The sequence below is a fragment of the Triticum aestivum genome, chromosome 6B (assembly GCF_018294505.1).
Source record: "Triticum aestivum cultivar Chinese Spring chromosome 6B, IWGSC CS RefSeq v2.1, whole genome shotgun sequence".
Lineage (NCBI taxonomy): Eukaryota > Viridiplantae > Streptophyta > Magnoliopsida > Poales > Poaceae > Triticum > Triticum aestivum.
Genome location: NC_057810.1, coordinates 22,098,896 through 22,170,984, shown reverse-complemented (window position 1 = coordinate 22,170,984; position 72,089 = coordinate 22,098,896). Strand labels below are relative to the sequence as shown.

General features: G+C 41.9%; 3 protein-coding genes and 1 long non-coding RNA gene across 7 annotated transcripts; all 4 read right to left on the bottom strand.

Moving 5' to 3' along the window:
- Window positions 1-8,165: 8,165 nt before the first annotated feature.
- On the bottom strand, window positions 8,166-10,944 carry LOC123138654 (uncharacterized). Its single transcript, XM_044558595.1, has 2 exons — window positions 9,533-10,944; window positions 8,166-8,484 (listed from the first exon to the last, which is right to left on the bottom strand). Exons 1-2 carry the CDS (start codon window positions 10,942-10,944, stop codon window positions 8,472-8,474), a joined length of 1,425 nt encoding a protein of 474 aa, XP_044414530.1. The 3' UTR covers window positions 8,166-8,471.
- A 24,328-nt stretch (window positions 10,945-35,272) lies between these two features.
- LOC123135462 (zinc finger-containing ubiquitin peptidase 1) lies at window positions 35,273-38,450 on the bottom strand. Of its 2 annotated transcripts, none has more exons than XM_044554545.1 (8): window positions 38,432-38,450; window positions 38,039-38,124; window positions 37,814-37,910; window positions 36,741-37,531; window positions 36,494-36,608; window positions 35,996-36,091; window positions 35,798-35,901; window positions 35,273-35,694 (listed from the first exon to the last, which is right to left on the bottom strand). In XM_044554545.1, the coding sequence occupies exons 2-7, from the start codon at window positions 38,092-38,094 to the stop codon at window positions 35,818-35,820; spliced, it is 1,239 nt and encodes a 412-aa protein (XP_044410480.1). In that variant the 5' UTR covers window positions 38,095-38,124; window positions 38,432-38,450; the 3' UTR covers window positions 35,273-35,694; window positions 35,798-35,817. The 2 variants fall into 2 exon arrangements, with proteins under 2 accessions (XP_044410480.1, XP_044410479.1); XM_044554544.1 differs by lacking the exon at window positions 38,432-38,450 and adding an exon at window positions 38,276-38,412.
- Window positions 38,451-41,467: 3,017 nt separating this feature from the next.
- On the bottom strand, window positions 41,468-44,006 carry LOC123135461 (uncharacterized). Its single transcript, XM_044554543.1, has 2 exons — window positions 42,813-44,006; window positions 41,468-41,757 (listed from the first exon to the last, which is right to left on the bottom strand). Exons 1-2 carry the CDS (start codon window positions 43,949-43,951, stop codon window positions 41,712-41,714), a joined length of 1,185 nt encoding a protein of 394 aa, XP_044410478.1. The 5' UTR covers window positions 43,952-44,006; the 3' UTR covers window positions 41,468-41,711.
- A 2,667-nt stretch (window positions 44,007-46,673) lies between these two features.
- Window positions 46,674-49,260, bottom strand: LOC123135459 (uncharacterized). Of its 3 annotated transcripts, none has more exons than XR_006466010.1 (4): window positions 48,850-49,260; window positions 48,070-48,300; window positions 47,314-47,402; window positions 46,674-47,228 (listed from the first exon to the last, which is right to left on the bottom strand). It is a non-coding gene; the product is annotated as an uncharacterized lncRNA (long non-coding RNA). The 3 variants fall into 3 exon arrangements; XR_006466012.1 differs by having other exon boundaries at window positions 47,335-47,402; XR_006466011.1 differs by having other exon boundaries at window positions 47,335-48,300.
- Window positions 49,261-72,089: the final 22,829 nt, after the last annotated feature.

The following is a 72,089-nucleotide window of genomic DNA, read 5'->3' as shown; positions in this document are numbered from 1 at the left end:
TTCTAGGCCAAGTTCTTCTACTGCTGCAAAGAAAACCTTCATACCACCTAGAGCTTCAGGTACTGGAAGGCTGAGAAAACCTTCTTACAAGATGTCTGAGTGGTTCAATTGTTCTCAGGGCAGCAAGAAGAAGTAATTTCATGATGGTGATGTTGAAAACAATTTCAAGTTTGTGTTGTTGAAAAAAGTTTCAAGTTTGTGATGTTGAAAACACCTATGAGTTGTCATGTTCAAACCAGTTTAATTCAGCCTATTTTGGCTACTTTGTGATGGCACTATGTAAGTTACCTAATTATGGTTGTGATCAAGACTTTTATGCATGAGGATGTCAAGCAGACTATGATAATGATTATGTTGTCTATGATGCTGTCATTTAGACTTTGTTGCATCAAGATGTTTAGGATTTTATAGTTATGATGATGATGTTGTTGTCACTTAGGGTCGCTCGGCGTCGACCAACACCTAAGTGAAGGCAGTTTGTCAGTTAGGGTGGCTCGGCGTCGACCAACCCTTAAATGAAGCATTGTTGTCACTTAGAGTGGCTCGGCGTCGACCAGCTCCTAAGTGAAGCAAACTTGTCACTTAGGGTGGCTCGGCGTCGACCAACCCCTAAGTGAAGCAAATTTGGCACTTAGGTTGGCTCGGCGTCGACCAACCCCTAAGTGAAGGCAGTTTGTCACTTAGGGTGGCTCGGCGTCAACCAACCCTTAAATGAAGCATTGTTGTCACTTAGGGTGGCTCGGCGTCGACCCCTAAGTGAAGCAAATTTGGCACTTAGGGTGGCTCGGCGTCGACCAACCCCTAAGTGAAGGCAGTTTGTCACTTAGGGTGGCTTGGCGTCGACCAACCCTTAAATGAAGCATTGTTGTCACTTAGGGTGGCCCGGTGTCGACCAACCCCTAAGTGAAGGCAATTTGTCACTTAGGGTGGCTCAGCGTCGACCAACCCTTAAATGAAGCATTGTTGTCACTTAGGGTCGCTCGGCGTCGACCAACCCCTAAGTGAAGCAAACTTGTCACTTAGGGTGGCTCGGCATCGACCAACCCCTAAGTGAAGCAAATTTGTCACTTAGGGTGGCTAGGCGTCGACCAACCTTAAAAGAACCATTTTTGTCACTTTAGGTGTCTCGGCGTCGACCAACCACTAAATGAAGGATCCAAACTACAAACAGACCTTTCATCACAAACCAACATAAAAATAACACTACAAATATCTTCATTAAATGATCCAAGCTAAACCCATTACATGCCATGCCATACTTCACAACTTAGTTCAACAGATTCAAATTTAGCACACATTACAAGCCATAGTTCAATGCTTCAAAAGTAAATTAGTTCAACAGATTCAAACTTAACACATTACAAGCCATAGTTCAAAGCTAGTAACTAAAGACAATGACCCACATGGTCATATGACAGCACAATTTATTCTTCACCACAAATACCCTTGATTTCCTTCAGCTTCCTCTTGTTACTTTCACTAGCTTTCTTCAGATCAGCAACATCACACTGCAAAGTACTCTTCTCAATGCTCAACTTCTCCTTCTCTTTAGTCAACTCAGCAATGTACCAATCCAGCTTCTCCTTCTCTTTCTTCAGGTCAGCAAAGCTAAACTCCAAAGTCCTCTTATCAGAGCTCATCTTTTCTTTCTCTTTCAGATGATTGAACTTCAAATTCCTAATGACATTGGCTTGAGCAACATGAATGCACTTCAACTGATCAACAACTGCCTTCAAATTTTTGATCTCAGCATCCTTTTCCATGCTGCTGTCAGCAATATTCATATCAGTTTCATGTGGCACATTATCCTGAGAATCCAAGAGGTTGTTCACATCATCAACAAGCTTCTCATAAGTCTCCTGCAACTCTTTTTCTGTTGTGCTAGATCGTGCACAGTAAATGAATGCTCAAGGCATGCCATCTTATTGGCCTGGATGCTATCCTCATACATAAGCCACAGTTTGTCGAGGGCATTCTGCAGATGATCTGGCCACTCCTCATCTACCCACTGCACTAATCCACTGTTATTAACTCCCTGCAATACAAAATAAAGTAGTTCAAACATGTGGCCACATGTTACATATTCAGTTAAGTTAAGGTTAAACTTAAGGTGCAGATTCAGTTAGATCAATTCAACTCAAAAAACTAAAAAACAATTATTGTGAGCATGTTTCCTAACATGAACAGTTACTATGAACATAAATCAGTATCAATGAACCATGAACAGGAACTATGAGCAATGAACAGTAAACCCTAGAACATGAACATAACATGAACAGTTAACCCTAGAACAGATGAACTGTACTACACAGGAGACGTTTCACTTTGCAACTAATTTGCTAACTTACTTCTACAGCACAAGCAATGAACCTCCTCTCAGTGCTTATCCCCTGGAATGCAACACATTTCTTCCCTGGCTTGCCATGCTCGCACATCACCCTCAAATCGTCAGCAGCACGAGTGAACAACGGGTCATCCATTGTTGGTGGGATCTGGGCAACACAAATGTACTGGTTCAAATCGAGTTGAAACCCTAAATCCAAAATGCCCAAATCAAAACCCTAAATGCAATCCCGGTGGAACCAACTAACCTTAATAGGGGAGTCGTAGGAAGAAATGATCTGCACGTCGGAGTCCACACTACTCGAGCCGTCGCTCCGAGAAACCATGGCGGCCGGCGGCCGGCGGTGAGCGGAGACGAGAGGAGGCAGAGCAAGGTTGAGAGCGCGAGGGAGAGCAGAGGAGCGAGTGAGGAGAAGTGGAGTGGGGGCGGCGCGGTCGGCCCGTCCGACGCGAGCCGACCAAGTCGTCTCGACCAGACGGCGCCGTTTGCCGTCCGTTATGCCACGTGGGGGGAAACCGGGCCCCATCTGTCGGAAACACACTCAAACGAAGCAAATCGGTGGATCAGGGCAAACTGCAAAAAGTTTACTGAATGCGGTGTTTTTTGCAAATGATTAGCGACCTCGTGGTTTTCCGCAATCGATGCCCCAAATGTAGTGGTTTTTTGCAATTCACTCTTCTCAAGGTGTAGTTGCACTCCACATGCAACCTTGATGCACCTCATGTCCCAGCCATCACGGGCGGCAACATGGGACCATTATGTGTTCATCACACGCTCACCCGTTGCAACTTTGAACAATATGTTATGTGGGTGGACTGCATTGCAACGAATGTGACCGATCAAATGACAACGACTAGCAATTGTTAAGGCAATTTTTTCAGAATTGATAGAACAAAAAATCAAGTTTATGGTTGTGAAGAGGTTTGGGTAAATTAAGGAGCATCACCTAACTACCTCTGAAAAATTCGTGCACTATTGCTTGCAGTGATCCATCGTTGAAGTTCATTCTTTCTTGCAAAGATCCATTGTCAAATAGCACGAATCCCACGCATAACATTATCAGCATGTCTTCAGTAGTGCCAATACTGAAGTACCGATGATACCATGTCTGTAGGTGATCGTTTCATTCTTTTAACAAGAACCAGGTTAAGGAACGCATTCAGCAAAATTCAGACATGGTGCTCACAGAAAGCATAGGCATGCATGCAGCGAAATTCAGTCAACTGAATTCCTTCCTGTGAAGCGTGTTTTGAAGTGGATGACAAGCAGCAGCTCCCAAAGAAAAGGAAATAAGGCTCTGAGCTAACTCTTTAGGAATCTCCCAATCAAGCAAGGAGACAGTGTACTGTCCTGCTTAAGCCTGAAAAGATAAAAGATAGATTAGGTGATGGATGTGGATGAAAGGGCGTGCAGTACCACCGCAAACATATGTACATACTGTTGAATATATTGTGTACGTGTATATTGTGTCTTGAGCCCACCTCCTAGTTCCTCTATATAGTTGAGATTGTGGCCCCCTTTTGTACTCATATATATGTTTCTGGTGCACCGATCAATGCATTGTATTGCACAACCTATTCTTTCCCTTCTACATGGTATCAGCTTCCGGGTCTAAACCCTAGTCTTCCGCCGCCGCCGCCACTCAGCCCCCTCCCGCGCTGGCTGCCGCCCCTTCCTCTCCCTGCCGCGCGCTCTCCCAGCCGCGTCCCATCTCCACCCGCACCGCCTGTGCTACTTTAGCCGCGCGCGCGTCGCCCGAAGCCGCCAATTCGTCAACCCGTGTCGCCCGTCTCGATCACCTGAAGCCGCCAACTCGCCAACCCGCATCGCCCGTCTCGATCCCAAGCCGCCGCTGCATCGCCCGCCAGCCGCCGCTCCTCCGATCGCTAGCCTAGCCTGCCCGATCATCGCATCGCCGCATCAACCAGCCCAACTCGCTCGCTGCTGCTACCCGATCGAACCAGCGGTGGCGTCCACCAGCCCGTCCGCCGCCGCCTCTATCATCCCGCCGCCGGCGCCCTCCCCGCCGTACTGGACTCTACCTGTCGACCCCTTGCAGTCGCGCGGGGCGTACGACACGCCCGTTCCCACGTACAGGATCCTACGTACGGGGCATACGGGGCTCCGCCCGCTTCCACGTACGGGGCTCCTCCTGCGTACGGGGCTCCCCCCGTGTACGAGTCTCGGGTACTGGTGGAGGTCGTCAGTGGGCCAGCACTCGCCCGCTGGGCACCAGCCAAACGTCGCCCAACATCTGCAGCATCTGTCAACGGTCCGGCAATTTTTTTTTCGGTGGGCCATCCGTCCTACTTCACCGTGCCGCAGCAGCCGGCCAGCGCCGGCTCTGCGGCTCGGCTCGCCATGCCGATGGCCGACGGCCTCCGCCCAACCCGGTTCAGCCCTACGGGGGCTTCGCCTCGCTGCCGCTCTCACCGTCATGGGACACTACTTCCTTGGTCGCCCTACACTCGGCCCCATCCCCGGTGACGCTTGGTACATGGACTCGGGCACCACCACCCACATGACATCTCCTCCCGGTACTCAACCTCCTCCACTCCGGTTCATACTCCTACTTGCATCACCGTTGGCAACGGTTCCTCTTTACCTATCACACATGTTGATTGTGCTTCGTTTCCTTCCACATCTACACCTATCACTATGTCTGCTGTTTTTGTGCCTCCTGATTTAGTTACGAACCTTGTATTTGTTCATCATCTTGCCGGTGAGAAACCCATTATCGTTGACTTTGAGGATGTCGGTTTTTCTGTTAAGGACGCCCGTACTTGGATGGTCCTTCCCCGTTGTGATAGTCCTGACGAGCTCTATCCGGTGCACTCCTCCACCACCGCCTCCACCACCCTAGTCGCCCTCGCCGCAGGTGTCGACCTTTGGCATGCTCGTTTGGGACACCCGAACTCCACCGCTTTGCGTCAAATACTTAAGAGTTTTTCATTCTCATGCATAATAAGATCAACGACCATACTTGTGATACTTGTCGTCGTCTTGGCAAGCACGTTCGTCTTCCATTTAGCGCATCTACCACTATTTCCACTTTTCCGTTTCAGTTATTGCATAGTGATGTTTGGATATCCCCGGTTGCAAGCAACACGGGCTACTTATACTATTTGGTGATTTTAGACGATTTCTCTCATTATGTGTAGACATTTCCTCTTCATCGCAAGTACGACGCTCTTGCCACACTCACCGCATTTTATCCTATGTCACCACACAGTTCGGTTGTCCTATCCTTGCTTTACAAACTGACAACGGAAAAGAGTTTGACAATGCCGCTGTTCGTAACCTTCTAGCCTCCCACGGTACTATCTTCCGCCTCACTTGCCCCTACACGTCCCAACAAAATGGTCGTGCCGAGCATATCCTTCGCACTCTTAATGACTGCGTCCGCACGCTACTCTTTCACTCCAACGTGCCTCCCCGGTTTTGGCCGGACGCTCTCACCACCGCCACCCTTCTCATTAACATCTGATCGTGTCGCCCATGCTGAAACAATGCCCCTCACCATCTCCTCTTTGATGCGCCCCCATCTTATGATGGCCTTCGCATCTTTGGTTGTCTCTGCTATCCTAGCCTCGCCGCCACTGCGCCTCACAAGCTTGCACCTCGCTCAGTCGCTTGCATCTTTCTCGACTACCCACCTAACACCAAAGGATACCGATGCTATGATCCCGTCTCACATCGTGTATTCACCACCCGGCACGTTTACTTTTATGAGACGGTGTTTCCATTTCAGCAGGTACCTCCCGCCGCCCCGTCGCCGCCGGCCACTGGCGGCCCTCCAGCGACCCCGTCAGGTGGACGGCCCCGCTTGATTCTTGGACCGCCTCCGGGCTTCGGCGGTCCTCCCTCCGCGGGACGAGCTGCGACTCGCGCCCCCATGACGTCCTCGCCGACTCCGTCAGGGGCCTCGGCATCGCCCGCCTTGCCGGCATCTTCGCCGGCAGCCGCTGCTTCACCGGCCGCCCTGTCGCCGGTATCTTCACCGGCCACCTCAGGCGCCGCCCCGTCGCCGCCGGCCACTAGCGGCCCTCCAGCGACCCCGTCAGTTGGACGGCCCCGCTTGATTCCTGGACCGCCTCCGGGCTTCGGCGGTCCTCCCACCGCGGGACGAGCTGCGACTCGCACCCCCACGACGTCCTCGCCAACTCCGTCAGGGGCCTCGGCATCGCGCGCCTCGCCGGCATCTTCGCCGGCTGCCGCTGCTTCACCGGCCGCCCTGTCGTCGATATCTTCACCGGCCACCTCAGGCGCCGCCCCGTCGCCAGCTGTCTCGGCCGTCCCCGCCGCCTCGGGTGCCTCGGGCGGCGCCCCCGCCTCACCCGCCTCACCCGCCCCCTACGCCGTGGGCACGGGCGCATCGGCGGCCTCAGGCGCCGCTTCTTCATCGGCCATCTCGCCGGCTGCTTCGCCGACCGCCTCGCCAGTCGCCGAGTTGCCATCTCGCCCCGACACTCGAGCTCGAGCCGGCGTTCATCACCCGAGACTACGGTACTCCAGCGACGAGTATCTTCTCGCCGCCGGCACCACTGAGCCGTCACCGATCCCTGCGTCCGCTCGCGAAACCCTTTGTGATCCTCACTGGCTTTCCGCGATGCAAGAAGAGTTCGACGCTCTTCAGCGGAACCTTGCTGAAGAGCGTCGCGCCCCCGATGCTGAAGAGCGTCGAACTCTCGGTATACTGTAGCATGAGCCTGGCGCACGCACAGATAGTCAGACCACGGCTACCTTTCATGTACTTTTCCTTCATGTTCTTGTTGGAGTGGGTCAAGATCGATGGCGTGCTTGTCAGAGACACGGAGTTGAATGTGTCGAGGTCGATGGCGTGCTTCTAGAGAAGAACATTACCTTTGTTTCTCATACCATCTAGGATTCTTGGGACTTTAATTATCATCATCCACTCATGTCCTGCTGTTGTTTTCAAATGTTGGTTGGGCTAAAAAAAATCCTACATGTCCTTTGTGGAGAAGCATATGTGAGCTGCATTTGAGAAATGCTCTCAGCATTGGGTTGCTAATATTAAAAAGGAGGATATACAATTTTGTGACATTTTGGCTCACGGTAAGGTCCTTTAATAAATGGCCTCTGTATAGTCTTATCTTTTGCGATCCTCTTAGCTTTGATTCTGGTTGCAACTAGCAAATGAGAAGTCCGTTGTGTTGTAGGTTTCCACTGAAAACCTGAAGCTAGCATGTCACGTGAGCAATACACCTCACCGGCGGCAATACATGTTCATCACGCTCATATCCTGATGAATGTGATCAATCAAATAGCAACTAGTAATGGTTAAGGTAATTCTTTCAGAATTGACTGAACAAAAGTTCAATTTGATGGTTCCGAAGAGTGGCTGTCACCACCACTTAACAATGGTAGTTAAGTGTTCATATGTCGAATAGCACGAATCTGCGCATAACAATGGTAGCATGTTTGTTCAGGAGCATGTCTTCTGAACTAAAACGAAACCAAGCAAGTACTCCCTCCGTTCCTAAATAAAGTCTTTGGAGGGATTCCACTATGGACCACACACAGAGCAAAATGAGTGAATCTACACTCTAAAATGCATCTATATACATCTGTATGTGGTTCATAGTGAAATCTCTACAAAGACTTATATTTCGGAATGGAGGGAGTACATCAGTAGCGCCAGCACTGAAAGTGATCGTTTCATTCTTGACAGAGACCTCGTACATATGGTTTGTGCAACAGCCAGGCAAGCATGCAAACGGCAAAATTCAGACATGGTGTTCATTTCAGTTCAGACAAAGCATGCATGCAGCAAAGTTCAGTCAAATGAACTCTTTCCTGGTAAGGCGTGAAGCGCAAGCGCGTTTTAAGTGGATGACAAGTAGCACGTCAAGGCAGCCAGAAAATAAAATAAGGCATTGCACTAGATCGTTTGGAGTCTCCAAACCATGTACTAAGGAGAAGAAACTAAGCAACCCAATGTACTGCCTTTTACTTAGGCCTGAAGGATAAAAGATGGAAAGGCGTTCAGTACTACTGGAGTGGTGCCCAGGAAATGCAGCTCAGCTCATCTTTGATTGCACCCGCCAAAGCTTACCACTGACATATGTACATACCATCCAGCAACTCCCAGTTATAGGCCTGTTCTTCACATGGCATTTCTGTTACATAAAAAAGGAGAAACAAAACAAGGATCAGTTCAGATGAAGGTAAGTAACTATGCACTAGACGATCTAGAAAATTGACAAAACATGTACTAGAATGACGGCAGCCAAATGTTATGCGGCACTCAATGATATAATTGCTCAATCAATGCAGATTCAGTGCTCTGCTATCACAAACCAACATATTTTTCTTCCTTGTATATGGTCCGAACAGTCAAGCTGGTCATGGAAGGTAAAGGCCACCCAAGTACCATCTTTTCAGACTGGAGTATACACTTGCGATGCAGGACCAAAGTATCCTGATTATGGTAGTATTCGACTCGGAAAAAACATGCACTAACAAAAGTGTACATGTGTAAACTACACAAACCAGAGTTAAGGTCTATGTGAGCAGTAGCATGCTTCATCATAAAGAAATGGAAAACTGATTTTATATCTAAATAACATTCTATAAGAAACAAGTATGGACAATCTCACACAAAATAACTCGAGTTCATACTATGTATATGACTGAGAAGTGGAGATGACAGAAACGAACTTCCATTCTTCCAATTGCTAACCCATTGCTCTCTAAATTCCCTTTCAGTATCCACATTGTCATTCTCAACTCAGTTGACCATTAACTCACATGTGTCGGACACCATAATCCTACAATACAAAAGTCCCCCCTCTATGGTAATCCAACAAAACAGTACAATTCAAGCCACATTAAAAAAGAGCAGAGTATCATCTTATGGTCACGAAAAGCATCTCAAATGGTGCTGGACTAGTTTATCGAAAATGGCCTAGGGAATCAGTCGTATATCTACCACCATTCCACAGTTTATACATAGTGCAAAGGTTGCAAAGCTGGAATAGTGCAAACTGTTTCCATAACTATTCTATTATGATGGTACATTGATCTGAGCTAAGAATTTCAATTGTAGAGCACATGGCAAAACAAAGCAGCAGCATAGAAAAGAAGAATAACACGATGCACATTGCAAAGCTTTTGCAACCTCAACAAAAGCAGTACAAAAATTATCTGAAGGGCCAAAAGGCAAACCTTGCCGTTGCAGGATCATCCTTGAGCGCAGGGAACTTTGGAGGCCATATCATCATGAAAGGATGTATATCGCCCAAATATCGATCCTCGTTTGTCACCTCATACACTGTATGCAGTGTCCTGCACTTGATATCCAAGTAGAGTGCGCATTGACACATCATCTCCAGCAACACATACTCGGCATTGTCCCCCACCTGTTTTATTTGGAGAAAAGCATTGCCATCTAGCATACTCAAACCAGCAAACTTGCCACGCAGACAAATGTTGTGGACCAGCAACCAATCGTCCCCCTTATGGAGCCAGATCCGGAGTTCAAGCTCTTTCAAATGGACGAGGTATACACCAGCAGAATCGTCTACCCGTGACAAGATGGTGTTTCTCGCGACGTGCTCGACCCCTTGTGGGAGCTGAATCGTCGAGAATGTCGAGTCGGTCAAATCCAAAACAACAACGTCGCTCTTGGCGGCTGGCATATAGATCTTATTGTCGACAAGCACGGCTTCCAAATCCGGCCGTGGAGGAGGGATCTGGCCAATGGTCAAGCTATGGATAACCCAAACACCATCTTGCAACATATAGACATACGCCGTATGTTTCCTGTCCACGGTAGACTGCATCGACACGTAGAAGTAGGACACGCCGTCGCCTTCTTCCTTGGACAGGACTTGAGTGTATGTGTAGGAAGAGCCGAACCGGAGCCGGGGGACTGGGAACCCGGGGAAGACGACGCTGCCTTTCTGGGGGCACAGCAGGCTATGCGCCCGGAGCGTCGACCGGGTTTGGTCGTGGTCGTGGCGCTCGTGCCTCATGAGCAGACTGCCGTTCCGGCAGTCCATGATGGAGCTCGGCGCGCCGTGCTCTCTCATGTAGGCGCCCAGGCTGGAGGCCGCGCGGCGCACCACCGCGGCGAGCTCCGGGCTCCGGCGGCTGAGGCGGAACTGGCACGAACCGCGGGACGGTCGGCGCCGCCGAACAGTCCACCTCGACGATGTAGAACCCGAGGAGGCGCCGCGGGTTCCGCTCGCGGAACCGGCGGAGGAGCTCGTGGCGGGAGGCGCGGTGGAGCCAGCGCCGGCAGACGGAGGCCGCGCGGACGAGCGTGGTGGGGAGGCCGACGCGGAGGAGGATCTCGGCGAGCAGGTCGTCGTCGTCGAACACCTTGGATACCGACGCCGGCGGCGGCGGCAACGGCGTTTCGGACTCCATTTTGGCGGCGCGGAGGAGGATCTTGGCGAGGAGTCCGTCGTCGTCGAGCGCCCTGGATTCCGCCGGCGGCGGGTGCGGCGTATCGCCGTCCATTTTGGCCGGAGTTGGGGATCTGGGCTGGGCAGGAGGAGGTGCACGAAGGGGAACAAATAACCGATTCCTCGTCTTCCTGGGCCTGCTCTGGCCCATCGAAGCCCAAACCACATTACATCTCTGATCTCTCTCAGCCGAGCATGGAACTGACTGAGCAAAACAAAACAGTTACCCCATAACACAGCCGTGATTTTTGATGATGGGGTTTTGAAAAGAATGAAATCTGCTCAGTTCAGTCTGCGTATAGGATGATCATGACAACGAAAAAAAGGAGGAAAGATTGGTTGGAGGAGCGAGCTGGGTCCTCAAATAATGAGCGTTTCTAGGGAACTATATGAAAAGCGAGGGTTCCGGCGGAGCTCAAAAACTTTTGGAGGCGTCTGTCAAAGAATTCACTACCAACAGAGGATGTACGCAAGAGCGGAAATATGTCGAATCACGAGGTGTGTTTTGCGTGCGGGGCACAAGACTCTTGGAGACACAGTTTACTTGAGTGCAATATGGCGAGATGTGTTTGGGCATTAGTGGACCATGACCTCCTGGAGCATATGATAGCCATGTCAGAACCTTCTACCCGCGCTTGGTTATTCTCATTGATGAGTGTGTTGAATCACGACGAGTTGACAAAGTTGACACTCACTTTATGGGCCATTTGGTATGCTAGGAGAAAGCTAATTCACGAATGGATTAACCAAAGTCCATATGCAACGCATAATTTCGTTGTTAACTTCATAGCTGAATTTGATTAGCTAGATGCGTTCCAGAACCTCCCGTATAGATTGTCACTGAACAAGCTAGCCAAAATTTCAAATGGATCCCGCCGGCTGAGGGTTTTGTAAAGTTCTATGCTGGTCATTCATGGCTTGACGGATCCGCCGACGCTTGAAGCTATTGCATACAGAGAAGGTCTTTATTTGGTGCAAGATCTTGGGATGGTTCACCTCCAAGTCGCGTCGGATTGCAAATAGGTAGTATATCATATACATCAAATATCTGGTGGGGACTACAGCATTATCATCGGGGAGATTTTAGATACTTCTCTTTGCTTTGCATCTTGTAATTTCTCCTTTGAACCTCGAGCTACGAATTATGAAGCTCACGGTCTAGCAAAGTACGGTGTTTCTCTCCCGGTGGGGAGGCATCTGTGGCTGGGTACACCTCATGACCCAGTTGTAATTCCTACGAACATTTTAGTTAATCAATAAAGGCTTGGCTAGCTTTTCTAAAAAAAAAGTGCCATCTTGAAAACAAAATTGTGAGTTCTGAAAAAAAAAGAGCAAGTATCATGTATAATTATCATGGGGGAAAAGAAAATAATTATGTGGCACTATTAATCAACCTACTCCCTTTATCCCTAATTATCAGATGTTCTAGCTTGTTTTGAATCGGGTGTATATAGATACCTTTTAGTGTATTTGTTCACTCATTACAATTCGTATATAGTTTATAATGAAATATACAAAACATCCTCTAATTCAAAACAGGGGTGATTTTTTTTAGCAAAAGAGGGGGGCTCCCTCTGATTTCATTAACCAAACTTACATCAAGCAAACAACATAATTTTACCACTGCTAGTTAGGTTCTAAGATGAAACCACAAACATAAATAAGTCCAACGATAGCTTAACCAACACCAGGGGCGGGCAAACCCACCAAACTACTACAACAAGTTTTAAACACATTCAAGATAAACACAAGATAAGAGCTACTAGCAGAGCAATAAGAGCTAACAACAGTCAGCTTCAGTTCTCCAGCCTTTGCGCCCCTGGTCTCCATCCTTGCGAATCCCGGAAGATCTCACTTGCCACCTGTTGTATTAAGTTTGCTCCGAGCGTCAGCAACTTTTGATCTGGGTATTCTCTCTGCAAAATAGACCAATCAATTATCCAATTACACATAAGTCTAATAAGGATCACTAGATCATGAAATGTTTTAAACCTAAACACAATATCATTTCTGCATTTCCAAACAGACCAAAACAAAGTAGAAACCCCAAATTAATATTAGTCTCTTTTCTGCTTTCTGAAATGTCTTCAACCAAATGTCCAGACAATCATTTAGACTTTCGTAGTTGTTTTGAGAAAAAAGCACATTTTACCGGGCTCCATATTAGCCTAGCTCCAGAACATTCAAAAAATAGATGGTTGGTATTCTACTTTTGTCCACAATAAACGCATTCTTTTCCGCCTTCCACCCTTTTCTAAGTAGATTATCTTTAGTCAAAATGTTTCTACGAGAAATTAACCAGAAGAACATCTTAATTTTGGTCGGTACCTCTATCTTCTATGAGAAATCAGTTTTAATTAGAAAGGAGTGAAAGGATGGCTGTCTACATGTTCTAGTGGAAAGTTGAACATGAATCTGTGATAGGTTCTCTGTTTCTCCTAACTAATATGGACAAAGTTCAACTTGAGCCTGTACCAAGTAGAGCTTCTGATCTGCTTCCTTCTCTCTTCTATGGCTTCTCAAATCACCCGTGGCATGAGCCGACTCACCAATTCGATGAGGTTTCCTGCCTGCTCATGTGTCGTCACCAGCACCTTTACCTTGTTAATCTTATAAAGATTTCTTTTACTCAGGTATTGAGGTCTCCCTGTGTCATAGTACTCTGACAACGTGCTCCATGCCATAATATCCAAAGTACTTACTTCAGTAAGGAACCTCACAATATCCCAAAACATGCTGCTGCCACACTTTATATTCTCAATGATTCGGAGATTATCAACACCATAGTCAAGATACCTTTCTTGGTACCTTCCATAGTAAATGCACCAGATCTAGAGATGAATTTCATTTCATTTTGCGCCAATGTTGTATCCACTTTGATTGTGTAATCTTTGGATAAGCTGCGCCCAATGGCGTTGTGCCCGTGTAGGGCTAGCCCATAGGCCGGGCAAAAGGGGCGACAACCCTGGGCCCCGATAAGTCTCCAACGTATCTATAATTTTTGATTGTTCCATGCTATTATATTACCCCTTTTGGATGTTTATGTGCTTTATTTTACATATTTATATCATTTTTGGGACTAACCTACTAACCGGAGGCCCAACTCGTATTGCTGTTTTTTTGCCTATTTCGGTATTTCGAAGAAAAGGAATATCAAATGGAGTCCAAACAGAATGAAACCTTTGGGAGCGTGATTTTTGGAACGAACGTGATCCAGAGGACTTGGAGTGCAAGTCAAGAAGCAATCGAGGCGGCCAGGAGATAGGAGGGCGCGCCCCTGTCTCCTGGGCCCCTCGAGCGGCCACCGACGTAGTTCTTCCTCCTATATATACCTACGTACCGCGAAAACATCCAGGGAGCCACCGAAACACAATTTCCACCGCCGTAACCTTCTGTATCCGCGAGATCCCATCTTGGAGCCTTCGTCGGTGCTCCGCCGGAGGGGGAATCGACCATGGAGGGCTTCTACATCAACACCATAGCCCCTCCGATGAGTTGTGAGTAGTTTATCACAGACCTTCGGGTCCATAGTTATTAGCTAGATGGCTTCTTCTCTCTTTTTGGATCTCAATACAATGTTCTCCCCCTCTCTTGTGGAGATCTATTCGATGTAAACTCTTTTTGCGTTGTATTTGACGAGATCCGATGAATTGTGGGTTTATGATCAAGTTTATCTATGAGAAATATTTGATTCTTCTATGAATTCTTTTATGTATGATTGAGTTATCTTTGCAAGTCTCTTCGAATTATCAGTTTGGTTTGGCCTACTAGATTGATCTTTCTTACCATGGGAGAAGTGCTTAGCTTTGGGTTCAATCTTGCGGTGTCCTTATCCAGTGGCAGAAAGGGTTGCAAGGCACGTATTGTATTGTTGCCATCGAGGATAAAAAGATGGGGGTTATACCATATTGCTTGAGTTTATCCCTCTACATCATGTCATCTTTCTTAATGTGTTACTCTGTTCTTATGAACTTAATACTCTAGATGCATGCTGGATAGCGGTCGATGTGTGGAGTAATAGTAGTAGATGCAGGAAGGAGTCGGTCTACTTGTCACGGATGTGATGCCTATATACATGATCATGCCTAGATAATCTCATAATTATTCGCTTTTCTATCAATTGCTCGACAATAATTTGTTCACCCACCGTAATATTTATGCTATCTTGGGAGAAGCCTCTAGTGAAACCTATGGCCCCCGGGTCTATCTTTTATCATATAAGCTTTCAATCTACCTTTATTTGCATCTTTACTTTCTGCGTCTATATTATAAAATAGCAAAAATATATTTATCTTATCATACTATCTCTATCAGATATCACTTTCGCAAGTGGCCGTGGAGGGATTGACAACCCCTTTATTGCGTTGGTTGCGAGTTCTTTGTTTGTTTGTGTAGGTGCGTGGGACTTTTGAGGAGCATTGATACCTTGGTTCTCAAAAACTGAGGGAAATACTTACGCTACTATTGCTGCATCACCCTTTCCTCTTCAAGGAAAACCAACGCAAGCTCAAGACGTAGTAAGAAGGATTTCTGGCGCCGTTGCCGGGGAGGTCTTCGCTCAAGTCAAGACATACCAAGGACCCATCACAAACTCATCTCCCTCGCATTTACATTAGTTGCCATTTGCCTCTCATTTTCCTCTCCCCCACTTCAGCCTTGCCGTTTTATTTGCCCTCTCTTTCCCAATCTCTCTCTCTCTCTTTTTCGCTTGCCTTTTTTATGTTTGCTTGTGTGTTGGATGACTTGTTGCCATGGCGCAAGATAATACCAAATTGTGTGATTTCTCCAATACCAATAATAATGATTTCCTTAGTACGCCAATTGCTCCTCTTAATGATGTTGAGTCTTGTGAAATCAATACTGCTTTGCTGCATCTTGTTATGAAAGATCAATTCACCGACCTTCCTAGTGAAGATGCCACTACTCATCTAAACAACTTTGTTGATTTGTGTGATATGCAAGAGAAGAAAGATACGGATAATGATATTGTTACATTGAAGTTATTTCCGTTTTCACTTAGAGATCGTGCTAAAGTTTGGTTTTCATCTTTGCCTAAAAATAGTATTGATTCTTGGAACAAGTGCAAAGATGCTTTTATCTCTAAGTATTTTCCTCCCGCTCAGATTATCACTCTTAGGAACGATATTATGAATTTTAAACAACTTGATCATGAGCATGTTGCCCAATCTTGGGAAAGAATGAAATTGATGATTCGCAATTGCCCTACTCATGGTTTGAATTTACTCATGGTTTGAATTTATGGATGATCATACAAAAATTTTATGCCGGTTTGAACTTGGCTTCTAGAAAACTTTTAGATTCGGCCGCGGGAGGCACGTTTATGGAAATCACGTTAGGATATGCTACAAAACTTCTTGATAATATTATGGCTAATTATTCTCAATGGCACTCCGAAAGATCTTCTAGTAAAAAAGTACATGCTACAGAAGAAATCAATGTTTTGAGTGGAAAGATGGATGAACTTATGAAGTTATTTGCTACTAAAAATACTCCTCTTGATCCTAATGATATGCCTTTGTCTACTTTGATTGAGAATAATAATGAATCTATGGATGTGAATTTTGTTGGTAGGAATAGTTTTGGAAACAATGCTTATAGAGGAAACTTTAATTCTAGACCATTCCCTAGTAATTCCTCTAATAATTATGGAAATTCCTAAGAATAATTATTATGGTAATTTCAATAAGATGTCCTCTGATTTTGAGAATAGTGTGAAAGAATTTATGATGTCTCAAAAGAAATTTAATGCTTTGCTTGAAGAAAAATTGCTCAAAGTTGATGATTTGGCTAGGAACATTGATAGACTTTCGCTTGATGTTGATTCTCTTAAACTTAGATCTACTCCTCCTAAGCATGACATCAATGAGTCTCTCAAAGCAATGAGAATTTCCATTGATGAGTACAAGGAAAGAACCACTAGATTGCGTGCTAAGAAAGATTGCTTTGTAAAGGCGTGTTCTCCTAGTTTCCATGAAAATAATGATGAAGATCTTAAAGTTATTGATGTGTATCCTATTAGATCTTTGTTTTGCAATATGAATCTTGGTAAAAATGGGACTGGAGATGAGTCAACTTTAGTTAGAAGGCGTCCCAAGAATTCGGAGTTTTTAGATCTTGATGCTAAATTTGGTAAAAGTGGGATTGGAGAGGTCATGACTTTAAATAGTATTGAACCCACTATCTCGGATTTCAAGGAATTTGATTATGATAATTGTTCTTTAGAAAGTTGTATTTCCTTGTTGCAATCCGTTGTTAATTCTCCTCATGCTTATAGTCAAAATAAAGCTTTTACCAAACATATCGTTGATGCTTTGATGCAATCTTTTGATGAAAAACTTAATTTGGAAGTTTCTATACCTAGAAAACTTATTGAGGAGTGGGAACCTACTATAAAGATTAAAATTAAAGATCATTAGTGTTTTGCTTTGTGTGATTTGGGTGCTAGTGTTTCCACAATTCCGAAAACTTTATGTGATATTCTAGGTTTCCATGATCTTGATGATTGCTCTTTGAATTTGCACCTTGCGGATTCCACCATTAAAAAGCCAATGGGAAGGATCAATGATGTTCTCATTGTTGCAAATAGAAATTTCATGCCCATAGATTTTATTGTTCTTGATATAGATTGCAATCTTTCTTGCCCTATTATTCTTGGTAGACCTTTCCTTAGAACGATTGGTGCGATTATTGATATGAAGGAAGGGAATATTAGATTCCAATTTCCATTAAAGAAAGGCATGGAGCACTTTCCAAGAAAGATACTCAAATTACCTTATGAATCTATCATGCGAGCTACTTATGAATCAAGTGCCAAAGATGGCACTACTTAGATCTATCTTCGCTTTTATGCCTAGCTAGGGGCATTAAACGATAGCGCTAGTTGGGAGGCAACCCAGTTTTCTTTGTGTTCTTTGTTTTTCTTCCTGTTTAGAAATAAATTTTGCATATGCTTTCTGTTTAGATGTGTTTTTAGATTTTATTTAGTGTTTGTGCCAAGTAGAACCTATAGGATAACCTATGATGATAGTTGATTTGATTCTGCTGAAAAAACAGAAACTTTGTGCTCACGAGAAAAAATTCAATAAATCACAGAAACGTGATTTTGCATTTATTCTTTTTGATGCTGATTAATAAACAAATTTTTCAGGATGTCCTATTTTGGTAGGATTTTTAGAATTCCGGAAGTTTGCGTTAGTTACAGATTGCTACAGACTGTTCTGTTTTTGACAGATTCTGTTTTTCTTGTGTTGTTTGCTTATTTTGATGCATCTATGGCTAGTATTAAGTGGAATGAACCATAGAGAACTTCGAATACAGTAGGTTTAACACCAAAATAAATAAATAATGAGTTCATTACAGTACCTTATGTGGTGGTTTTGTTTTCTTTCACTAACGGAGCTTATAAGATTTCCTGTTGAGTTTTGTGTTGTGAAGTTTTCAAGTTTTGGGTAAAGCTTTGATGGAGTACGGAATAAAGAGTGGCAAAAGCCTAATCTTGGGGATGCCCATGGCACCCCAAGATATTCAAGAATATCCAAAAGCCTAAGCTTGGGGATGCCCCGGGAAGGCATCCCCTCTTTCGTCTTCGTTCATTGGTAACTTCACTTGGAGATATATTTTTATTCGCCACATGATATGTGTTTTGCTTGGAGCGTCGTGTATTATATTAGTCTTTGCTTTTAAATTTACCACAATCATCCTTGCTGTACACACCTTTTGGGAGAAGCCTACTTGATTGAATTTATTAGAATATGCTATGTGCTTCACTTATATCTTTTGAGCTAGATAGTTTTTGCTCTAGTGCTTCACTTATATCTTTGAGAGCACGGCGGTGGCTTAATTTTATAGAAATTGCTAGTCTCTCATGCTTCACTTATATTATTTTGAGAGTCTTTTAGAACAGCATGGTATTTGCTATGGTTATAAATTGATCCTAGAATGGTCGGCATCCAAGTTGGGTATAATAAAAACTATCATAGGAAGTGAATTTGATGCTATGATCAATTTGATACTTGATAATTGTTTTGAGATATGGAGGTAGTGATATTAAAGTCATGCTAGTTGGGTGATTATGAATTTAAAGAATGCTTGTGTTGAAGTTAGCAAGTCCTGTAGCATGCACGTATGGTTAAAGTTGTGTAACAAATTTGAAACATGAAGTGTACCTGGCTTGTGCATCCTTATGAGTGGTGGTCGGGGACGAGCGATGGTCTTTTCCTACCAATCTATCCCTCTAGGAGCATGCGTGTAGTGCTTGATTTTTGATGACTTTTAAATTTTTGCAATAAGTATATGAGTTCTTTTGACTAATGTTGAGTTCATGGATTATACACACTTTTACCATTCCACCATTGCTAGCCTCTTCGGTACCGTGTATTGCCCTTTCTCACCTTGAGAGTTGGTGCAAACCTCGCCGGTGCATCCAAACCCCGTGATACGATACGCTCTATCACACATAAACCTCCTTATATCTTCCTCAAAACAGCCACCATACCTACCTATTATGGCATTTCCATAGCCATTCTGAGATATATTGCCATGCAACTTTCCACCGTTTCGTTCATCATCATCATGACATACTTTACTTTTGTCATATTGCCATTGCATGATCATGTAGTTGACATCATATTTGTGGCAAAGCCACCATGCATAATTTTTCATACATGTCACTCTTGATTCACTGCACCATCCCGGTACACCGCCGGAGGCATTCATATAGAGTCATGTCTTGTTGTAGTTTCGAGTTGTAATTCATATGTTGTAATCAATGAAAGTGTGATGATCATCATTATTAGAGCATTGCCCAAAAAGAAAAGAAAAAAGAAAGGCCAAAAAAAGGCCAAAGAAAAAAGAAAAAGGAAAAAGAAAAAGGAAAAAAGAAAGAAAACAAAAAGAGAAAAAAAGAAAAGAAAAAAAGGAAAATAAATAAAAGGGGCAATGTTACTATCTCTTTTTCCTCACTTGTGCTTCAAAGTAGCACCATGTTCTTCATATAGTAAGTCTCATATCTTGTGCTTCAAAGTAGCACCATGTTTTTCATATAGTGAGTCTCATATGTTGTCACTTTCATATACTAGTGGGAATTTTTCATTATAGAACTTGGCTTGTATATTCCTACGATGGGCTTCCTCAAATGCCCTAGGTCTTCGTGAGCAAGCAAGTTGGATGCACACCCACTAGTTTTCTTTTGTTGAGCATTAATTTATAGCTCTAGTGCATCTATTGCATGGAAATCCCTACTCCTCATGTTGACATCAATTGATGGGCATCTCCATAGCCCATTGATTATCCTCATCAATGTGAGACTTTCTCCTTTTAGTCTTCTCCACACAATCCCCATTATCATATTCTATTCCACCCATAGTGCTATATCCATGGCTCACGCTCATGTATTGCGTGAAGGTTGAAAAAGTTTGAGATTATTTAAGTACGAAACAATTGCTTGGCTTGTCATCGGGGGTGTATTTGGGAACATCTTTGTGTGACGAAAATGAAGCATAACCTAACTATATGATTTTGTAGGGATGAACTTTCTTTAGCCATGTTATTTTGAGAAGACATGATTGCTTTGATTAGTATGCTTAAAGTGTTGCTATTTCTTTTATCAATATGAACTTTTATTTTTGAATAATTTGGATCTGAACATTCATGCCACAATAAAGAAAATTACATTGAAAATTATGCTAGGTAGCATTCCACATCAAAAATTCTGTTTTTATCATTTACCTATTCGAGGGCGAGCAGGAATTAAGCTTGGGGATGCTTGATACGTCTCCAACGTATCTATAATTTTTGATTGTTCCATGCTATTATATTACCCCTTTTCGATGTTTATGGCATTTATTTTACATATTCATATCATTTTTGGGACTAACCTACTAACCTGAGGCCCAGCCCGTATTGCTGTTTTTTTGCCTATTTCAGTATTTCGAAGAAAAGGAATATCAAACAGAGTCCAAATGGAATGAAACCATCGGGAGCGTGATTTTTGGAATGAACGTGATCCAGAGGACTTGGAGTGCAAGTCAAGAAGCAATCGAGGCAGCCAGGAGATAGGAGGGCGCGCCCACCCCTCCCGGGTGCGCCGCCTGTCTCCTAGGCCCCTCGAGCGGCCACCGACGTACTTCTTCCTCCTATATATACCTACGTACCCCAAAAACATCCAGGGAGCCACCGAAACACAATTTCCACCGCCGTAACCTTCTGTATCCGCGGGATCCCATCTTGGAGCCTTCGCCAGTGCTCCGCCGGAGGAGGAATCGACCATGGAGGGCTTCTACATTTACACCATAGCCCCTCCGATGAGTTGTGAGTAGTTTACCACAGACCTTCGGGTCCATAGTTATTAGCTAGATGGCTTCTTCTCTCTTTTTGGATCTCAATACAATGTTCTCCCCCTCTCTTGTGGAGATCTATTCGATGTAAACTCTTTTTGCGGTGTGTTTGCCGAGATCCGATGAATTGTGGGTTTATGATCAAGTTTATCTATGAGAAATGTTTGATTCTTCTCTGAATTCTTTTATGTATGATTGAGTTATCTTTGCAAGTCTCTTCGAATTATCAGTTTGGTTTGGCCTACTAGATTGATCTTCTTGCCATGGGAGAAGTGCATAGCTTTGGGTTCAATCTTGCGGTGTCCTTACCCAGTGGCAGAAAGGGTTGCAAGGCACGTATTGTATTGTTGCCATCGAGGATAAAAAGATGGGGGTTATATCATATTGTTTGAGTTTATCCCTCTACATCATGTCATCTTTCTTAATGCGTTACTCTGTTCTTATGAACTTAATACTCTAAATGCATGCTAGATAGCGGTCGATGTGTGGAGTAATAGTAGTAGATGCAGGCAGGAGTTGGTCTACTTGTCACAGACGTGATGCCTATATACATGATCATGCCTAGATAATCTCATAATTATTCGCTTTTCTATCAATTGCTCAACAATAATTTGTTCACCCACCGTAATATTTATGCTATCTTGAGAGAAGCCTCTAGTGAAACCTATGGCCCCCGGGTCTATCTTTTATCATATAAGCTTTTAATCTACCTTTATTTTATCTTATCAAAAATATATAAGCTTTCAATCTACCTTTATTTTATCATATAAGCTTTCAATCTACCTTTACTTTATGCATCTATATTATAAAATACCAAATATATATTTATCTTATCATACTATCTCTATAAGATCTCACTTTTGCAAGTGGTCGTGAAGGGGTTGACAACCCCTTTATTGCGTTGGTTGCGAGTTCTTTGTTTGTTTGTGTAGGTGTGTGGGACTTTTGAGGAGCATTGATACCTTGGTTCTCAAAAACCGAGGGAAATACTTACGCTACTATTGCTGCATCACCCTTTCCTCTTCAAGGAAAACCAACGCAAGCTCAAGACGTAGCAGGCCCCAGGAGGGAAGGACCCCAACTACAAATTATAGTAGTAACACTATACAATTATATATTGCATTTGAAAGATTATTAAATGCATAAAATAGAGCCTCAACTTGAAGGAGCATAAATACACACAACATAGTAATACTTTATTCCATGTGGAGGCAAAGCAATCCTTAGCAAAGATGAGTTTGAATATGCTAATCTCACTTTATGATGGATGTCTTAGTATCATAATGAAATTTATGATAACAAGATTGTATTGTTTAAATCAATGCACAACTTTTCATTTGAGAAATGGGTAGGAGATCTCATTTGAACCAAATCAAACCAAGTGAATCTAGATGAACATTTCAGATAATCAAATCATGCGCAGAAGTACAATCAACAACCTTTTTGGTTATTCAATGATTTGATTATTGAACCAAACTTGCAAGTCACATTTGCTATACGCTAGAACTTTCTATGAATATGATTGTGTAATACTCCCTCCATTCCAAAATATAAGGTGTATTAGGTTTTTCAAAAGTCAAACACGTGCATATTTCACCATTTTTTTACAAAATATACCAACATGTATAATAGCATCATGAAAAGTATTTTCATATTTTATTTATTTTGTATTGTACATTTTGATATTTTATAGTCTATAATCTTGGTCAAACATACACAAGTTTGATTTGAACGAAAATTGATACACCTTATATTCTAGATTGAATAGAGTATACACTAGAAACTACTAATAAAATATTTTTTAATATGTATAATTCAGAAATAACCATGGTATTCAATAATATTAATGGATATATGAACACACACACACACACACACAAAAATTTATGTTATGCAAATATGTGTATAGACTATATAGTTTATGAATCATTCGATAATTAATTTGAAGGATTTTTTAACAGGAAAGATTTTTTTTGGTTAAGCGTACAATTTAAATTTTGTATCATAAAAAATTTAAATAATATACATTACAATTGTGTAACAACGAATTACATGACTGAGTAATATAAAATCATATTAATTTAAATAAGTAGTTTAGTATAAAAATAATTATTTTACATTACCCTGGACTCTAAATTGGATTGGACCGGCTCTGAGCGTGAAACCTGAGTATGACTCGTTCTATGTCAGTTGTCAGCTATGTGAAAATGGTTAAAATATAGGTGCATGAGAAATAAAGCAAAGCTATCCACATTTTCCTCTATATAAAAGTTATAGCGAATAAAATTAGTTCACAACTAAAAATGTTTAAACTCTTTATTATGGTATTACCTCCTTCTTGTTTCACTAATCCCCTCGAATTGATCATATTTTGGGCATGATTTGTGACTAGTAAAATATAAATTATACTCGCTCTGTTTATAGTCAAAATATGACTCAAAATATGACTAGACTAGTAACTCAAAATATGACTTAAGTTATATGACACACAAAATATAATATTCAATTTACACTTCAAATAATTTTCCAATTATATGTATTTTGGTACATATAACTCATATTTTATTAGTTTAATTGATACGCAAAGTCAAACTAAAGATAAGAGGTGTCTTACATATCGGAACGGAGGGAGTCCATATTGATATAATAATTCTCCTCTTTATGCTACATAGAACATTACTATCTTAATGAAGGCAATTAATTGTGTGGAAAATATTGATGATATCTTGATTGAGTACAACAGATTCAAAAAATTATCACCGATTGGCTGACCGCTTCTTTGTCTCATTTAGATCATTTTCCTTGAGCATTTTAATTTGGTCATCATAAATAAGCTACATCATATCCACAAAAGAGAAGCAATATTGTTAGCCACATGCTCATAGCAAAAACTCAATTGTATAATCACTTATGAAGCCAAAATATCACTGAGAACATCTCACGAATATATCCAAACACTGATAAAAGCATAAAACCGCACCTTGACATTTATGTTTAACACTCCTTTACATTTTTCATCCCCTGTACAAGCATCTTGGATGTCCTATAATGTCCATGAAGTCATCATAGGAATCTAGAAATTGGAAGGTTGTCAACCATACATTTGATACTACATACAAAAATGTGTACTATATAATGCACCACACTTTTTCCTTGGAATGAAAATTATAATAAATGAAAAAAACACCTTTCCATATTTTATTTCATCTTTAATTAAAGTCCAATCATCTTGATACTAAAAAGAAAGATATTAGAAACCATCAGTTCACACAGGCAAAAATGGAACACAGGTACATATGGGAATTATATTATTTGTTGTTACACAAGTGTGGAGCCGGATACGGTGTTCAAGCTCATTCCTAAAAAAATGGTGTTCAAGCTCTATGACATTAACGTATACGCCAGCAGCAGCATCTGCCCATGACAAGATGGTGTTTCTCGCAACATGTTGAACCCCTTGTGGGAGCTGAATCGTTGAGAACGTCAAGGCCATCAAATCCAAGACAACAACATTGCCCTTAGCTGGCATATACATCTTATTGTCGACGAGCACGACCTCCTGATCCAACCGTGGAGGAGGGATCTGGCCAATGGTCAAGCTATGCATGCACCACACCCAATCTTGCAACATATAGACATATGTCGTATGTTTCTTCTCAAAGGTTGATTCTTTGGAGAGGACTTAAGTGTAGGAAGAGCTGAACTGGAGTTGGGGGATTGGGAATCCTGGGAAGACAACGCTGCTTCTCTGGTGGCACAGCAAGCTGTGTGCCAGGAGTGTCGACCGGGTTTGGTTGTGGTCGTGGCGCTCGTGCCTCATGAGCAGACTGCCATTCTGGCAGTCCATGATGGAGCTAGACGCCCCGTGGTCTCTCATGTAGGCGTCTAGGCTGGAGGCCGCGTGGCGGACCACCGCGGCAAGCTCCGGCGTCTCAAGAATAGACCCCCCCTAACACCTACAAGTCCCTAAGTCATCGCATACCAATTACATGAACATATTTCTAGAATATAGAATTTGGTAGAGACTTCGTAAATAAATCTGCAAGGTTGTCGCATGACTTGACTTGCAAGATGTTTATTTCCCTGCTTTGCTAAAGATCATGGGGGAAAACCACTTAGGAGAAATATACTTAGTGATATTACTCTTGATGTATCATGTTTGCATCTGTGCAACGCAGGCTGCATTATCTACATAGATAATGGTGGGTGATTCTATCGAACCAATTCCACATGACTGTTGTATCTGGTTTATCATTCTGCGAAGCCATACACATTCACATGATGCTTCAAATAATGAAATTATTTCAAAATGATTGGTAGATGATGCCACTAGAGTCTGTTATGAAGACTTCCATGATATAGCAGTGCCACCATGTAGGAATGATGACCCACAACTATAGGGGATCTATCTAGTCCTTTTGATAAGTAGAGTGTCGAACCCAATGACGAGCAGAAAGAAATGACAAGCGGTTTTCAGTAAGGTATTTTCTGCAAAAGCACTGAAATTATCGGTAACAGATAGTTTTGTGATAAGATAATTTGTAACTGGTAACAAGTAACACGTGTAATAAAGGTGCAGCAAGGTGGCCCATTCCTTTTTGTAGCAAAGGATATCCTGGGCAAACTCTTATATAAAGCAAAGCGCTCCTGAGGACACATGGGAATTATTGTCAAGTTAGTTTTCATCATGCTCATATGATTCGCGTTCGTTACTTTGATAAGTGCTTGGGTGTTGTCCTTACTTAGACAAGCCTCCCACTTATGGTTAACCCCTATCGCAAGCATCCGCAACTATGAAAGAAGAATTAAGATAAATCTAACTATAGCATGAAACATGTGGATCCAAATCAGCCCCTTACGAAGCAACACATAAACTAGGGTTTAAACTTCTATCACTCTAGCAACCCATCATCTACTTATTACTTCCCAATACCTTCCCCTAGGCCCAAATCATGGTGAAGTTTCATGTAGTCAATGTTCACATAACACCACTAGAGGAAAGACAACATACATCTTATCAAAATATCGAACGAATACCAAATTCACATGATTACTAATAACAAGACTTCTCACATGTCCTCAGGAACAAACGTAACTACTCACAAAGCATGTTCATATTCAAGATCAGAGGGGTATTGAATATCATTAAGGATCTGAACTTATGATCTTCCACCAAATGAACCAACTAGCATCAACTACAAGGAGTAATCAACACTACTAGCAACCCACATGTACCAATCTGAGGTTTTGAGACAAAGATTGAATACAAGAGATGAACCAGGGTTTTGAGAGGAGATGGTGCTGGTGAAGATGTTGATGAAGATTGGTCCCCTCTCGATGATAAGATCATTGGTGATGACGATGACTTCGATTTCCCCTTCCCAGAGGGAAGTTTCTCCGACAGAACAACTCCACCAGAGCCCTAGATTGCTTCTGCCTAGGTTTCGCCTTGAGACGGTGGCGCTTCTCCCGAAAGCTTCCTTATGATTTTTTCCAGGTCAAAACCTTTCATATAGCAGAAGATGGGCACCGGAGACCTGCCAGGGGGGCGACAAGTAGGGTGCGCCCCAGGCTTGTGGACACCTGGTGGGGGGCCCTCTAGTATTTCTTCACCCAATATTTTTTATATATTCTTAAACAATTCTTCATAAATTTTTAGGACTTTTGGAGTTGTGCAAAATAGGTCTCTCAGATTTCCTTCGCGGTCCAGAATTCCAGCTGCCGGCATTCTCCCTCTTCATGTAAATCTTGTAAAATAAGAGAGAAAAGGCATAAGTATTGTACCATAATGTGTAATAACAGTCCATAATGCAATAAATATCAACATAAAAGCATGATGTAAAATGGACATATATGAACTCCCCCAAGCTTAGACCATGCTTTTCCTCAAGCGAAAGCTGACATCGATAATCATGTCCACATGTTTAGAGATAGAGGTGTCGATAAAATAAAATACGGACATGAGGGCATCATGATCATCTTTAGAACAACAACATATATTTTTCCGAGAGGTTCCTGAAGCATTTCGGGGTCACCGGAAGGGTTTCGGAGAATATCTGATAATACCTGGTATTACCGGTTAATATCAATGGGCCAAATAAGGCCGAGAGATGGAGAAGGAGTTGGTCCACAAGGGCCCAACCAGGGAGGCGCCCCCCTTTCCATAAAGGGGGCCGAATCCTACTTGGACGGGGAGTCCTACCCCCTCTCCCCCTCCATTGGCCAGCAGCGCCCCAAGGGGGGTCTTTCCCCCTTGGTGGCAGCCCCCTCTTATCCCCCAATCCTATATATACTAGAGGTTTTCCACCCTATGGACACACAAGTTTTGGAGCCTCCTCTAGTTGATCTAGTTCTAGTTCTAGTTGGTCCTAGTTGACTAATTAGAGCCAGTCATAGCCACCTCTAATCCTCATAATTATAAGCCCAGTGTGGTTCTAATCTCCTCCCTCTAATTCTCCAGCGACAATTAGCTCTAGACGGTGAAGCGCTGCTGGATCGTGAAGATCGTACGCTTGCAACCAAGTAGAAAGGCTGTGCTTTCGGTCTTTCGTTCGAGGGAGGTTCGCGGGATCGTCATCAACGCTTGAGGGACTCCAAGTACAATCTACAATGACTTGTCTACTTCTGCTGCACTCCGGAGTCGGTAAAGATCGTTGATCCCAACTCGTTATGCATCTTCATATTGTTCTTGGGTGATCGTAGGTGCGACTTTTTTTGTTTTCTACTATGTTTCCCAACATCAAGTCGCAGTAGCAATGGCTACAGACGTACGACCACCACTCATCAGGTGCACATGAAAACATCTTATGAGTTTTTGCAGCTCCATAGATCCATTTATTTCATTACACACACTAATAGCCTATATATATTGTTCCACTGTAAAAACTGATCATGTTTTGAACTTAATAGTGTGGACTTTGTCGTTGTAGATTTGTCCAGTTGTAGATACCCTGGGAGTAGCAGTTTTACTTTAGGCTGGTGTTGAACAAGCAATTCAGGGCCAAACTTACAGTGGGGAAAAGTGTTTTCTGGTCCTAGCTCTCTTGCATGGCCCATCTGTTGCATGAGGAAGTGAATAGATTACCCGTATATGATAGGGAAAGAAATATCAGCAGCTCAAACTCGAGAGAAATACATCATAAGCAACTTACACATATATGGGTCTTTCTTCTCTCTTGCATTGCTTCAAGTCACCTGTGGCATGAGCTGAAACACCAAATCAATGAGGTTTCCTGCATCCTCTTGTGTATTCACCGACACTTGTAGCCATGTAACCTTCTGAAGAGTTCGTCTTCTTAGACTTTGAAAGCTCCCTGTTTCATAGAACTGTGATAACCTGCTCCATGCCATCATCTCCATACCACTTTCTTCACTGAGGTACCCCCACTATATCGCATAAATCATCCCATGATTTTTCCACACCTTTTATTCATAATGATTCGGGTATCATCAAGACCATAGTGACAGTGCCTTGCCTCACATCTTTCATAGGGTCTAGAGATGAATTCCATTGCAATCTGCGCCGATGCCCAGCCCACAACGACTTTTGCAATATCCGGATAAGATCCGTCCACATAATTTATCCCTATGAGACCTAAGTATGTCTTGGCGGATGGCACGGGTCGGCTATCTGAAAAAGCCGCAAATTGTGGGAAATAATGTACAATCCCACTTTGCCCAGCCACTCACCAAGCTTGCCTGCACCAGGGACCGGAAGGCCGCTTTATACCAAACTTTTATACTAATTACTTAATTTTTATCTTAATAAAATATTGATTATAATTCTAATACTAGTTGGTATAATTAATTACATAATGCAGGTTATATATTTAACTGTTGTTCTTCGTTGTGGGTTATAATGTATATGACCGCTCACTTTGTTTATGCTAAATTTCAATTAAGTGATGTGACATAAGTTATCTTTGAATTATACTTGTGACAATTGAAAATTGCATAGTGCACACCTACATAGTGGTGTATAGGTACATATGTTAATGTATAGTTTATTTTCATTAAATATCATGTGAGAGGTTTCTCAAGAACAATGTCCAACTAATATTTTAATATTGATTTCTAGTGTATTATTAGGTGTGCATATTCTAGAATCTATAAATTGTATCATTTGCAAATGTGCTCGAAATTAGATACTGCAATAAATTCAACATATGCATGTATTCAAAATAGTCATTGACAAACGTAACATATTACCAATTCAACTATGCTTACATACAATTTAATATTTGGTATGCTCATCTAACATTTGGTTTCATCTAGTGTATACAAAGAGCTCATGCCAGTTTCTAAAATCGTATGTTTCTGAAAGGAGGTAGTAGGAATCTCGAGTACATGGAATTAGTCTCCCCTTGGTCTCTACGTTTTGGCTGAGGGTCTTTTAAATCCAGATGAAGGTAGTAATTAATACTCCCTCCGTGCACAACTATAAGATGTTCTAACTTTTTTTCCTAATTCAAATAATAATGAAATATCCAAAATATCTTATGTTTGTGAACGGAGGTAGTAGGATATATCCAGCATTTGTAAGTGGATTATCGCATACAAAATCAATATTGTTGGAACATACGCTTTAAGTGACTCCAACAATACCAACTGTTTATCAAATAATACTTGGTTTAAAGATGATAATATTCGGGACAAGGGTATGTTCCGTACACGAGGTTTGTTGGAAACGAACTGTAACATCTTCTGAGTTCATTCACACCTGAAGAAACTAGACTAGCAGGCCAATAATTCTCAGTAGATGTGCATAAACATAATTTTTAGGAACCAAATGTGCCATCCACACGTATATGTAAAACCAAAACTGAGACTGTCACTATCACATCCCAAAAAAAACTGGGTTGGAGATACGGCAGATGATGCGAGCTAAGGGGAAGGCCTAATTAGTGCAGTTTGATCCAACTCAAAACGCAGCACGCTGCGACTGGAGTTGTTTTCTTAGAGGTGCCAAGAGACCCTGGACATTGCACTCAAAATCAAGATGATCATGTCGCGGGGCACCTAAACAATACAGACATCATCGAAAACAATCCCGTTTGTGCTTTTCCCAAACAGGGAGGTGGCCACAGAGCCATCAAGACGCCAAAGTAACAGATCACCTGCGGCTCCACGATGTCCAGTAGGGCAGATCCACTTAAGTCATGGGAAAACGCTTTCTACCGAGTAAGATCATGGGTCTTGATCCACCTACTCTGTTTTTTGGTGAGTGAATAGACATCAGCAAGGATTCACATTACCTACTGTATGCTGTGAAGATATAAGCATGTGAACAAACAAAGTGGTGATAACCGTAAAAAAACAAAGAGGTGATGATTACCCATTGCGCATACTGATGTTCTAGAACCTGATCTTGAGGTGCTCTGTTTCTTCTAAACAAACAATTCCATGATCCACACACCACAACTAAAAACATGACAAGCGTAAGAGACACATGCTATAAAAACGCATTAAGCATGGTAACCCTTCTGAAGTTCTTGTTTTAATCGGTTAGGTGATATACCTGGTATTGTGGTTTCTTGAGGGTGTGGAAACCTCTTTTCAACAGCCTATGGCATCCTTTTTTGATTGTAAGAGACCTCTCTAAATAAGCTGTTCTCCGTAAGAATTAAACAAAAAATAGTAGACTTCTCTATCTATAGATAGAGAGATGCAATATTATTTTTTTGTGGAGTGAAAATAATCCAAACCATTATGCTTTTATGAAGCAAAGATCAATGAAGTTAACACAGTGTCATTTCATCCGTCATCATGCTGAACAACACAAATTATATAGAACAAATGTGCAGAAAAAGATATTTGCAGCAACAAAACATAAAACTGGGCAACAAGAATACATATATACACATAAAGTAACCTTTAAGCTACATAACGTGAAGAAAAATTAAACCGTTAGAACAACTGCCAAAACTTCCAACAGGATGCGAACTTCAAATTTACAGAACTGACAAGATGAAATTACAGTAGGATACACTTACAAAGTTGTACTAAATCAAAGACACTTATTTCGGGACGGAGGGAGTAGTAATCAGTACTTACATGGCCAGGGTCTAAAAGCAAAAGGTTATACCGGTCATGTGATTGCTTGCTATGTTCAGGTAGATCCTACAAATAAGAAGCCCTACACAGTCCTCTATGAAGCCAAATTTAGACCTATAAGAATAACTTTTCACTGGGAAAACCAAGTGCATGGGCCACATATTATATGATTAGTCCTGAATCAGTATTGGACAACGGGTTGCATCTTCTTTTCATGAAGTAACATAGAGAAACGAGTGCGAGCAGGATCTCTAGATCTGCACAACAAGTCCTTGGAATAGATATAGCTATCCTTCAGAGCAACATATCTCAACAAAGCGGATATTGTGGAACCTTTCTTTTTCAGCCAGGACAAGTTCGCGCTGGGCAGCTGTGATATACTCCCTCCTCCCCAAAATATAAAGTGTTGTTTGACCTTTCTGGTCTTCGTTGCATAACTTTGACTGTAATTTTCACATATTGTACGTCTATAAAATTAATATACAGCATATGAAATAACGTTGTTTTACAAGACAAATACGACGATGTCATTTATACATGTTCAATCCATATAATTTGATACATATTAATGGTTAAAGTCATGCATCAAAGACCATGCAAAGTCAATCACGCCTTATATTTTGAAAAATAGGGAATATATTTTTATCGTCGTTGGGCACAGACTTCGGTTCGTGCAGCAGAGGAGGGAGATGGTCTACTGCCAAGCTATGCGTGCATAACCAGACACCATGTTGCAACACAAACACCTGCACCGTGTATCTTGTCTCCGGGGTTACCTCTATCAACAGTTCAACTCATACAAGACAAGCCGTCGGCGCCGTCTTCTTCTTCTCTGGAGAGGATTGCCCAGTAAGCGTAGTAATTGTGGTCCTGTCGTTTTGGGCGTGGTGCCATGGCCACCATGCCTCTCTCGGGGCACAGCAGGCTGAGCACTCTCGTTGTGAATGCGCTTCCGTCCTCATGGTGCTCGGATCAACACGACTTGTGGTGAAGAAAGCGCCTGCAGACGGCGGCGGCGCGAACGAGCGTGGTGGGGAAGCCGACACGGAGGAGGATCTCGGCGAGGAGATCGTCGTCGTTGAGCACCTTGAATACCGTCGGCGTATCGTCCCTTGTTTGGGCTGGAGTTGGGTCTCCGTGGGGTTTGGGAAAGGGGATCGAGTGAGGCAGGTTTTTTTCTTTTTCTTTCAAATACCTGATTAACATTTTTTATATACATGATCAATATTTTTTTCAAATAGTAGTTCAATATTTTCAAATGCTTATCCAACATTTGTAGAATGTTTTGTGAAGAGTTGTATATATATAATATATTTTTAAGTATAAACAAAAGTACAAAATAAAATAAAAACGAAAATAGAAAAAGTAAAAAAAAAAACAGGAAAAAAAGAGGTTGTGGCCTCCCGCACTCATGGGCTAGCCCAGCTCGGGGGAGATACTATTTCCTTTGAACTCGCTGAAGGGGCGACCGACCTGGGCCAGCCCACGCGCGCAGCTCGTTTTTCTGCGTTTTTTTTGTTTTCTGTTTTAGCTTTTTGCTATATTTTTGTACTCTTCTTTATACTTTAAAATATTCTATATATACATACATATTACAAAAAACACTCCAAAAAACATTTGAAAAATATTGAACAAGTATTTGAAAAATGTTGAACGAGTATTCAAAAAATGTTGAACAAGTATTTGAAAATGTTTAGTAAGTATTGAAAAATATTGAACAAGCGTTCAGAAAATATTCAACATGTATACAAAATTTTCTGATCAATTATTAAAAAATTATGATTATTTTATCATGTATATAAAAATGTTAATCTAGCATTTTGAAAAAAGTATTGAACAAGTATTTAGAAATATTAATCAAGCATTCACGAAATGTTAAATGTGTATAGAGAAAATGTTGACCATGTATTAAATAAATGATGAAAAAAATTAGATCATGTATATAAAAATGCTAATCAAGCATTTGACAAAAAATATAGAACAAGTATTTCAAAAATGCTATTCAAGCATTTGCAAAAAATGTTAATCAAGCATTTGGGAAATGTTAAATGTGTATAAAAAATGTTGAAAATATATTAAATAAATGGTGAAAAAAATTAATCATGTGTATAAAAAATGTTAATCAACCATTTGAAACCATTTGAAATAAAATTTTGAAGAAGTGTTAGAAAAATATTAATTAAGCATTTGGAAAATGTTAAATGTGTTGAAAAAATGTTGTCGATGTATTCAAAACATATTATTATTTTTATTTGAAAACTCTTAATCAAGCTTTTAAAAAAATTTAAAAATGAATCAGTAAAATATTGCCCACGTATTAAAAAATGTTAAAAATGTAGAGGAAAATGTTGACTATATATTCGGTAAAAGTTAATCTTGTGTTTGAAAAATATTTAAACTGACGATGTATTACAAAAATGTATCATTTGTATTGGAAAAATGTTAGACGTGTAAACAATGTTGTTTAACATATACAAAAACTGTAACCCCCTCCATTCCTATATGTAAGTATTTTTAGACATTCCACTATAAACTACATACGGATGTATATAGACATATTTTACAGTGTAGATTCTCTCATTTTTGTTCCGTATGTAGTCTTTTATTGGAATCTCTAAAAAGGCTTATATTTAGGAATGGAGGGAGTAGAATAATAATCAATAGAAGAAAGAAAACCGAAAATTGAAAAATGTGAAAAAATAAATAAAAACAAAGATAAAAACAAAGAAACAAAATGCAAAAAAGAATGAAAAAAATGGACAAGAAAAAAGATCCCGAAGAAAACCGCTCCAGTAGCCTCAAGTAGGACCCACCCTACTCCTCGTATTTCTGAGCCTGGCCTGGCAGTTAATGCCCATTGAAGCACAACTGCATAAAAAGAAAAGTATAAACTGCTCTAAAAAAACAATGTATAAAATGCAGCAACTAATAATTTTTTTTCATGGTAATACGTGTCTCGTTCATATCATAAAGAACAAAGTACAAGTCATGTAAAGACCGACATGACAAAACTGAAAAGATAACAGAACATCTCTGAGCTTGACACCAACGCCCGTCACCTGCCTCCGGCACCACCACAGCAGCCACCGAAGAAAAGAATGACGAATCATCTCCTGACCTGAGCTCGACGCGGCTCCATCGCTGGTATGCAGCTTTACGGACCTCCAAGGTGGCTCACCAAAAGTGAAACCCTTACCGTTGAACGAATCAGACCGGGGCAACACTCCGGACACGCCATCGAACTCCAGATCTAGCAACCCACCATGACTAAAACGCCGAAGGAGAAAACCATATCTGCCATCCACCAACCACGAGCCCAGCACATGCTCCGTCTTCCAGATGTCGTCGATGCAGACCACAATCTGCATCCGCTCCTGGACTACCTCCCAAGCTTCACGCCGACGCTGGAGCCAACGCCGTCGCAACGGCGGAGCCCGAGGACACAGGTCCACCACGAGGATGCCGCCGCCGCCACGCCATCCTTGCTTGAACAGACTGGTTTCCAAATCCATCCCCAACCATAGGACCGATGGCCTCGTCAGGGAAGGATCCGGAGAATCTTTATTCAGCGTTGTCATCGTCGCCGCCAAAGCAAAGACGATGAACAACCTAAAAACCTAGACTACGAGAGAGTAAAAACGATCCACACGCGTGGATCTGGCGACCCCCCTCACCACCGACGACCGAGGTCGCCGGTGGAGGGGAGCCGCCGGAGAGCGGCGTTGGAAGAGCGGCTAGGGTTCCAGCCGCCAGGGACGAGAGGAAAACAGGGACGAGAGGAAAAACAGCAACTAATAATCTGAATGTGCTGTGCGTACGGCGATTTGCCATCCTATGTGTGTACAACACACATATTGAGCATGCAGATTCAGAACGAGAAAAAAATCAACGAACCGTGTTTATCGTCATACAAGGATCGGACAGATTTTGTCGTATTTAAATGTAATAATATGAAAATCCAACAAACAATTTTTTGGGTTGATAATATTATTTAAGAGAATAGTGCGCTCCGTGAGATCCCGCAGCTCGCTTCATGCAATGAATACAGACCCCAAGAGCCCAAAGGATAGCGGCGCAACAAATTCCAATGGATGTGCAAAAACATGTGTTTAAAACCAACACGAGACTGTCACTGTTACATCCCAAACAAATTGTGTTGGAGATACAGCAGGTGATGGGAGCTATATATAGGGCTAGCCGAATCATCGCTCTAATTTTTTGCACGAACTGCAGCAAGCCACATTGAAGCAGAGCTTCTTTGTAGAGGCGCCAAGGGACCCTGTGTAATATACATCGAAGAACAAGTTGATCGACGGCCAGCTGAACAATCCGGAGCAAGAGGGGAGCTAGGGCATCCCTTTGAGCACCAGGGAGGTTGCCACGGAGCCATCAGAAGTGACAAGAAACCGCCTTGAGACAGAACACCAATGCAACAGATCACCAGCAGATTCATAATACATGGACAAAAGCTCTTTTTTTCGTGTAGATCGTCGATTCTGATCCACCTACTCTGTTGTTTGATGAGTGGATCGACATCAGCAAGGATTCAGATTACAAAACTGTATATAGCGTAAAGATATAAGCATGTGAAAGAAGACAGACGTGATGATTACCCGTTGCACATACGAGCGTTCTAGAACCTGATCAGGATACTGTCAATAGTCTTGAGCTGCTCTGTTTCTTCTGAACTAGCAATTCCAGGATCCACGTAGCACAACTGAAAACACGAAAGGCGCAAGATACGGCATATAAAAATGTATTAAACTTTGTCAAGCGTCTAAAATTCATATTTTCACCAGCTATTGATGTACCTGATATTGTGGTTTCCTGAGGGTGTGAACACCTCTTTTCAACAGCCTCGGCCATCCTTTTTTGGTTGTAAGAGACCTCTCTAAATCAGCGGTTCTCTGTAAGAATTAAAGAAAAAATATATTATATTTCTGTATTTCACAGAGAGAGATGTAATATTACTTTTACGGAGTAAAAATAGTTCAAACAAATTAATGCTTTTATGAAGAAAAAAAAATGTTGAAGGGTTCAGGATCAATCTCATCAGTCATCCTCTCGAACAGCATAAATTATATTGAACAAATGTGCAGAAAAAATATTTACAGTTGTAGAACAGAAAACTGGGCACCAGAATGCCTATATATACACATAATGGAGCCTTTAAGCTACATTATTTGGAAAAAAAATTCAACCAGTAAAACAACTGCCAAAACTTCCAATTGGATGGGAAGTTCAAAATAAGAGAACTAATAATAGGAATATAGGATACACTCATATAAGAAATAATAATCAATACTTACATGGCCAGGGTCTAATACCAAAAGGTTATATCGGTCTTGAGATCCACGATTACCCTTTTGCTTTTGAATCCCAACTATAGTCCTCGAATGACCTTGATGTTGGAAATACAATGGGCTGTGAAGGGCACCTAATTAGTCAGTTTAGAACAATCTTCGCAATTAACAAATTTGCATGCTTTCGCAAAACTTCAGGCATACAGATGGTGGGATAGGACATTCCATAAACAAGATATAGAGATTCTCTTACGTTTTATCGCTGATGATGACATTCTTTGAATTGTGTAACACATCAGCACGCTTGCTTGAAAAGTAGTTCCATACCCAGTCGACAAGGACCTGCTGGCCTCTCATGTTCTCAGCATCCTCTTGACTAAGTTCACAAGTCGATGATCTTGGAGGAGGATTAGTCTTGATCAAATACTTATCCATGGGCCCACATACTCGTTTCCCGCTCTTACCTTGCAGGCTCGATGATTCTGTGCTATCAAAATCTACAATCCTTGCACGCACACCAAAAGAGCGCAAGAGGGTAACACATTCTGATGCCCCTATCCACTTCTTGACACCATAAATTTTGCCATCGAAATGACTTGCACCAACAGCATCAAAACCTTTATCCCAAGCGATCTCAAGCCATCTCTGAAGTGAAGGGATGTCAGGAACAAACCCACAGCCACCAAACAGAACCTCTCTCGTTTCTGCTCTTTGCTTCAACAAATGAGAGCTCATGATCTGGATATTTCTCCACCCACATCCCCATCCCTTGTCTTCGGCTGAAAGACTCTGATGATGGTCAACATAGCCTGATATTATACTTGTCGACGAACCGCCTTCAGATTCAAGGCAGCTCCTCAACAAGTTCATAACGCCAGCTTCAATTCGTTGAATTTCGCTTCTAACCTGTGCTCCGACCAAGCAAGAAATTTGTTCATACAGTACATTTTCATAAGGAGATGGGCCTCTGATGATGCTTGATGAGGCCCCTTGAGCAAGAGAATCGTCATTAGGGAACGGACGCTTGCTATGTTGAGGTACATCCTGCAAATAAAACTGTCTGTGGGTATATTTTCCACAAGAAAACATGAAAAGGGTAAAAAGCCCTACAGTCCTCTATGAAGCAAAATTCAGACCTATCAGAACAACCTTTCACTAGTACAAGCGTATCCAATGAATTGACTAGCAATAGGAAAAAAAAAGATATAACAGCAAGTACATGTGCCACATATTATATGAGCAATCCTGAATTAGTAATGAACAATGGGTTACATCTACTTTTCTTACAGTAATAAGATAGAGAAACGACTGCGAGCAAGATCTTACCACGACATTACTAGTGCTCAATTCTGCAGCCATGGCTAACTGCGCCAACTCCATGTCCCTCTGAACCTCATCATCATCGAAGTGGCTGTTCGCGTGCCTAGAACAGTGACCGGCAACAACATCAGCCAAGGCAGTAAAATTATAGGTTCAGCATCATGTATAGTGTACTGAAGAAAAGGGGGAGCTCCATCCGTCCAACCGGAGGACACAAGAATCGGCCATTACCGTTCGAGCTCGGCCGTCAGGACTTGGTGGCCGCAGATGGGGCACGACGAGATCATCTCCGCATCAATCAAGAATTATCGCTGTTCCTGCAGAGCGCACAGGAGGCGAAATCTTGTATAAGGACAGAACTATGATGGGAATCCGATGCACCCACGGCGCCGCTGCCCGTCAATCGTGGTGGTGTGACTGGAATCAAGACATCGGATTGCGAGGTAGAAGATCGTGCTGGAGGCGTACCAGCCGGAGAAGATGGGAGGCGGCGGGCTGCTCCGGCCTGCGGCGGGGGAGGGGAGGGGACTGGAGGCGGGTCGAGGCGCCTGGCGAGCCGCGCAGGGCGAAGGGGACAGGAGGCGCGGCGAGGGGCGGAGGAGGCGGACAGGGGCGAGCACGTACCGTCGTCGTCGTCGTCGGCGGCGGCGGCGGGGGGGGGGGGGGGGGGGGGGGGGGGACACTGCGGATTAAAAATAAGGAACAGGAGGAAGGGAGTATGGGCTCTTGGCCCGTGAAGGCTCTATGGACACTGCGGATTTATTATTTTCTATTTAACAGTTTTAGATAAAGCACATCTAGATTTTACTTTAAAACATGAATTTGTTTTCAAACACATGCTGTGAATTGTTTTGCTAATAATTTTTCAAACATAGATTTTAATATATTATTGTAAAGGCATGAAGCATTTTATAAAACTATGCGGACATTTTTCTACACTGTATTAATCTTTTTTCTTAAATGTCACCAACATATTGTTTGAAAAATGTAAAAAAAACAATTATGTACCTACATTTTTTTAACTTCAAAAACATTTTTTAACATTGTATAAAAAATTTCTTAAAATGCCATGTTCATGTTTTTTTGAATCACATGAATAATTTTTAAATGTCACGCGCCCACTGACAACCCTGCCCATCACATATGTGCCCCCTCGTCCACTTTCCTTCCGAGATCTACCATGACCATCTCTTCCCCATCCTCACCATTGGTCACCACACGGCAACAACAAAGTGAAATGGAGCCTTCGGCGAGGAGCTCAACGACCGAGGTAGAGGCAGAGGGGAGAAGGAGCTCGACTGACGCCGTGGAGGTGGGGGTGCTGCTCGTGCTCAGGGTAATACCTAATCTATTCCACTTAACAAAAAACAGATCTTATTTTTTGGAAAACTAGTATAGTATCTAACTATTATTACTACAAAGCTCGCTCCATCTCCACGTGTGCGACCTAGTCTCACTTCACGCACACGTCCCAAGTTAATAATTCGTCACGCGATTGTTCGTCTCCTCAACATATGAACAATGTCTTTTAATTCCATTTCTTTTCTCAAGGTGGACAATAGCGATCACGATTTCCCCCTCTCAACCACTTCAATTCACACCAGCATGTCAACCTTCTTCGAGAACCACACTGGGGGCTCGATTGCCATAAGCTGAAAGATGACAATGGCAGATAGCATGGTGCACACCAGCTCTACCCTGCTCGGCATGCAGAGCAATATGTCCGCTTCCCGGGCACTAAGGCGCTTGGCGAGATTGTCGATTGCCGCCTGCTAGTCCTCCCAGCGAAGACGGCGGTCCAATAGGGAGTATGCCGAGATAGGTGATCGGGAACACGGCTACGGGACAGCAAGATCCTTCGACAACGTCATGGATCATGGTCGCCAATACGTTAATGGGAATGGCGACGCTCTTGCCCCAGTTGGCAAGAGCCCCGTGGCAGCACGAAATAGTTGGAGGAGCTCCATGATGGACTGCTATTCAATGATCTCTGGTTTGAGAAAGAAAACAAAGTCCACCATCATTGCCAAGGCATCCATGGCGATGACGAATAATAGGAGCGCGGCGGATTCCCCTATACCACAATCCTCTGATGTTGACGATCGGCTCAATTAGATCCCCGTTTACAAGGGCACAATTGGAGGCCGTTCCCAACAGACCCGTGATCCAGATGGCCCGGCCCACTTATCCCAAAGCCCCTTTGCTACAGCAACTGTATGATGGATTCCCAAGAGGCACTAACGCAGGCATTGTCAATATTGACTTTGAGGAGCAACGTCGGCCAATTGCGCTGCAAAACCGCCAACACACAACAATCCATGCATCAGCTCGCTAGAGGACATGTAAAATCAGTGTGCAGGAAATGAAACACAGGGAGAATGAAAATGATCTTGCCGCTTGGGAAGAGAAGAGCTCACATCAATCAATCAGCGTGAGGCTAGAAGAAGAAGCGTCTTTCACTGTCGGGGACGGGCGAGGTCAGGCCGCCGGCGCCCCCTCCTTGATTTATCTCGGTAGGGCTGAACTGCATTTTTTTTAGAAAAGCTGAAGTATTCGAGTGGAAGTCGGTGGCTGGTTTTGGGAAGCTTCTAGACCTTTTTTTCCTTGGCCTTTTTTGTTCTCTTTTATTCAGTTTTTTCTTATTTTCCCCTTTTTCGTTTTTCATATTTCCACTTATTTCTCAAAATGCATGAACTCCTTTCAAACTCAATAACTTTTTTCAAATTCGTGAATGTTTTTCAAAATTGTTTTTCTAAATCATGGACGTTTTCCAAAACCGTGTTTTTTTTCACATTTGTGAAGTTTTCGCCTAAAATTCATGAACATTTTTCAGTTTTTACTTTCCATAAATCCATGAACTTTTTCAAAGTTCGTGGACCTTTTCCAAATTCATGATTTTTTTGTCCGTGACCTTTTTCAAATTTGTGAACTTTTATAAAATGCATGAACTTTAAAAAAATCGTGTTTCTTTTCCCAAATCTAAACTTTTCTCAAATCTATAAACCGTTTATTAAACTTTTTTATGAAACCTTGTCAGAGGGCGGGGAGCTTCCGCATTGCATACTGAAGAAGAGAGTTGGTCCAATTAATTAAGGTAACCGACCCAAAAATCATAAATAACTAACAAAAATCACGCACGCAACTGCTGATTCAGCATCATCTTCAGATTTTATTGTATGGAATGCCATGTTTCATGGGAGAAGCAGATATTGAGAAATTTGCAGGTGCTTCACAATGTATATTGCTAGAAGAAAGCTATGAGCTTGAGATTAGCCACCGGGAGTATATAGCAGTGGCGGCTTGGATTATCAGTAGCCCTGTGAAGGAGAGGGGCAGGTTTCGATGAAGGTTGAGAGTGATGTACAACAAATTGCAGCAGATTCATGGGCTCCATCATTGAGCAGGTTGACTCAATCAGGTTTGCAGCCATCTGCATAGCACCTACCTAAAGTGGCAGCATGCATATGATTTGGGAGAAAAAACAATTTGGGGCAAACAACAGAGTTGATGTTGTCATCTTCTCTCTCTCTCTTTCTCTCTCTCTCTCTCTATCTATCTATCTCTATCTCTCTCTCTCTCCCCAGTCTTCCCCCATTTCTTGCTTCCCAGATACAATAGAGTAGACAGCAAGCACAAATCATGAGACAAGACTAGGGCTATCAGAGGTAATAACAAGGGGAAGAAAATCATGCAGAAGATATATCATGATAATCAAGCATAATAATAATAGGTCTTAAACTCCAGAAAGGATCGAAACCAGGTAGGTAGCTCTAGATATTGAAAGCAGGTGCTCATAACTTTCCAGGTTGTCACATGTCATCCATCACAACTAAGGAGAAACTTTGGATGCATTTATTCTCAACTCATCTACGATGGAGCTCCAGTTTATTGGTAGTGCAGATAGCTAGTGTCCATCCATATCCTTAATCTTGAGCCTGAGCATGGCATTTCTGTTCCAAACAAAATGGGAAAGCACAAAGGATCAGGGATGAAGACGATTAAGCACAAGTGGAACAAGACAAATTGACAAGGCAAGTAATTGTGCAACAACATTCAAATGTTATGTGTCACTCAAAATGCGGAATGATATAATTGACCAAGCAATGATGACTAGATGCTTCCATACCCCAAACGTGGTGTATTTTTCCTTCTACATCGTGAAAAGTAAAGAAACAATAGTCGATGAGGGTAAAAGTCACCAAGGGGGAGTTTTTAGACTGGATTGTAGACTTGACATGTAGGGCGAAAATATCATGGTGGTATATCTAAATTGAAAAACATTCAACAACACAAGTGTGCCGGTGTAAACTATGATCCAGAACTGATAGGTGTGTATTATTGCATGCTTAAATAGACATACATGGAAATTTTATACCATGACACTACCATATCCTTTCTCGCAAAAAGAAAAACTACAGTATTCTAAAAAACTACAAGTATCTACATCCAGAGTAACATGAGTGAGGTTCACCGTTCAAGGACAGCTTACTGGTGATAAGAATTCATATAATGTGATATCAATATATGAGAAATGAAGAAGATGTAATACATCAACTTCCATTCTTCAGCTGCTAATCCCTCCCTCTAATATCCCGAATATATAACCCAAGACAACAACAATAGTCATGACCACATAGACAAAAAACCAACTGTAGCATTTATAAATCATGCTACAAGTACAAAAAACATCTCAATTGTTGCTTATTAGTCTTCCTAAAATGGCCCGAGGAATCAATTATGTACCTACCGCCGTTCCATGAATGTACTACACCATGACTGTTGATGAACCATTAACTAAAATAATAGAGGACCAATAGTTTGGCAATGCCATTCATTCCGCAACTACACCGGATATTTTTCGTGTATTGATCTAAGCTACAGATTTTAGCTTTAAAGCACACAACAAGACAAATCAACATAATAGAAAATAGATTGATAGAGTGTACAATTCAAAAACATTATAACCTCAACAAGACAATATATTATATGAGGGCTAAAAACAAACCTTGTAGGATCATCCTTGAGTGCATGAAATACGGGAGGCCATATCATCATAAGAGGATGGATTTCACAGAAAAATTTATCACCGTCTTCCTTCTCATACACCTTATGCATTGTTCTGCGCTTGATGTCCAAGAGGAATGTGCATCGACCCATGTCCAAGAACACAAACTCAGCATTGTCTCCTGCCTGGTTTATTAGGAGAGAAGCATTGCCATCTGACACACTCAAATCAACAAACATCTCACGCAGATAAATGGTGTCCATCAGCAACCATGTGTACCCGTTGTGGAGCCAGATGCGAAGTTGAAACTTCTTGACAACGATTAGATATACACCAGCAACATCATCGGCCTGTGACAATATAGTGTTTCTCTCACCATACTCCATCCCTTCTGGGAGCTCAATTATGGAGAAACTTGAGGCCACCAAATCCAAGACAATGATGTTGCTCCAGCCAGCTGGCACATAGATTTTATTGTTGGATAACACAGATTTAAGTACTGACCATGGACGAGGGGGCTGTTGTATGATCAAGCTATGATTCATGCGCCATATGCCATGTTTCAAGATATATATGTACAGCCTGTGTTTTCCGTCCCTTGTTTGGTGCATCAACACATACAAGTAAGACAAGTCATCGCCTTCTTCTTTGGGCAGGATTCTAGAGTAAGCAGTGCCGTCGAATAAGTACTGAGATTGGGGGCGTGGAAACGGTGGGAGGATGTCCATGCCTCTCTCAGGACACACCACTTTGTGCACTGCAAACGTGGTTCCAATTTTATCATGCTGCCTAATGAGGACGTTGCCATTCCGGCAACCAAGGATGTAGGTTGGTACCGACGGTACTCTCTGATAGGTGCCAAAGCTAGAGGTTGCGCGTTGGATGACAGCTGTGAGTTCACGGGGCTGAGGCAGTATTGGGATGAAGTTTGGGGTGCTCTCACCTTTGTTGATGTAGAAGCCAAGAAGGCGGGGCGGGTGGATCTCACGAAATCGACGGAGGAAGGCGCGGTCGGAGACATGGGCGAGCCAGCGTGTGCATACGGGGGCGGAGTTGAGAAGGGTGGTGGTGAAGACGGTGCGGAGGAGGATCTCAGTGAGGAGGTCGTCGTCCTCGAGCACCTTGGATACCGCCGCCATTGATGTTGGGGAATGCTGGTCAAACTGGGGTTAGGGGAGAAGAAGTGCAGGTCGATGCCAGGGACGGGTGAGGTGAAGTCGCCGACGAAATTGCGACACTCATCCTTTAATTGCTTACGTTTCAGGTAAGTGAAGAAACGGCTTCTGGCACCTACCCCGAAAATAAATGACCAGCCAGCCTGGCCATTTAAACCAAAAATGGTAACTGTCGCAGTGTGCAGCAACTGTGGGCCACCTGTTTTTTCTTCCTTTTTATTGTGGTGGCGTGCGTTGCTTGCCTTTGTGATCCCCACATTGGCCCACTACGGTCACCGTTCAAGTGCTGACCCATTCCAAGCTGCTCATGACATGACCGTGCTCCCCTTCAAACAAAAAGAGCACACATTGTTATGATATTTTTATGTGTTAATTACCGGTGGCCATGGACAATTTGCAAAGTAAAACAGATGACCATGGAAGTATTAAAAAAACTTATGTGTTTTATTTTCTAATGCAAAAGTTTATTATTTCTTAATGGAAAGTTTATATTTTTTTAGTAGGAAGTATGGTCACTAATAACCCACAAGTATAGGAAATCAATTATAGCCTCTTTCGATAAGTAAGAGTGTCGAACCCAACGAGGAGCTAAAGGTAGAACAAACATTCCCTCAAGTTCTAGCTATCAACCAGCGATACAACTCTACGCACGCTTGATGTTTGCTTTACCTAAAACAAGTATGAAACTAATTTGCGATAATAAAACTACAAGTACTTTGCGAGAATAAAACTAAGAATAAATTGCAAGGTAACAAAAGTAGATAGCTTTTGTCAACAAGAAAGTCATTTGTCCCTAGGAAATCGATAAGTACAAGTAATCATTATTGTAATTTTATATGAGGGAGAGGCATGCGCTAACATACTTTCTCTACTTGGATCATATGCACTTATGATTGGAACTCTAGCAAGCATCCGCAACTACTAAACATCATTAAGGTCGTGAAACCTAACCATAGCATTAAGTATCAAGTCCTCTTTACTCCCACATACGCCATACCCCACCTACTCGGGTTTAAGTTTCTGTCGCTCTCGCAACCCACCGTAAGTGAACCATGAACATACTGCAACACCCTACAACGGGGAACCCTCACGTTTGCGCGAGACGGAGGGCACCGTAGGACAGCACCATAAATAAAATATACAATCATACCAACCAAGATCACGATTAACCCATAAGAAAAAAATGGATCTACTCAAACATCATAGGATAATCATAGATCATTGGGAAATAATATATGGAGTTGAGCATCTTTCCCTCCCTTTTCTTCCTTATTTCTATGACCTTGTTTCTCTTTCCTTCTTTTTATTTCTCATGTAATTGGCCTCATGTCATCCTTCCTCAATTAACCCAAGGCTGCTTGGTGATGTAGTAAAACTCATAGGCCTATATAAATTAGTGCACTTTAATTGAAAGGGGCAAGGTGGGACTAATTAGTTTGACAACGAAAATCGTTTCTTTTTCTAGACCAGGCCCAGCTCGGCCCATGCGAAGGACAAATAGATCAGGAACAAAAGGAGCAATTGAGATAGGCGCGTGGCCCAGGCTTTGAGAGTTGCATAGAAAGAATAAAAAGTTTCTTTCCAATGCAAGAAACATCAAGCGGTTGAGTTGGCTAGCGGCTACGTGCTCTTTCCTAGACAACCTGAGTACGAATCCACACATTAACAATTTTTTTTGGCATTCCGATGATGACCAGGAGGTACAAAACTTAAATCTGGAGCGCGGATTAATTGCCCAGAACTTTAGGGGGCTTTGTGTAAAAAAATGACGGTGAACCCGACAGACTCAATCTGTGCTTTATTATTACTAGCAAAAAAGCCCGTGCATTGCAACGGGAAGAAAAAAATATATGCATGTACCCTCCCGCGAGGCTTGAGAATGAGACTCTCTTTTCTCAATGAAGTCAATGGAAAGTGTTTCGTGAGGTGAATGCATGATGCTTAGATCATAGCATGTTTAATAACATAAAAAAGCAAGGTCAATGGTAACTTATTCTGGATTTATTATGTGTTTTCTGAATTAGAAATATACAAAATACAGCAGGGCACCTGTAAATATCTGAACAATATATCACATTCGAAATAAAAAAGGACCACTGTTGAGAAAAATGTTTGCAAATTTAAAAGACAGACAATAAATCTCTATGCTCAACAGCCCTTTCAACTATCTCTTGTATAATTTGTACGTGTTGCGCATGCCTGCGTCTGCGAGGAGCAGTATTCATGCCCTCCTTATGTTTAATATTTAGCTCACACCTCACACTTTGTTTGTTTATTGACGAAGGGGCTTGTTGATTGTCTATTTGGTGAGGTATATAAACTGATGAGATTTCATAGAGAATAGCAAGGTGGGATTATTATTAATTTAAAAGCAAATCAAACTATTATTGCATCCTTTGGAATGAACTTGAGGGTGAGGGCGTGGGTTAGATTCTACATAGGAGCAAATAATTTCTGGCAGGCCCATCAGGACATAACTTGGCTCACTGGGATAGAATAGGCCGAGGCCCAAATAACTGATCTTTGTGAACAATAAAATCCAAATAAAAACAACATGTTCTATGAGAATAAAGTGCGCCCAACAGGAGGTCCTGGGTTCGACTCCAGGTTGAAAACCTTTTTTTGATTTACATGCCAAAGAAAAAAAAACTATCTGCGGGAAAAAAAGAGGATGACGGTGAACCCAAGGACTCAATCCGCACTTTATTATTAGGGATAGATTAGGGAAAGATAGCAAAAGGGCCCGTGCGTTGCAACGGGAGAAACAAATCTTGCATGTCCTAGTTTGTGTTTCTACTTGAATGGCACATATTATGACTGAAATATGAATGTCACATAATGCGGATCAAAAAGAGCAATCCTCTTTAGTACCAACTTCAACTTTGCACATTTTTTCAACTTGTAATGTAGTGCAATCATGTGTCCTGAAGGAATAGCTTCAAAATGAGAAATAGCTAGCACAGACCCGAAATCATCTGATCGTCGGCCGCTCTACATTAGCTCATTGTTACTTCATTTGTACACTTCTTGTGCTCTTTGTTCTTTTATGTCCCATCGCAAGCGCTCACTCAACACAAGAGATGAGAGAGATACAGTAGTAGTATTCACAAGAGAATGGATTCAGCAACTGATGGTTACTCAACACAGTACGTTATAGCTTTCCATCTTTAACTGGAGCACCAGAGTGTATGCAAACAAGCAAGCTTTGGTTTGTAACCTACAGAAGACCATTTTATTAAACCTGCGAAAGAGAATTTAGTCTGTATGGGCATCTTCCTTTTGCACATATTGTCGGAATATCATTCAAAGAAATAGCTGGCACAGACCTGAAAGAGATACATACATACATTTTTTCTGAATATTAGTACAATAGATAGTCCTGGGGTACCATTTCTTTCTCAATCAGCATGATTACCTGACAAGATCACAAATCTGTATTGCTGAAATTTCATGACAATAGAGAGGGGAATCGAAAAAAGAACTGCCAAATAAAGAGCTGAAGAAGCCCATCTCATCACCATATACCACCAGCTGTTTGTCTTGGTGGATGAAACAAACTAATACCCTGAATGAAATTTTCCTTTGGCCATGGTGAACATTATATTTTGATAACCTAGTACCACGAGACAATATCGTTTTGGAATATACAAGTAATTGGTTTGAACTATAAAACAAACGCTGAGTTCCTCTGAATTCTGAAGTGAAAAGCAAACTTATTGTATTAGCTACACCTAGCTAGCTGCACATTGTTGCATCATAGTAAGAATGCCATGCTTATGACCGTTATCAAACTTATTATTGTGAAAGCAACAATATTCCAGAAGAAACTGCCATGGTTGTGTACATTATCAAAAACACAAAAATAAAATACATCTAGTAAAAATGCCTACTGTTTCTCAAAGACATACCAAACTAACTATTAGATAAATAGCAAACCGTGCAAGATCTGTTCAATGAAACCAGCTATTAGTTTTCTGTAAAAATCTGATTATTGTGGAGAAAGTGAGCACCAATATTTATCATCTACTGCAGACTGGTAACCAAGAAAAAAGAAGAGCTTGAAATTCAAATCATTTGAGTACCTTGCACGCAATCTTGTTAAGCTTGTTCATTTGTGTGAATTGCACCATTATACCTGTGGATTATCTTGGGCCTCTCACTCTCTCCAATCCATGGATGATATGTGTGGTTAAATGAATTAGATCGAGACACTAATACACCGTGTGGTTGTCCCTATAAGCAGCTAGGCCGGCAATGGTTGCTGCATCTTGCTGCTCCTCATGGATTCTAATAACCCTTCCTGCCTCAGACACCTGCACATGTAGCTCAACAAAAATCAGAGAAGACGACAGAGAGCGGAGAGCAACACGATGACAGGAGGAGATGCGCTGTTCAGCCACCGAAGACAAAAATCAGAGATAAGCAATCCAATGTTGACCTAAATCCAAGCATGGATTCCGCTAATTAATTAATTTCCCTGCCGGCCATAAGCTCATGCATCTACATGGACCTGAGCTAGCTAGATCAATTTAATCAACTCTCTCGAGGGAACTTGCCAACGAGAATGGAATAAAATACAAATCGGTGGATTGCCACAGGCCTTAAAGATTTTTCCTCCGGATTTTTCTTCCATACGTAGACAAATAGATGATGTCACTTTTACTGCAAATCCTATAACCATAAGTAAAGTCAGTTGCAAATTAAAGATTAGCTACTACGCTTGGTAGAAGAAAATCGCAAGAGTTAACCTGTAGGCCCTCATAGGATTTAGCAACCATTGCAACAAAAATCAATTTGTCACCAATGAACTGCAGGTTGCCAGAGAACAAAGACCGTGATTTCAAGCCTCCTTGTCTACATACCTGAAAGCGTAGGACCGGCTGACGAAACACCGGCGAACTGCAGGATGCCGGCTTGTTTTTCGTCAAAGTCTGAGGATGCGAGCGCAGGTGGAGGAGACCATCCACTGGGGCAGGAATCGATAGAGAGGTGGCGGTGATGTTCACAGCGGGAGCCAGGCGGGCGGTTCCAACAGGTGGCGGGGAGGATTCCCGACGGCGCCGTGGTAGCAGGGGCTGGGGGAGCCGGCAATGGCCGCAGCGTGGAGTGTCGCTGGCGGTGGAAGGCTGTGAGGGTGGGGACTTGGGGTAGTGGTAGGGGCGGGGTTGGCGGCGCGCGGCAGCGGGGCGGATACCGGCGGTGGGGCGTGGCAGGAGTGGCGGAGCGCTAGAGGTGGGAAGATGGGATTGGATCGTGGGTCGTGCGGCTGTGAGTTTTTTTTCTGTCGCTCGAACGGTTTGGGTTGACTTTGATCAATTGGACTGCGGGTTGGTTCACATAAACACCAGGGTTGTTTTTGTAAAACTGCCACGACGGTGAATCCGACAGCCTCAATCTGTGCTTTAGGAGTTCATTCACTTGCACCACTCGTGCCATAATAAACCTAGATTAACATGGATAAACCATAGAACATTCAGATGGAAAGGTAAATGTATAGCGTCGGACGTACTACAGTCCGCCCTTGGCCACACCTCACTAATGGAGCCGGCCATAATGTCATTGCAAATCCTCGTATCAAGTACCCGTCTAATAGAATCAACATCCATCCATTTGGTAGAGACCAGAAGAAGAAACTATGAAGCATCTGCCCTGTTCCAATTCGACTCGTGCTTCTAATCCTCCTCTGATCTTCGTCGGACATAGACCAGTGGAATAGAGTCGCACCAGAGACCATGAGCAGGCCGAGCGATGTGGGAGGAGGGATCCCAATGCATACATAGACGGGGATGAGCAACGGACCAAGCGGCGGTGGGTGCAGCAGGTGGCAGGATTGAGGAAAGAGTCAATCTCTATCAGAACTAGTAGAATGCCTGTGCGTTGCTATGGGCTACAATGCGGATAAATGAATCAAACAGATGATTAATGTCATCTCCAAAGTCAAAACTCATTTATTTTTCATATGTTTGGATGTGCTCACACATCAAACCCCGCGCCGCACAGGCTTCCCAAAATCGTCTGGGCAATCCAGCTGATATGTGAGGGAGAAATGTGGTTGTCCGCACTATCCGCCCTGTTAACTCCAACACACGGTCCCAACACAAAAACCAAACCCCATGGCCCACACTTCTCTTTTCCTGCCCGACCCTCCTCTTCCCGTTGGGTTTCCTACCGTAGTGGGACATTTCTCGATGGAGTCCTCTCCTTTAAAATCGGATGATGCTAACCTCACCATTGCCATAGCTTCCTCTATCTTTCACACTATATTTCCACATAGACTGCCAGGGAGGCCCCTGCCAACCACACCTCTCTCCATCCTACTCCTCTCCCTTGTATTCGTGTCAATCCGTCACCGCCATCAAGGGGTGTGTGCCGCCCATGACGCCCCCGAGCCAAGAAGGCAGAATGACGTGCATTACCATGAAATAAAAGTATGATGTCCATTGTTGGGCATGCAAGTCTATTATTAACTCTTGAAGCAACCAAATTCAAAAAAAAAAACTCTTGAAGCAACCAGCAATACATTTATCTTTCTATCCTAACCAAAAAACTGTACAATTTGGTGGGATAAAATGAACCACTCACTCATGCAATTTGCTACAAAACGATCTCTAATGAAATGCAATTTGCCACATTTTCAAAAGTAGGAAAATTATTCCACTCGAACAGCCGTAATTGAACAGACCAACCCCAACACCCATCCCGCTCATTCTCAACCCTCACTCATATCCCAAAATCTACTTCGTTGTGTTCTAAGTGAGCAAGTGATTGACACCGTCGTGGCAGGCCAGCAGCAAGGGACAAGGGCGGCAACTTCCTTCCTATCTTAGTGCTAGCAATCAACATGCACGTTTTTATAGAATTAAAATAAAAAAAGAAATTGCATGTATATCAAATTAATAATCAACCGCACTTATGTGAATTGGACACGGTGGAACACAGCCTTTGCCTTTGTTCCCCATGGTCACCGTTTGTCCAAGTAACGAACATGATGACATTTACTTAGTGAGTGACAAATCAAAAGAGAATACACAAAGGACTCTGCCATCAGACATGAGCCGTCAGACTTAGCAGCCACCGCGCCATTCTCAAATTGTTGTTCATATGCACAAGATGGAATTATTCCAGCAAAATGGCATGCATGTACGTGTTGTACAATGAAATGTAAGTATATCTGTGTATGGATAATGTAGCATACACATTTTGCACATAACTTTATTTTAAAGAAAATTCAGCCATGGAAATTGCTAAGCTACTGTCTATGTCTTGAATATACTGAAATTGACTTCACTGGATCTATGGCTTGAAGGTGGGCAGGATCTGCATGTTGATCCAACACACAAGAACATCACGTGCTCGCAGTGTAACCCAACTGACAAATCGTGAATATGCATATATGATGGATTGCATTATCTGAAGCACACATAGTCGGGGTTCTGGCCAAAGTGTTGCTTCCATACGTGATTGACACCCCAACCGCGCACACCTGTACCTGCACTACAAAAACATAGAAGCACACGAGCAGTTGGAGTGTGAAGGAGCCATGAGGAGGCCAACCGAGGTCACAGAAGCCGGCATGGCCACTTGCCATGGATGAAGATGAATTCTGTAACATCTCTCTTCACCTTTCAGAATCGTCAACCTAGGAAGGAATCACAAATGTATACACACACAAAAAAACTTCTTCCAATAGATCAGGGCCAACTCACTTGGAGCTCCACCACTGTGATGCTAGGCCAACAGCAAACGCTTGTCGATCCTAACATGTATCCTCACATTTATGTTGGGGAATGTAGTAATTCAAAAAAAATTCCTACAATCATGCAAGATCTATCTAGGAGATGCATAGCAACGAGACAGGAGAGTGTGTTCACGTACCCTCGTAGACCGAAAACGGAAGCGTTTAGTAACGCGGTTGATGTAGTCGAACGTCTTCACGATCCAACCGATCCAAGTACCGAACGTACGGCACCTCCGTGTTCAGCACAGGTTTAGCAGGATGACGTCCCTCGAGCTCTTGATCCAATAGAGGGTTGAGGGAAAGTTCCGTCAGCAGGACGGCGTGGCGACGGTGTTGATGATGTTATCGGCACAGGGCTTCGACTAAGCACTACGACGATATGACCGAGGTGTTAAATTGTGAGGGGGGCACCGCACACGGCTAAGAGATTGTCTGTTGTGCTTTGGGGTGCCCCCTGCCTCCGTATATAAAGGAGGGAGAGAGGAGGCCGGCGACCTAGGAGGGGCGCGCCAAAAGGGGGGAGTCCTACTAGGACTCCCTAGTCCTAGTAGGATTCCCCTTCCATTTCCTTTCCGGAATAGGAGAAGAGGGAAAGAGGTGGAGGAGAAGGAGGAAGGGGGGGGGGGCGCCCCCACCCCTAGTCCAATTCGGTTTGGGATAGGGGGGGGGGGGCGTGCGCCTCCACCTGGCCGCTGCCTCGTCTCTTCCAATAAGGCCCATGAAGGCCCATTAATCCCCCGGGGGGTTCCGGTAACCTCCCGGTACTCCGGAAAATGTCCGAATCACTTCGGAACCTTTCCGTTGTCCGAACATAACCTTCCAATATATCAATCTTTATCTCTCGACAATTTGGAGACTCCTCGTCATGTCCGTGATCTCATACGGGACTCCGAATAAACTTCGGTCATCAAAAACACGTAACTCTTAATACAAATCATCATCGAACGTTAAGCGGGTTCGAGAACTATGTAGACATGATTGAGACACATCTCCGATCAATAACCAATAGCGGAACCTGGATGCTCATATTGGCTCCTACATATTCTACGAAGATCTTTATCAGTCAAACCGCATATCAATATACGTTGTTCCCTTTGTCATCGGTATGTTACTTGCCCGAGATTTGATTGTCGGTATCTTCATACCAAGTTCAATATCGTTACCGTCTTTACTCGTTCTGTAATGCTTCATCCCGCAACTAACTCATTAGTCACATTGATTGCAAGGCTTATAGTGATGAGCATTACCGAGAGGGCCCAGAGATACCTCTCCGATACACGGAGTGACAAATCCTAATCTCGATCTATTCAACCCAACAAACACCTTCGAAGACACCTGTAGAGCATCTTTATAATCACCCAGTTACATTGTGACGTTTGATAGCACACAAGGTGTTCCTCCAGTATTAGGGAGTTGCATAATCTCATAGTCAGAGGAACATGTATAAGTCATGAAGAAAGCAGTAGCAATAAAACTGTAACGATCATAATGCTAAGCTAACGGATGGGTCTTGTCCATCGCATCATTATCCTAATGATGTGATCCCGCTCATCAAATGACAACACATGTCTATAGTTAGGAAACATAACCATCTTTGATTAACGATCTAGTCAAGTAGAGGCATACTAGGGACACTTTGTTTTGTCTATGTATTCACACATGTACTATGTTTCCGGTTAATACAATTCAAGCATGAATAATAAACATTTATCATGATATAAGCAAATACAAATAACGACTTTATTATTGCCTCTAGGGCATATTTCCTTCAATTTAGACAAAGCAAAACATAAAAGATGACTCGTAGTCGATCATCGTCATGAACAAAACAAGGTTCATCCACTTGGTGCTTGTCGATGATGATATCCATACGGGCCTCGAACAGCCTGCATGCCAGGTATTGTCCTCGTGGCCCTGACTGCAAATGATGTACCAACATACTCATTCTCAATCAAACCTTGCAACAGCATTGCTCGCTAGCATGCCAGACCCAGTCGAGGAAAGATAGGACCTGGATGGCATATATGTGGAATGAGATGTAGGAGAGTGGGTAGTTCCACACGGGCAAATGTATTGCTTCTTGGATCTGAAATACCCAGCCAGCAACATCATGATAACCTGAAGTAGCCATGGTTATTTAATTGTGGTTCATTTCAATATTTGTGCCCACTTGAAAGAATAACATGATGGAAACTTACATATAAGCAAACGGAGGTTAGGGTGCACTTGTAAGTCTCGAACAAGATGTATGCAGGAATCATCACAAGTGCTCCGTTCGCCAATAGGCACATAAAGATGGTGATTATAGGTACATAAGGAAGCTAAACTCATTCCTGAGGCCTAGTATGAAGTAGAAAATTAGCGACCACTAGATGGACACCAGAAATACGAAGGGAATATTGGCTAGGAAGTGGCCATAATGTTGCAATTATGCATTAAAGAAGAAGAAAAACCAACCTTGATCTCATCAGTATGAGAAGTCACTCCACAAACACTCAGAAGGACGACAAATGAAACAAAGACAAATATTGCAGAAATCCTAATCTGTCATTCCTGAGGCCTAGTATGAAGTAGAAAATTAGCGACCACGAAATGGACACCAGAAATACGAAGGGAATATTGGCTAGGAAGTGGCCATAATGTTGCAATTCTGCATAAACAAGAAGAAAAACCAACCTTGATCTTATCAGTATGAGCAGTCACTCCACAAACACTCAGAAGGACGACAAATGAAATAAAGACAAATATTGCAGAAATCCTAACCTGTCAGAACAATGCAACCTTTGAGTATAAAATTGTAAATACCATAAATTTACTTGAGAATAGAAATGTGCCGTAAATTAAAATGTAATACTGCAGTGAGCTAACCACTACATATGACAATGACTGACCAATGTCGATAAATATGGTGCCAATTGAGAGAGCAATAAGCATATACGATACAAGTTTGCTCCAGAAGTACTTCCAGTCTCTTCACACAATTAACAACGATCTCTAAGTGACAATCCCAATTCTTGCTACATCACTGGCTCTTCCTTTACTTTTCAAATAAGGACCTTCCTACATTACACCTTGTTTCGTTATGGTTTATGGATATTGCAGTGTCATATTTCCGCATAGAGGATGTCAATCTAACATAGTTGATTGTGGCATTCCTACTCTATGATTAGCGACAAGACAAATATGCAGTAGTTTAGTACCTTCTCAATCAATTTTTGCTATCGTTGATTCAACAAGGGAGCTTCAGCCAATGACTTGTACGTCGCTTTTAATGTCCGGATTGGCACATCAGTGTCCATGCTCACTTATGAGATATTCCTTGATCATCATGTTAATAACTACAAAGGTTTTTATGTCTCACAACTAACGAACATTTGGCCATCAAGTTGACTAAAATGGTTGGAGATAATATCAGAATTTATGTCATATCAAAGTCAAAAGATACCTGGAGATTTTTGCACATGGCTATGATTCTGTCGAAGTCGGTATGATTGCCCTTAGGAAGTGGTCAGATGGACTTTCCATGATTGGACATGGAAACCCAGCATTTGAGAAGTGCCATAACAGAACAAGGCCAAGTAAGGAGAGTCCAGAAAACCATAGGATGAGATATGGAAAACATGGCCATCTACAACAGGAATAAAGATGTAGCAATAAGGATCATACAAGAAAAGAGACACTGTTTTCATGGATATATAGTTTTTTAAAAGGGATATATATATATATATATATATGTGTGTGACCGCAGGACAATTGAATGGGCTGCAGTAATACAGATCATACAAGAAAGGATAAATTACTCTCATGAATTACCAACTCATGCGATATTTAGCTTGGACTCACCGTGTATCTAATGTTGAAAGAATTACCATAAATGACAATAATGTTGAATGGATTAGCAAAATAATTTAGTGATACTATAAACCTAGTGCCATTATAATGTAAACCATTACCGCTCATTCTCACCTTACTGACTCATAACGACCAAGCATAAAAACCACATGATCTGGGCATGGACAAAGACAAATACAAAATAAATAAAAAACTATAAATAGAACTGTAACAACACGATTGCGTATGAACAAAAGTTACATGGCAGTGTGATGGTAATGTGCATTCAACCCTGCTTTTTTTACAAGACACTTGCAATTGGACAAGGATTTAAATCATCAAAAGTTCAATTCAATACATCAATCCGCAACAAGTGTGTACCTGCAAAGAAATAATGATCATCAAATTACAATAGAGAAACATGGTAATGTTTGGCATGTATCACTATTTCACTCTCAGAATCATTACAATACATTAAGCTATTAGAAAAATAAGAAGTCTTTGCAATGGCAGGTAGCACCCACATACGCATGCTGTCATTCCCATCCACACTCAGCACCATCATCTGTACCTGCACCCTGAACTCACTTAATGAGTTTCTAAACACACAAAAGTTTTTTTTCGCGAATACGCAAAGCTTGTGTATCATTCATTGATAGGGAGAAGATTAGTAGTACAGGAGAAATGGGTGGGGGACGCAAGATAGCTGCGTGCACAAGGATGGCGCAGGATCTAGCGTGAGCATGATGGAACATGGGTTTGCTCAGGCCCCCCAAAAAAGAAGAGGCTACGGCGCGATCGTAGCTAGGCCCTGTGCGCCGGCTCGCTTCCAGGAGTGCACGTCTTCCTTGATGGCCTGCAGGAGCCGTATAACAGAAGGTGTGCAGCCGTCAAAAACGCAGGCGTTCCGGTGTTTCCAGAGAGACCATGCCGCGAGCAAGATGAGCGAGGAGATGCCCTTCCTATGGGTGGCAGGAGCGGCTTGCGCAGTGCCATGCCACCAGTCCAGGCAGTTGTCGGTCGGCAATGGCGCAGCGGCGTTGGGGTAGCACCAAGCTAGTAGGTCATGCCAAATTTGCCGCGAGAAGGGGCAGGCAACCAGCAGGTGCTTCATCGATTCGATGTCTTGGTCGCAGAATAAGCAAAGTGGGTGATGTGGCAGGCCATGGCGAGCAAGGCGGGCCGACGTCCAGCAACGGTCTTGAAGCGCAAGCTATGCGAAGAACTTGGTCCGGAGGGGAGCCCAGGTTCGCCAAGTCAGCTGCCAATGGGTAGCGCGGACTGACCCGTGGAAGAGGGCGGCGTAGCAAGATTTAGCGGACTATGTGCCATTGTCTGTCCACCGCCACCGTAGGATGTTGGGGCTGGTCGTTGAGGGTTGACGTCTACTACACAACCTTTTCCTTGTAGACGTTGTTGGGCCTCCAAGTGCAGAGGTTTGTAGGACAGTAGCAAATTTCCCTCAAGTGGATGACCTAAAATTTATCAATCCGTAGGAGGTGTAGGATGAAGATGGTCTCTCTCAAGCAACCCTACAACCAATTAGCAAAGAGTCTCTTATGTCCCCAACACACCCAGTACAATGGTAAATTGTATAGGTGGACTAGTTCGGCGAAGAGATGGTGATACAAGTGCAATATGGATGGTAGATATGAGTATTTGTAATTTGAAAAATATAAAAACAGCAATGTAGCAAGCGATAAAAGTGAGCGTAAACGGTATTGCAATGGTAGGAAACAAGGCCTAAGGTTCATACTTTCACTAGTGCAAGTTCTCTCAACAATAATAACATAACTAGATCATATAACTATCCCTCAACATGCAACAAAGAGTCACTCGAAAGCCACTAATAGCGGAGAACAAACAAAGAGATTATGGTAGGGTATGAAACCACCTCAAAGTTATCCTTTCAGATCTATCTATTCAAGAGTCCGTAGTAAAATAACATGAAGCTATTCTTTCCGTTCGATCTATCATAGAGTTCGTACTAGAATAACACCTTAAGACACAAATCAACCAAAATCATAATGTCACCTAGATACTCCATTGTCACCTCAAGTATCCGTGGGCATGATTATACGATATGCATCACACAATCTCAGATTCATCTATTCAACCAACACAAAGTACTTCAAAGAGTGCCCCAAAGTTTCTACCGGAGACTCAAGACGAAAACGTGTGCCAACCCCTATGCATAGGTTCCCAAGGTCACGGAACCCGCAAGTTGATCACCAAAACATACATCAAGTGAATCACGTGAATATCCCATTGTCACCACAGATAAGCACATGCAAGACATACATCAAGTGTTCTCAAATCCTTAAAGACTATATCCTATAAGATAACTTCAAAGGGAAAACTCAATCCATTACAAGAGAGTAGAGGGGGAGAAACATCATAAGATCCAACTATAATAGCAAAGCTCGTGATACATCAAGATCGTGCCAAATCAAGAACACGAGAGAGAGAGAGAGAGAGAGAGAGAGAGAGAGAGAGAGAGAGAGAGAGAGAGAGAGAGAGAGAGAGAGAGAGAGATCAAACACATAGCTACTGGTACATACCCTCAGCCCCGAGGGTGAACTACTCCCTCCTTGTCATGGAGAGCACCGGGATGATGAAGATGGCCACCGGCGAGGGATCCTCCCTCCGGCAGGGTGCCGGAACAGGGCCCCGATTGGTTTTTCGTGGCTACAGAGGCTTGCGGCGGTGGAACTCCCGATCTATTGTGTTCCTTAAAGGTTTCAGTACTTATAGGATTTTGTGGCGTAGGTTTCACGTCAGGGGGGTCTTCGGGCTGTCCACGAGGCAGGGGCACGCCCTAGGGGGTGGGCATGGCCCCCACCCTTGTGGGCAGCCCGGGACTCTTCTGGCCCAACTCTTGCACTCTAGGGGCTTATTTTGGTCCATAAAAATTCGTGAAAAATTGGCACGTCAATTGGACTCCGTTTGGTATTCCTTTTCTGTAAAACTCAAAAACAAGGAAATACAGAAACTGGCACTTGGTTCTAGGTTAATAGGTTAGTCCCAAAAATCATATAAAATAGCATATAAATGCATATAAAACATCCTAGATGGATAATATAATAGCATGAATACTTCATAAATTATAGATACATTGGACACGTATCAGCATCCCCAAGCTTAATTCTTGCTCGTCCTCGAGTAGGAAAATGATAAAAGAAATAATAAAGTGTGAATGCTAGTAGGTGCACAAGTTTGATCAATGATAATTTCAATCACCTTTTCTAGCATCATTATGTGTCATAACAGTAGCTCATCTCATAAAACTTTTCATGATCAAGTAACAAGCTATTCACATGTTAAAGCATAGACCATAAACTTTCTTGAAAACTAGCAAACTACTTTCTCAGTCATCAAACAATTGCAATTCATCTTATTTTCAGGAAGGGTCTATGTCAGAGCTTTGATTTCTCAAATCCCACATACTCAAGTATCATATAGTCTTCCATGATTGCTACCACTCAAAGCATATTTTTAGAACAAATAGCATCCATCGAACACAGAGAAAGATAGGGGCTTAGTGTTTCGCCTCCCAACTTATTTATCATATAGATAATTGTTAACAATAATAATTCATGATCAAATATATTTGAATGGCCATATATGCTTAGATCTTTCCCCATCACATGATGCTTGCCAACTAAATAGTAGGTAGGAATGAGAAGGAATACTACTGACTCTTGCATAAAAGTAAAAGATAGGCCCTTCGCAGAGGGAAGCAGGGATTTGCAGAGGTGCGAGAGCTCGATTTTGAAATAGAGATAAATAATTTTGAGAGGTATGCTTTCGTTGTCAACATAACAACCAAGAGTTCCCAATATCTTCCATACTATATACATTATAGGCGGTTCCCAAACAGAATGGTAAAGTTTTTACTCCCCCTCCACCAACAATCATCAATCCATGGCTTGCGTGAAACAACGGGTGCCTCCAACTAACATCAATCCTAGGGGAGTTTTTGTTTGCAATTATTTTGATTTGATTTTGATCTTTTGATCATGGGACTAGGCATCCCAGTTAGCAGCCATTTTTCTCGTGAATGATGAGCGGAATCCACTCACCGTGAGAATAACCCACCTAGCATGGAAGATACTGACAGCCCCTAGTCACTACATGAGCGATTCGGGCATACAAAACATATTATTATTTGAAGGTTTAGAGTTTGGCACATGCAAATTTACTTGGAACGGCAAGTAAATACCGCATATAGGTAGATATGATGGACACTCATGGAAGAAACTTGGTTCAAGGAATTTGGATGCACAAGTAGTATTCCCGCTTAGTACAGATATTTAGACTAGCAAAGGATTCTAAATAGCAAGCACCACATGTTGGAGGATCTATAACAATATAACTTCTATACAAATATACCCAAGCATAACTCATTATGTTGTCTTCCTTGTCCAATTTCAACTAATTTTCTCGGGTTTGAAAATAATTAATGGGGCTCACAATCATAGAAGATGTCTAAGATAGTATATTTATATGTGAAATCTCTCTTCCTTCAATATTCTTTCATGAATTGTTCAAGTACATATATAATTTCACATTTCTGATATTCAAACCATTCAACCATTTACTCATAGGATATAAGTGAAGCACACGAGTAAATGACAAACTACTCCAAAAAGATATAAGTGAGAAGATCAATGAGTACTTAAATAATTATGTAGCTATGTGAAGACTCTCTAACATTTAAGAATTTCTGATCTTGGTATTTTATTCAAATAGCAAGCAAAATAAAACAAAATGACATTTCAAGGATAGCACACATCATGTGAAAAAGCAAAAACTTAGGTTCAAACGATACTAACTGATGATTGTTGAAGAAGAAAGGTGGGATGCCTACCGGGGCATCCCCAAGCTTAGATGCTTGAGACTTCTTGAAATATTAGCTTGGGGTGCCTTGGGAATCCCCAAGCTTGAGCTTTTGTGTCTCCTTAATTCCTGTCATATCACGGTTTTCCTAAATTTCAAAAATTTCATCCACACAAAACTCAACAAGAACTCGTGAGATAAGCTAGTATAAACCAATGCAAAACCTTATCATTTTCTACTGTAACAAATCACTAGAATTATTATTCAACATTGCAAAATAAATGCCTCTGCATATTTAATACTCCTATCCTCAAATAAAATCATTAAACAAGCAAACATATGCAAACAATGCAAACATAACAACAATCTGCCAAAACAGTATAGTCTGTAAAGAATGCAAGATTCATCATACTTCCCTAACTCCAAAAATTATGAGAAAATACTACACTGTAGAAGATTTATCAGAGCTCATTATGCAGAAAGATTCAATATTATATCATTCTCTAACTTTTCTAGGGAATTTTTGCAACAGCGGTAAACTTTCTGTTTTGAAATAGCAACATGTATACTTGCAAAATAAGCATGGTAAAGGCTATCCTTGACATTTTTATTGAAAATATAGATGCAAAATATTATTACAAATAACAGCAAGCAAATAGTAACAAAATAAAATGACACTCCAAGCAAAACACATATCATGTGGTGAATAAAAATATAGCTCCAAGTAAAGTTACTGATGAACGAAGACGAAAGAGGGGATGCCCCAACGAAGACGAAAGAGGGGATGCCCTCCGGGGCATCCCCAAGCTTAGGCTCTTGGTTGTCCTTGACTATTACCTTGGGGTGCCTTGGGCATCCCCAATCTTAGGATCTTGCCACTCCTTATTCCATAGTCCATCGAATCTTTACCCAAAACCTGAAAACTTCACAACACAAAACTCAACAGAAAATCTCATGAGCTCCGTTAGTACAAGAAAACAAACCACCACTTTAAGGTACTGTAATGAACTCATTATTTATTTATATTGGTGTTATATCTATTTTATTCCAACTTCTCTATGGTTCATACCCTCCGATACTACTCATAGATTCATCAAAAATAAGCAAACAACACATAGAAAACAGAATCTGTCAAAAACTGAACAATCTCTAGTAATCTGTATCAAAGGTATACTTATGGAACTCCAAAAATTCTGAAATAAATTGGTGGACCTGAGGAATTTGTCTATTAATCATCTGCAAAAAGAATCAACCTAAAAGCACTCTCCAGTAAAACAATTGGCAGCTAATCTCGTGAGTGCTAAAGTTTCTGTTTGTTTACAGCAAGATCATATAGACTTCACCCAAGTCTTCCCAAAGGTTCTACTTGGCACAAACACTAACTAAAACATAAAACCACATTTAACCAGAGACTAGATGAATTATTTATTACTAAACAGGAACAAAATCAAAGGACACAAATAAAATTGGGTTGCCTCCCAACAAGCGCTATCGTTTAACGCCCCTAGCTAGGCATGATGATTTCAATGATGCTCACATAAAAGATAAGAATTGAAACATAAAGAGAGCATCATGAAGAATACGACTAGCACATTTAAGTCTAACCCACTTCCTATGCATAGGGATTTTGCGAGCAAACAACTTATGGGAACAATAATCAACTAGCATAGGAAGGCAAAACAAGCATAACTTCAAAATTTTAAGCACATAGAGAGGAAACTTGATATTATTGCAATTCCTACAAGCTAATGTTACTCTCTCATAATAATATTTAGTAGCATCATGAATGAATTCAACAATATAACCAGCACCTAAAGCATAGAAATTTTACTACTCTCCACATAAGCAAATTTCTTCTCATGAATAATAGTGGGAGCAAACTCAACAAAATAATTATCATGTGAGGCATAATCCAATTGAAAACTAAAATCATGAAGACAAGTTTCATGGTTATCATTATTCTTTATAGCATACGTATCATCACAATAATCTTCATAAATAGGAGGCGCACATGCTTTCATCATTTAAAAATTGATCCTCAAAACTTGGGGGACAAAAAATATCATATTCATCAAACATAGCATCCCCAAGCTTGTGGCTTTGCATATCATTAGAATCATGGGTATTCAAAGAATTCATACTAATAACATTGCAATCATGCTCATCATTCAAATATTTACAAACATTTTATAGATTTCTTGCTCTAGCACTTGGTCACAATTTTCCTTACCATCATTCTCATGAAAGATATTAAAAAGATGAAGCGTGTGAGACAAACTCAATTCCATTTTTTTGTAGTTTTCTTTTAAACATTAAACTAGTGATAAAAACTAGAAACAAAAATATTCGATTGCAAGATCTAAAGATATACCTTTAAGCACTCACCTCCCCGGCAACGGCGCCAGAAAAGAGCTTGATGTCTACTACACAACCTTCTCCTTGTAGACGTTGTTGGGCCTCCAAGTGCAGAGGTTTGTAGGACAGTAGCAAATTTCCCTCAAGTGGATGACCCAAGGTTTATCAATCCATAGGAGGCGTAGGATGAAGATGGTCTCTCTCAAGCAACCCTGCAACCAATTAGCAAAGAGTCTCTTTTGTCCCCAAGACACCCAGTACAATGGTAAATTGTATAGGTGGACTAGTTCAGCGAAGAGATGGTGATACAAGTGCAATATGGATGGTAGATATGAGTATTTGTAATCTGAAAATATAAAAACAGCAATGTAGCAAGCGTTAAAAGTGAGCGTAAACGGTATTGCAATGGTAGGAAACAAGGCCTAAGGTTCATACTTTCACTAGTGCAAGTTCTCTCAACGATAATAACATAACTAGATCATATAAATATCCCTCAACATGCAACAAAGAGTCACTCCAAAGCCACTAATAGCGGAGAACAAACAAAGAGATTATGGTAGGGTATGAAACAACCTCAAAGTTATCCTTTCAGATCTATCTATTCAAGAGTCCGTAGTAAAATAACATGAAGCTATTCTTTCCGTTCGATCTATCATAGAGTTCGTACTAGAATAACACCTTAAGACACAAATCAACCAAAACCCTAATGTCACCTAGATACTCCGTTGTCACCTCAAGTATCCGTGGGCATGATTATACAATATGCATCACACAATCTCAAATTTATTTATTCAACCAACACAAAGTACTTCAAAGAGTACCCCAAAGTTTCTACCGGAGAGTCAAGACGAAAACGTGTGCCAACCACTATGCATAGATTCCCAAGGTCACGGAACCCGCAAGTTGATCACCAAAACATACATCAAGTAAATCACGTGAAGAATATTCCATTGTCACCACAGATAAGCACATGCAAGACATACATCAAGTGTTCTCAAATCTTTAAAGACTCAATCCGATAAGATAACTTCAAAGGGAAAACTCAATCCATTACAAGAGAGTAGAGGGGGAGAAACATCATAAGATCCAACTACAATAGAAAAGCTCGCGATACATCAAGATCGTGCCAAATCAAGAACACGAGAGAGAGAGAGAGAGAGAGAGAGATCAAACACATAGCTACTGGTACATACCCTCAGCCCCGAGGGTGAACTACTCCCTCCTCGTCATGGAGAGCGTCGGGATGATGAAGATGGCCACCGGTGAGGGATCACCCCTCCGGCAGGGTGCGAGAATAGGGTCCCGATTGCTTTTTGGTGGCTACAGAGGCTTGTGGCGACGGAACTCCTGATCTATTGTGTTCCTTGGAGGTTTCAGTATTATAGGATTTTTTGGCATAGGTTTCACGTCAGGGGGTCTTCGGGCTGTCCACGAGGCAGGGGGGCGCGCCCTAGGGGGGTGGGCAGCCCGGGACTCTTTTGGCCCAACTCTTGCACTCTAGGGGCTTCTTTTCGTCCATAAAAATTCGTTAAAAATTGGCACGTCAATTGGACTCAGTTTGGTAATACTTTTCTATAAATGCATATAAAACATCCTAGATGGATAATATAATAGCATGAATACTTCATAAATTATAGATACGTTGGAGACGTATCAGCATCCCCAAGCTTAATTCCTGCCCGTCCTCGAGTAGGTAAATGATAAAAGTAATAATAAAGTGTGAATGCTAGCAGGTGCACAAGTTTGATCATTGATAATTTCAATCACCTTTTCTAGCATCATTATGTGTCATAAGAGTAGCTCATATCATAAAACTTTTCATGATCAAGTAACAAGATATTCACATGTTAAAGCATAGACCATAAACTTTCTTGAAAACTAGCAAACTACTTTCTCAGTCATCAAACAATTGCAATTCATCTTATTATCAGGAAGGGTCTATGTTAGAGCTTTGATTCATCAAATCCCACATACTCAACTATCATATAGTCTTCCATGATTGCTACCACTTAAACCATATTTGTAGAACAAATAGCATCCATCGAACATAGAGAAAGATAGGGGCTTAGTGTTTCGCCTCCCAACTTATTTATAAAATAGATAATTGTCAACAATAATAATTCATGATCAAATATATTTGAATGGCCATATATGCTTAGATCTTTCCCCATCACATGATGCTTGCCAACTAAATAGTAGGTTGGAATGAGAAGGAATACTACTGACTCTTGCATAAAAGTAAAAGATAGGCCCTTCGCAGAGGGAAGCATGGATTTGCAGAGGTGCCAGAGCTCGATTTTGAAATAGAGATAAATAATTTTGAGAGGTATGCTTTCATTGTCAACATAACAACCAAGAGTTCCCAATATCTTCCATACTACATACATTATAGGCGGTTCCCAAACAGAATGGTAAAGTTTTTACTCCCCCACCACCAACTATCATCAATCCATGTCTTGCCCGAAACAATGGGTGCCTCCAACTAACATCAATCCTGGGGGAGTTTTTGTTTGCAATTATTTTGATTTGATTTTGATCTTTTGATCATGGGACCGGGCATCCCAGTTACCAGCCATTTTTCTCGTGAATGATGAGCGGAGTCTACTCATCGTGAGAATAACCCACCTAGCATGGAAGATACTGATAGCCCCTAGTTGCTACATGAGCGATTCGGGCATACAAAACATATTATTATTTGAAGGTTTAGAGTTTGGCACATGCAAATTTACTTGGAACGACAGGTAAATATCGCATATAGGTAGATATGGTGGATACTCATGGAAGAAACTTGGTTCAAGGAATTTGGATGCACAAGCAGTATTCCCGCTTAGTACAGATATTTAGACTAGCAAAGGATTCTAAATAGCAAGCACCACATGTTGGAGGATCTATAACAATATAACTTCTATACAAATATACCCAAGCATAACTCATTATGTTGTCTTCCTTGTCCAATTTCAACTAATTTTCTCAGGTTTGAAAATAATTAATGGGGCTCACAATCATATAAGATGTCTAAGATAGTATATTTATATGTGAAATCTCTCTTCCTTCAATATTATTTCATGAATTGTTCAAGTACATATATAATTTCAGATTTATGATATTCAAATCATTCAACCATTTACTCATAGGATATAAGTGAAGCACACGAGTAAATGACAAACTACTCCAAAAAGATATAAGTGAAGATCAATGAGTAGTTAAATAATTATGTAGCTATGTGAAGACTCTCTAACATTTAAGAATTTCAGATCTTGGTATTTTATTCAAACAACAAGCAAAACAAAACAAAATGACATTTCAAGGATAGCACACATCATTTGAAAAAGCGAAAACTTAGGTTCAATCGATACTAACCAATAATTGTTGAAGAAGGTGGGATGCCTACCGGGGCATCCCCAAGCTTAGATGCTTGAGACTTCTTGAAATATTATCTTGGGGTGCCTTGGGCATCCCCAAGCTTGAGCTTTTGTGTCTCCTTAATTCCTCTCATATCATGGTTTTCCTAAATCTCAAAAACTTCATCCACACAAAACTCAACAAGAACTCGTAAGATAAGCTAGTATAAACCAATGCAAAACCTTATCATTTTCTACTGTAACAAATCACTAGAATTATAATTCAACATTGCATACTAAATGCCTCTGCACATTTAATACTCCTATCCATGAGAAAAATACTACACTGTATAAGATTTATCAAAGCTCATTATGCAAAAATATTCAATATTATATCATTCTCTGACTTTTCTAGGGAATTTTTGCAACAATGGTAAACTTTCTGTTTTGAAACAGCAACATGTATACTTGCAAAATAAGCATGGTAAAGGCTATCCTTGACATTTTTATTGAATATATAGATGCAAAATATTATTATAAATAACAGAAAGCAAATAGTAACAAAATAAAATGACGCTCCAAGCAAAACACATATCATGTGGTGAATAAAAATATAGCTCCAAGTAAAGTTACCGATGAACGAAGACGAAAGAGGGGATGCCCTCCGGGGCATCCCCAAGCTTAGGCTCTTGGTTGTCCTTGAATATTACCTTGGGGTTCCTTGGGCATCCCCAAGCTTAGGCTGTTGCCACTCCTTATTCCATAGTCCATCGAATCTTTACCCAAAACTTGAAAACTTCACAACACAAAACTCAACAGAAAATCTCATGAGCTCCGTTAGTACAAGAAAACAAACCACCACTTTAAGGTACTGTAATTAACTCATTATTTATTTTTATTGGTGTTATATCGAATGTATTCCAACTTCTCTATGGTTCATACCCTCCGATACTACTCATAGATTCATCAAAATAAGCAAACAACACATAGAAAACAGAATTTGTCAAAAACTGAACAGTCTGTAGTAATCTGTATCAAACATATACTTATGGAACTCCAAAAATTCTGAAATAAATTGGTGGACCTGAGGAATTTGTCTATTAATCATCTGCAGAAAGAATCAACCTAAAAGCACTCTCCAGTAAAGAAACTGGCAGCTAATCTCGTGAGTGCTAAAGTTTCTGTTTTTTTTATGGCAAGATCATATAGACTTCACCCAAGTCTTCCCAAAGGTTCTACTTGGCACAAACACAAATTAAAACATAAAACCACATATAACCAGAGGCTAGATGAATTATTTATTACTAAACAGGAACAAAATCAAAGGACAAAAATAAAATTGGGTTGCCTCCCAGCAAGCGCTATCGTTTAACGCCCCTAGCTAGGCATGACGATTTCAATGACGCTCATATAAAAGATAAGAATTGAGACATAAAGAGAGCATCATGAAGAATATGACTAGCACATTTAAGTCTAACCCACTTCCTATACATAGGGATTTTGTGAGCAAACAACTTATGGGAACAATAATCAACTAGCATAGGAAGGCAAAACAAGCATATCTTCAAAATTTTAAGCACATAGAGAGGAAACTTGATATTATTGCAATTCCAGAAGCTAATGTTCCTCTCTCATAATAATTTTCAGTAGCATCATGAATGAATTCAACAATATAACCAGCACCTAAAGCATTCTTTTCATGACCTACTTGCATAGAAATTTTACTACTCTCCACATAAGCAAATTTCTTCTCATGAATAATAGTGGGAGCAAACTCAACAAAATAATTATCATGTGAGGCATAATCCAATTGAAAACTAAAATCATGATGACAAGTTTCATGGTTATCATTATTCTTTATAGCATACGTATCATCACAATAATCATCATAAATAGGAGGCATGCTTTCATCATAAAAAAATTGCTCATCAATACTTGGGGGACAAAAAATATCATATTCATCAAACATAGCATCCCGAAGCTTGTGGCTTTGCATATCATTAGAATCATGGGTATTCAAAGAATTCATACTAATAACATTGCAATCATGCTCATCATTCAAAGATTTAGTGCCAAACATTTTATAGATTTCTTCTTCTAGCACTTGAGCACAATTTTCCTTACCATCATTCTCACGAAAGATATTAAAAAGATGAAGCGTATGAGACAAACTCAACTCCATTTTTTTGTAGTTTTCTTTTATAGATTAAACCAGTGATTAAAATACGAAACAAAAATATTCTATTGCAAGATCTAAAGATATACCTTCAAGCACTCACCTCATCGGCAACTGCGCCAGAAAAGAGCTTGATGTCTACTACACAACCTTCTCCTTGTAGACGTTGTTGGGCCTCCAAGTGCAGAGGTTTGTAGGACAGTAGCAAATTTCCCTCAAGTGGATGACCTAAGGTTTATCAATCCGTAGCAAGCGTAGGATGAAGATGGTCTCTCTCAAGCAACCCTGCAACCAAATAGCAAAGAGTCTCTTGTGTCCCCAACGCACCCAATACAATGGTAAATTGTATAGGTGCACTAGTTCGGCGAAGAGATGGTGATACAAGTGCAATATGGATGGTACTTATGAGTATTTGTAATCTATAAATATAAAAACATCAGGTGTCTAGTCCTGGAAGTTGTCAGTCGGCAATGGCGCAGTGGCACCGGGGTAGCACCAGGCTAGTAGGTCATGCCAAATTTGCCGCGAGATGGGGCAGGCAACCAGCAGGTGCTTCATCGATTCGATGCCTTGGTTGCAGAATAAGCAAAGTGGGTGATGCGGCAGGCCATGGCGAGCAAGGCGGGCCGACGTCCAGCAACGGTCTTGAAGCGCAAGCCATGCGGAGAACTTGATCCGGAGGGGAGCCCAGGTTCGCCAAGTCAGCTGCCAATGGGTAGCGCAGACTGACCCATGGAAGAGGGCGGCGTAGCAAGATTTAGCGGAGTATGTGCCATTGTCTGTCCACCGCCACCATAGGATGTCAGGCTGGTCGTTGAGGGTCATGCGGCTGAGGCATCGCCAAAGGTCGATATATTCCACGATGGCGACCGGCGTGAGGGCGCCGAGAATGTCGCGAACCCAGGCGCGGTGGGTGAGCCCATCCGCTACCGTACGCTGCTTGCGCTGCCGCTTTGGAACAAGACCTGTAAGGTTGGGCGCCAGCTCGGGGATGGAGCGGCCGTCCACCCAGTGGTTTGCCCAAAATAGGCAGGATCTGCCATTCCCGATGGCCCAGGATGTCGAGGCGCGAAGGACTGCTCGGCAGTCTGGGTCGTTGGGGAGCTGTAGGCAAGCCCAGGGACGAGAGGGGTCTGTGCGCTGCAGCCAACACCAGCGGGTGCGAAGCGCGATGCCGAAGCGGCGGAGGTCCATGATGCCCATGCCGCCGTATTCCAAAGGGCGACAAACTCTCTGCCAGTTGACGAGGCAATGCCCGACCTTGGTGTCATGTCACCGATGCCACAGAAATTCCCGCATGATGCGGTTGATGCGCTTGAGCACCGGAGGGCAGATCGCCATAGCCATGAGAATGTGGGACGGCATTGCGGCAAGGATGTGCCTGACGAGGGCGAGGCGCTCCCCTCGAGACAGCATGGATGCGCACCAGGACGAGAGCTTCTTCACCATCCGGTCCACCAGCGGGAGAAGCAACAGCGGAGCTTAGTGCATGGCTGGGGGGGGGGGGGGGGGGGGGGGGGCTGTGGCCCCCCCAAGCATTTGCACATGCAGGCGGAATGTGGTGACGGGGCAGGACAACGTGGCTCCAATATTAGCGGGAACACATAAAAGTAAAGCAGCCACTCTACCATGTAAACACAGGCAGCAAATAGCATAGATCGAGTGAGTGTATGATTATGTTAAACTTCGTACACAACATGACCTGTTATAGATGATCATGTAGTCTTCGTATACATGTTCGTACACCCATCAGGTGATAAACAAAAGGTATGTATCAGGTAGTTCTGTGTGTATGGTTCATGCATGAGAGGGATTTTGGCCGCCTCATAGAAAATCAGTGCATGCTAAAAACTCATTAGTTGGACCTTCATGAATCTGATCCATAGAAAATGAGTTAGCCACGACCTTGCCATCATCGGAGAGTTCTGCACGTGCCGCAGCCGTGGATCGAGAAGGTTGGGTGGCGAGACTCTGATCCGGCTACCCTGTGGTATCTATTGTTCCAGGCAAGCGGGTGTGATTCGGATCCTCCGCCACCAGGCACGGCAGCAGCAACACGTGGAGGAGAAGTAGCAGCCGTCCTGGGTGGACATGGGCGCAGGAGAACGAGCTCGCCGCCGCTGCAGCAGGCTAGGCAGTTATCGCGGCCACAGACTATGGGAAGTTGGAGGCCAAAAATGCAGGGGCGATGTCAAGTTGAGATGCGAGCAGCACCGCATCGGGAGTTCGGGACGATGAAGGAGAGGCTGCGTGACTCCAAGGTGAGGCCGGCGTTGGTGTGTAGGGAGGGTGGCAGAGGACACGTTTTGAGGCGACGCGCATCCTCGTCCCCCGCATCTTCTCCCGCGATCATGCTCCATCTAGATCGGGCGAAAAGATAGACGAGGGGTTAAACGGGAGACATGCGGCGGCTAGGGCTTGCGGAAGGGATGGATCGGCAGCGACGACGAAGGCATGGATCTGGTGCAAAGGGATGGAGGGCGGCGGCGAACGATCTGCTGTGCGAGTCGCTCAAGGGAAGGAGTCCTCGCTCGTAGGTGCGTGCGAATCGATGCCTTTTTTTGCTGGTTTTAGTCCTAGGTTTGCGCGTGTACTGCGTGGAGGCATCGCTAGCGCCGTGGCGCGTACCCTAGCCGCCTTCTGGGCCGGCCCATGTTAGGCGCGAGGACTCCAGTTTTCTTCTTTTCTCTTTTCTTGTTTCTTCTTTTTTCTTTTTCCTTTCCTTTCCTTTTCTGTTTTACTTTTTCTTTCCTCTTTTTCCGTCTTTACTTTTTCAATATTGTTTCGAATTATCTCTTCAAATTCACAAACACTTTTTTGTGGATCGAATTCGAAAAATGTTCATCATTTAAAAAAATGTTTAACAATTCAAAAAGTGTTCACCGAATTTAAATTTTGTGTTCATCGGATTTAGAAAATGTTCACCAACATCAAAACATTATTCACCAACCTAAACAAATGTTTATTAAATTCAAATTTTGTTCATCATTTTGAAAAAACTCTTATCATGATAAACTTTTTTGTCAATCGGATTTACAGAATGTTAACCCAAATTAAAAAATTATTCAGCAACCTAGAAAAGTGCTCATTAAATCAAATTAAGTTCAACATTTTCAAAAAATATTCATTGAATTCAAATTTTTATGTTCATCGGATTTAAAAATGTTCACGAAAATTCAAAAAATGTTCACCGACCTAAAAATGTTCATTAAAAATCAAATTTTGTTCATCATTTTCAAAAAATGTTCATCAAACTGAAAATTTGTTCATCGGATTTAAAAAATGTTCACCAAAATTCATAAATTGTTCACCGACCTAAAAAATGTTCATTAAATTCATATTTTATTTGTTATTTTCAAAAAATGTTCATCAAATTCAATTTTTTGTTCATCGGTTTTACAAAATGCTCATAAAAATTCAAAAATTGTTCACTAACCTAAAAAACGTCCATTAAATTGGAATTTTGCTCACCATTTTCAAAAAAATTTCGTCAAAGTCAAAATTTTGTTCATTGATATCAAAATGTATTAATATTTTTTCCATAAAAAATGGTCTTGAATACAAATTTTATTCATAAAGTTAGAGAATTATTCATAGAATTCAAATTTTGTTCATGAAATATAAAAAATGTTCATCAAAATTAGAAAAATGTTCATTCTTTTGAATTTCAAACATTTTTGAATTAAAGAACTGTTTATAGAGAATTCACAATATTTCGAATTTTAGAACCAATCCGAATTATTTTAATATATAATCAATTAAAAAAGAAAATAAAAAAGGAAAAGTAAAAAATGAAAAACAAGAAAATAATGGGGGCGCCCG

Excerpts from the sequence above, each read along its gene's own strand:
- LOC123138654 (XM_044558595.1), bottom strand. The coding sequence starts at position 10,944 with ATGTGGTTTGGGCTTCGATGGGCCAGAGCAGGCCCAGGAAGACGAGGA.
- LOC123135462 (XM_044554545.1), bottom strand. The coding sequence starts at position 38,094 with ATGATCTCGTCGTGCCCCATCTGCGGCCACCAAGTCCTGACGGCCGAG. Across the intron at positions 36,092-36,493 it reads TGGTATTAGACCCTGGCCAT|AGAACCGCTGATTTAGAGAG; the intron begins GTAAGTATTGAT and ends TAATTCTTACAG. Across the intron at positions 35,902-35,995 it reads TCAGGAAACCACAATATCAG|TTGTGCTACGTGGATCCTGG; the intron begins GTACATCAATAG and ends TCGTGTTTTCAG.
- LOC123135461 (XM_044554543.1), bottom strand. The coding sequence starts at position 43,951 with ATGGCGGCGGTATCCAAGGTGCTCGAGGACGACGACCTCCTCACTGAG. Across the intron at positions 41,758-42,812 it reads CTCAAGGATGATCCTACAAG|AAATGCCATGCTCAGGCTCA; the intron begins GTTTGTTTTTAG and ends TGTTTGGAACAG.